We start from the raw sequence: 72,089 nt of genomic DNA on the forward strand, positions 1-72,089 counted from the left end.
ATTCAACTGCATTCCCTCTGAAAATAAGCTCTACTTTATTTCTTATAAAAAGAATCACCACACTGCACTTTCACCTTTTTATTCTCACTTTTAGAAATAATATTTATATACTCTATTTCTGATCTACATATTTAAATAAAACTGTTCAAAATACCACTGACTTTTAAACAAAGTTGTTGTTTTGATGGTATATACAATGGATGTATATAGAAAAACATCTTTTATGTTTTTATCACTTTTATTTCCATTTGTAATATTGTCAACATTTAAAGCCAGTTAATGGAACACCAATGAGAAAATCAAAAATATTTATACTAAGCCCTTTTAAGTATCTTAAAAATATAGTCATGCTCAGATAGACTTGAAAGCATCCCAGAATTAGCTTTGTCACTTAAAACTGCATTCTCTTTGAAAATGTATTATGGAAATAGACATAATACATTTTAGTGGAGTGTTTTATTCTTCATGGGTACTTCATTTTTCACTTACCCCAAAACTAATGTTCACATTAAGAATATCTATTAATACTAAATATTGCAAAATGAATGCATGAATGATTTGCAAATGAATATATTACATGGCCAAAGTTTACTTTGGCTCTCCATTCAAAAAAAGCAGTGTCGGTGGATATTAGGGCATATTGTTCAATTTATGCTTAATTTTTTCAGCAGTTTATAAGCATAGTAAAAAATTCAGACATAGCTGGAGAGCACACAATGAAATACATTCAGATTTTTAAAAACTATGTTCCAAAAACATACATATAAGCATGCCAGACCCTCACTCACATATTCACTAATCATGTAAACAAATAATTGTATTAAAATTAGAGTGTTAAATGAATGGGTGATAGCTTCATCTCCTTAACATAAAATAGGTCTTTATCAAGAAACATCCTGATAATTTTTCTTGGCAATGGAAACAATTTTAAATTTTTATCTCCAATATCACTCTGGAGATTTTCTAGAGAATTTGATGGTAATGCAAACATATGGGTTTCTTATAAATGATTGATATGCCAAAGTAGTTACAAGAATATAACGATTTAAGTGTAAATTTAACATCTTTTTAACAAAAGATACATCCTGGAAACTATTAACCAACAGGCTTTAAAATATAGTGAAACTGTCTCTGCTCCTGTCTTTAACAATTTAGAGAGCTCCCATAGTCACGTTCATTAAAGGTGCCTCTAACAGTAATACTTCACCTTTAACATGACTTTTGGGATTGCTATCATTTCCTAGAAAAGAAAACATCATAAGGATTTATAACAAAGTCAATAAAACTGACAGGGTCCAAACTTAGGAGATAGAAAAGGAAATGTACGGCAAATGCCTAAAACTGTTTCTAGGATATTTCTAGTCTGAAAAATGTTGATAGTTCATGTTTAAGGACCATACTTTCAATATGAACTATCACTCAATTTGCTAGGAAATAATTCTTTAACATGAAGCATTACTGTTTCTCAGTATTTTTTTTAAATATAAGGAATGAAACACTTTTGTAGAACATACAGAAAAAACAATTCTCCATTTAATCTCAGTGTTGGTAGAGCTAAATATTTCAGGGTTAACTTCTTCATGCTACATAAATGTGAAAGAGAATAAAATGGTTAAATGCAACATTCTTATTTTTTTAAACTTGTGTTTTAAAAAGGTGACTTCAGTGGTTTCCATCTTAGTTTGTAAATCACAAATAAATTATATAATCTTATTAACCCATGTCACCCCAATAAATATAATTTTTAAAAAATTAATAGAACATAATGAGTTCTATTTAATATTGTGTCAGGAAACAGACTTGATTAAAACACAGATCAAACTGGCCACTTAACAATGTAAAAATTTGTGTTTTCTTCTTTAATTAATAAAGAATTTAAAATTATTAATTTCTTTCTGGGAGTAAAAGATCTTGAAAATGAATCCCAGGAAATCATGGCTTTAGGATTTTAACTAGCTCTATTTCAAACAAGGCATATAAATAAGAAGCAAGAAAACAAATCCAATTAGCAATATTTCTAGGCAAAAATTACTGCATAAATATTAGGCATTAGATTAGGTTCCTATATATATCTGTATACGTGTATACACATATACATCTATATAGAGAGATATTATATTTAAATAAAATATGTATTAAAATTACTCCATCTTTAAAATATAAATCAAGAAATTTAGTTCAAAATCCAAATGTGATGTAAGTAAAATAAATAAAATTCAAGTAAAAATATATAATGACAGTTAATTGGCTGGATTATACAAGGAATCTCATAAATTTAAGTAAGTTAATATGAAAACTTGACTTTCCTATGAAAGCCTTAAAATGGTTACCATATTATTCACATTTTAGTCATTAGTTTCTCTGAATTTTAAATTTAAACTTCATGTTACTGAAGCACTGTAGATTGTATTGGATTTATTCAAACTTCTTATGATTTCTTCCTAGTAAGTAGAATTTATAAGTAAAGATAACCAACCCAATAAACCAGATTAAACAGGGCAAAAGCTGTTGGGAAAAATATTCGCGAGTAAGAATCAATTTTGGCGATGCGTATGTGGACCCTCCCTTCCCTCCATGACCCCGTTTTGCAGTCTTCAAAGCAACAGAAGAAGCTGGCACAATCTTTGCCCTCCAAACACTGATAACCGTAATCATCCTCTCCTTGTGGCAGAGAAATGCTGTTCATTGGAATCAGAGTAGATCCAGGATGGAGTCCAGGGGATATCTGAGTAAAATAGTAAATGAGAAAAACAAAACAGCATTAAAAATGAAAAAAATCAGTTTGTTGCCTCAAGGCAAGCTCTAAAAAAAATCAGTAAAAGTAATCTTGGTTTCCCAAAATCAAAATGGTATTCAAACCTAATGTGGTTTTTACTTTATAATTTACTGTGTAACATAACAATATTATCTTACATTTCAAAGACCATGCAGCAAAAAAGCCCTCAAAAAGGAAATATATGTTATACCTTTAGAAAGATGATCCATCAAAATATTAACCATGACTCTAATTCTAAAACAAAATGAAATATATATTTCTATGATATTTGTCATTAATATTTGTTATTATGTCATATTATGTAAGTTTTTCATTTTACTAATACAAGCAAAATAGCAAAGATGGTATTGGACAATGCAAACGAGCTTTGAGAAGATGTGAATGAAATAAAAAATGTTATCATGGGACTTGGATAAGATCAAGGCATCATATTTGGGAGAAAGATTGGGCGTGAGTTAAAATCTTAGGTTTCAGAACAACTAGAGTTCAAAATTTGTTTCATTCTACCAATGTAACTATCCTCAATGCTAAAGTTGCGTTCCTAATTTTTGTGATGGCTGTGAGGAGTACATTTCATAACTTATGTAAAATGATCAATGCTTCTTCTTACCCAGTAAAATAGCTGCTATTATTATCAGGATTGTTTGAGACACATATCATTTTAACTTTTTATGACAAAAGGTTCTGAATAATACTTAAATAATACGAATATATTTCTTAAATATGGGAAGGGGTGGGAGAAAGGTAAGGGTAAATGGAGCCACATGCATGTTGACAGAAGATAATTAGACTTTGAGTGGCAGGCACACAATGCAATATACAAATCATGAGTCATAGAAATCTGTACTTGAGACCAATATAATCGTATTAACTGGCATTACCTTAATAAATTTAATTATTTAATTGAGTGTGTGTGTGTGTGTGTGTATCCAGAAGGTATCCAGTCATATAATACAAAAAATAGAGACCTTTATGGAAGAAGATACAAGAAACTGTACACAGGACAATGACACCTCAGTCCCCTTCAAAGTAGGCACCTTGAGATCACACAGTTCTCCCAATTGCCATCAGCTGCCCTGTTGTGTTTCCCTGAATCTTATCGATGGTCTGAAATCTCTTCTTTTTCAAAGGTGATTTCAGTTGTGGGAAAAGCCAAAAGGGCTGCATGGGGGTTGAGTCACCTCGGTGACTTGATATTTTGCCAAAAAACTTCACGAGATGTGATGCATGAGTGGGTGTATTATCACGACAAAGCTGCCAATCACCAGTTGCCTTTATCTGTGGCCTTCTGAATCATCCAGTTTCCGAGAGGAATGTTCAATCTTAATGCAAAATTTGATGCAGTTTCATTGTTCTACTTGCTCAGACATTTTGAATGCAACACACAGTACACTTGCTCACTCAAAGGAATCTATCGCTCCCACTAACTAGTGCAGTGAAGTTGTCATTGTTCCAGCATTCACTTTCCAGTCCGCTTTCCTTGGCTGCCAGGTTACATTGATGTCTTGCAAAACATTCTCATTATAGTAACTGGCTGGACATTTTCTGGACAGACCTCCAGAAAAATGCATGTATGTATGCGCGTGTGTGTGTGTGTGTGTGTAAATTTAAGCAAGTCCAGGATACTATGGGGCATTAAAGCAATCACTTTGGAGTTAGGAAGGCTTGGGCAGAAATTCTAGCCCTGCCCAGTAGAGTCATATGACCTTGAACAGGCAATGTAACTGTTCTGCTGTTGTGCTACCTAAGTCATAACAACAATACATGGATCTATTTGGCAGTTAAATGAAACAACGTACATAAAGCGCCAAACAAAATTATTTGAAACATAGCAAGCACTCAGCTGCCAATAGCTAATATTTATTGTTGTTGTCATTGTTGTATCACAATTGGCTACATAAACTGTGTGTTAAAACAAGCAATAATAAAAGAACCACAAAAACCTGGACATCATCAAAAATGTTACCAGAAAAATAATTAATGAGTCATTGAATAAAATGGCCAGTAAAATATGAATGAAGATTGCAGCTTTATTAACTCTTACCCTTCAGTGCTTCTGCATATTTCAGAGGTTATCTTAAGATGTGACTACAGTGTATTATAATCATTGGTTGTATTATCTAAACAGCAAACACAATGCTGACTTTATAAAAATTGTTTTAATCTGATCTAAATTTTTCCTAATAAGGTTTATCATTTTTAAATCTTAAATTTAAAATAAATATATTACAAAGCCATGAGAATTAATTACGGTTGGAAAATTAAAAACAAAAAATTAGGACTTCTTAATATTTAGATTTACATTTAACTGTTTTATTTACAAAGAGGAACATAGAATACAAACCACTAAATGTTAAAAATTCCATATATGTAAAAAGAAGCAAATGATCACATTCTGTGATATTTAAAAAAGATAAAAGCATCACACAAGTCATGATATCCTTATTAGAAACAAAATGTGCATCCCAAAGATAAGGAGAAATGCCCTAAACCCAAATAAATTCATGACTCTACTCATTTAGATGTTTCATGAAAAGCAGAGGCAGTGAATTCTTAAATGTTAATGACAGATCTTTTCAGGTCAACACTTGGGGATACTTTACTGGAGTCTAAATTTTACTGGAGCACTAAAATTATGAACAAAATTGCGACAAATTGGTATTCATTTCCTTTTCATTTAATACTCCACTAACATAGTTCAAATGCTAATCAGGGTGAAAAGTGATTAGCATACAAGTTTGGCATTTGGCAATTTCAAGTTATGTGGTATAAAACACATTTCTTATATCACTCAGAACTGCCATAAGTGGAAATACAGTATGTTTGTCAGTAGATATCAAGTGTGTGTGAGTGAGGTGATTAAAAACTAAAGTGCACAAAAATGGAGAAAGACGGCAAGTGGGTTATTTTAAAAAATAGGCTCATCTCTACTGGTCAAAATCAGGTAGCGCTCCGAAAGCAGTGACAACTTACATGGACCACTTTCCAGTTTCCTGCTGCCCCCTCCCAAATCACCAAAAATTCAGAAATTGCACTTTAATGAATGATGAATGTGACAAAATATATATACTTAAATAAGTGCTGAGAAAAATAGTCATAGAGCTGACACAGTATAAATAAAAGAAAATATTTTGACTGACAAGATTGACCCACAAACCACCAAAAGATTAATTCAAATATATAAATATACCAAACCTTATCGGAAGTGCAACAATATTACCCACCTTGCAACTTTTCAAGTAAAGATCTTCTGCCCCCCCAAATAGTAAGCTTTGAAACAATAAATCAGTTTAAGTGATATACCAAAAATGGAATAGTTTTCTTTTTCTTCAAATGCTAATGTTTTGAGAGCATACTATTTTTGGGGACTTCAAAAAACTACTAAGAATGTAGCTGAACTTAACAATTTAAAAATTGATTGCATTCTCCTTATTACATATGCATATGTATCTGGTTTTATATTAAATTCTAAATTACAATTATTAATAATACAGTTAAATATACAAAGTATATTTTAAGTATTAAGACATACCAATATCCATTAAACATTATTAAGTAGTAAATAAAACATTTATGTACAAATTATATTTATATATGTATTTACAAAATATAATTGTTATCATTAATTATATGCTATTAAATACTAGTAAAATGAATAGAAAACATTATTAGGTCATGTTATCAATATTATGCTATACTGACTAATATTACTACTATTAAATTTCCCATTTAAAAAGTAGCACATGAAAATGCCAACCTCAGCATAGGTTTCCTCCCCTCCACTTTTGCAAAGTCTGTCAGAAATTAAAAAATTAGAAAATGCACATCAGTGTTAAAAACACATAAAAGTAAGTCTTGGTGATGATGAGCTGCTCATCAGCATGTCAGAATTTGAGATAAGTTTTTAAAAGACAAGGAAGAGATGGAAATAAGCCAATGCATAAAGGAGACCAGAGGAAGCCACGTTTCAGAAAAAGAGCCTCGGGAAATAGGAACAGGAGCACAGGAGTTGTTCTTTCCATCAAAGCTTCACACTCTAAGGTAGGAAGGAATGGAAATGGTAAACAGGAGGGGAAATATGACATTAGGTGTTTTAAATGTCCATCTCAAGAACAGCTGCATCTGTTTGAACTACTGCCCATCTACTGTACACGCAAAGAAGTATAGGTGCTGACACGTTGGTGTTTTGCTTCTCTACCATCTAAAAATGAGTGAATAAATAATCTCATGCCACCTCAGTAAGGATTAGGGCTCCTGAATTTGGAACTGGGTTGTCCTAGTAACACCCTCATCATTATGTAGGGTGTATACATGTATGTTTGGAAGCAGTCAGATGTCATGTTTCCTATACACATAAGTGAAAGTGAAACCTCATAGTTGCCAACTTAACAGTTGTATTCCAAACGTGCCAGATCTATTGGAGAGAAATTGCTAACAAACTTCCAGGTAAAACAATGACACACAAAAAATAATGAAGTACTAGAATTATTGATTCTAATAATTCAGGAAACTAAGAGAACAAACTTTCTAATTAGATTACTCAGAAATACTTAAAGAGATATTTTGGCACTTAAGTCAAAAAAGAGGGAAAACAAAGGGGAAAGAAGGAGAAAGGTTGTCAAGGAACATGTATAAAAGACCCATGGACAAAGCCAAAGAAAAGGATTGGGGGTTGGAGGAGCAAGGGAAAGTGGTGCTGGGAAAATGGAGACAACAGTACTTGAACAACAGTAATTTTTTTTAAGGGAGGGAATACAATTAGAAAATAAAAGTTTTTAAAAATTCAAGTTACTGTAATTTAAGAAATCTTGAGCTTTGTAAAATATAATCTTGAAGATGTTGACCACAATATGTACAAAAATAACATACCTCAATGAAAAATATAATAAAAAGAATACCTGGGATACACAGATAATTAACCTATGAAGTCTCAAATCTATCTAACAATAGCTTTAGAGGAGAAAATAGAAGTCAATTGCAATAAAGAATAAAAAAATTCTCAGATATAAAAAATAAGAATATTAAGCGACAAGGAAATGAATGAGGTCAATAAATTTTCACACCACTAAGAAACAAATGATAATGAAATTTTCAGAATAAAAGACTATGACAAAGATATAATAGTCATATTGGCATTAGAATTAGTAATAATAATAAAATTTTATTTAATTTTTAGAGAGAGGTGAAGGCAGGTAGGAAAGAGAGAGAAACATTGATTTATTGTTCTACTTATTTATGCATTTATTAGTTGATTTTTGTATGTGTACTGACCAGGAATCTAACCTGCAATCTTGGCATATCTTAAGGACACTCCAACCAACTGAGCTACTGGGCCAGGGCAGAATTAGTCATAGTAATGAATTAACAAGTAGAGATTTAAGTGTTATTTTAAAAATTTAAATAAACCTATATTAATTACTAAAGGTAAGATAAAATATTAAAGGAGAGAATAAGAAAGAGACATGAGAAATTTATAGTTTTCTATTCTTTATACAATTATAACTGCTTTGAAATATGGTACAGTAGGAATTAGAAATATAATGGAAATAACAATCAGAGGAAACTAAATTTAAAAATGGTTAAAATGTGGTTAATTATTAGGGTTGGGAACAGGGCTACATGGCAGAGAATTTTATTCTTAATTTTCACATTTTACATTTTTTAATTTGTTCATGGGTTTCAACCATGCACATGTATTACTAATAAAATTCGATTTTTTTTAAAGGAGACTTCACCCCTGATTAATCTGGTCCTTTTCTGCTGTAATAATCTATGGTGGTTTCAGTAAGAAGAGAAATATAAAGGAGTGTTATTTGGAAATCAAGATAGAAAAATAGCAATTGGTGGTGATATTCATAAGCCTGCAAAGCATTATATGACATTGTCAAAACTGATATTAAATGTTGCCTTATATGTTGGAAACATCCCACTTCCACTGACTCTTTACAATCATTTAAATAACTTGCAGTATTTCACACATCACCAATATGAAATGACCCTTCCTGTGAGCTTTGCCAAAATATCATTCAGGAAAGAAGGTCTATAATTTGTGAAACTATATACTTAAATAGCTTTTCATTATTTTAATACTCAGGATGAGAGGAGAATGTTTATTCATATAGGCATGCACTGATGAAAACTAAGGTTTGTTGTTTTTGTTTGTTTTTGCTGTGGGATAGGAATTGTGGGCAAAAACACACATAAAAGAAAACAACTGTCCCACACTTTCTCTCCACTCTAATAACCTAGGTCCAGCTCTCCAAAATATATTACACTTTGAGCGATTGCAGTCTCCAAATTTATCTACTTGCCTCTTTTGCCATTCAAGGTTTGTTCTATGCTACTTCTAATTATTTTTCAGAAACATAAACCCAAATATGCCATCTTATTTAAAAATATTCATGGCTTATCAGAGATGACAGGACAAAATTTAATTTTCTTATTATGGTCCTGGACACTTTCCACAACTTGGCATAAACTGCTTTTCTACCTTCAACCTACCTATTTTCTTTCCTAAGATTCCTATTTTCTAGACTAGCACTGATTAACATAACTGTCGGTGATAATAAAAATATTCTATATCTGCACCATCCAAAATGGTAGCCGCCACTCACTTGAAATGTGATAAACACTATTAAGCTATTGAATTTTAAATTTTGGTTAATTTTAATTAATTTAAACCAACCTAGCCTTATATGGCTAGTGCTACTCTATTGGACAATGCAATTGGGGCATATATATATATCAGTCTACTCTTTATTTTCATATGTGAGGCCCAACTTGTTTTGAATAGCTCCCTCTGTCTTAAATGCTCTTTCTAATTTGCTTTCCTGCAAACCACAACTTATTATGCAAAGAACTACTTCAACAATATCATACTTTCTTTGTAATCTTTTTTGTCACATTTCCATTGGAAGAATATTTACAGCTTTTTGAATGAATTATTAATTATTGAAATGGAAGGAAATCTCTGCACTCTACTGTGGCTATTCTCAGCACTACGCACGTGTTTAGTCAGTGCATCATTATGTTGGAGCATGAAATCAAGATGTTCCAAAATGAACATCTTCTTTAAAAGTATCATTTACTTTTATGAATCATATAAAATATTTTGCTTCTGAAAAAGTATTTGAAATTAGTCATCTAATTGCTAATTCCCTTGTAGTATCTGTGTTTACTTTGTATTTTACATTGGACTGTTATTTGTATTGCACTTTATTATCTTGCATTTACATGCCTCATGTATTTTGCTACAACTACATTTAAAGATCCTTAAAACGGAAAACATATTCTACTGTTTTTCTCTCCAAAGTGCTTTGTCCCTCATTGGTGAAATAAATCTCTATCATTTTACATTTTAATCAAATTGAGAAATTGCTAGTAGGTTCTATCCTTAAATGTATCAGGAGACTGTTGGGGAGATAACAGTTTCCTGAGATTTCTACTTATCTATAGACTGAATATTCGAGTTTCACATGAACTACTCTTCAGTTGATAATGACTAGCTTACTGCTATTGCATTTCTGTGACCTTTACTTGTTTCAAAAATGTTTTCAAGTACAAGTTCCAATATAGTTAACTTTTCATGGTTTTTTTGAAATAGGTATTGACCCAAACATACCCAAATTATATCCTTAATGAGTAGAAATAAAAACACAATAACATATATTGGATGGGAATATGGACCAAATCAAATGCCTTTGACATTCACAATAAAAATAAGGAAGAAATGAAAAAATATTGAAAGAAAAAAAGAAGAAAGGAAGGAAGGGAAAGAGGGAGGGAGGGAAGAAGAGAAGGAGAAAAGGCCTAGTATATCATGTGGATAGTAAAGTAGAAAGCATCTTAGTTGATTTATATTTTTCTAAGAGAGTTCATTGAGGCTAAACATTTACTGTGTTCAAATACCATCTTTTCCTAATTGACATAAATTGGTGTATTCTGGGATTCTCAGTTAAGTAGTCAATGGGACATCATCCAGGGGATTTTAGTTTTGTTTAATAAACAGATTGGCCTTTCAGTGACTTTAGTCAAGGTCTTTGGTCCTGGTCTGACTACTGTCATAGTAATTTAAAGGAAAAAAAGAAAAAAGATACTTCATTTTAAACTATTCAGAATTTTGAGCTTATTAAAAAAGTAGAGAGATGGACGGGAGGAAGGGAGAGAAAGCAGAAGGTGAGGAGAAAAAGAGACAGAGAGAGAGACAGAGAGACAGACAAGATTTCTCGGTATAAGTTGTGCATTTGATTTTCCTGGCTGAAACAGAAGAAAGCAGATTCCACAAAGCTCTTAAATAGGACATTTGAAAAAAATAGCAAATGTATTCTTTATAAAAGTGAACTCATGGATTTACCTGATTAGCAAGAATATATGCCTGAACCAAGCAAGAAGTCAGATTTGATTACTGATCCCAGTTTTTCAATCAAAGTGTCATTTATTATTGAAAGAAAAAATGAATTACATAACTGAACAGAAATAAAAAACTATAAAACTTTAATTTGGGGAATGGTTTTAAAGAAAATATTTTTGTGTCTTTGTCAATTATATCAAATTTAACTTTTGATATTTGAAATTTAGTGTTTCAAACTCTCATTTTATATTTATTCCTTATTTTTTCATCTTTAGTATTTTTTTTCCTGGGCTTATGCTAAATTTTAAATACTCAATATGTAGATTTTTTCTTGAATAACTATTCTAATATAGTGCCTAATGTATGTCCTTAATAAATATCTGGTAAATGAGTGATTAAATAAACATCATAATTTTAAAGTTTGCACTATAATTTTTAGCTTTTTGAGAAAATGTGACATACAGTGTGATTGAGAATGTGTGATCCTGAGTCAAAGTGATTAGCGGCAGCCCCTTATTGGCTTTTTATCCTTAGATGTTATAATAATAGGACCTACATTTCACATTATTAGAATGAAATTAGAGAACCCATGCAAGATTGTATACTCCCTGGCTTTCGTTCACAATTTCCATAAGTAAAATTTTCAAGGTAGTAACTGAATATAGTTGCAGATGAGTAAATGATGAAATGGAAAATCTGGAGATGTGCTGGCTTAGATTTTCCTTTAGATAAAGGAAAATAGTAGAAAACCTGCATTTTTTTATTACTTAAAATTTAGCAAATCAATATTAAAGTTAACACCATTGCCCTTTGATGGCGTATTCCTTCAGGGGTCATAATATGTCCTATGTATAAGTTAAAATAACATGAACTTGAGAGACTCACAGGCTAATTCTACAATGTTAAGTTCCCAAATGTGCACTGTCAGCTTTCTTGGGATATTGTAGGAATCTGAAAGCAAATTTATAAAGATTTGTTTTTTGAAGTATAACATGAAAAGCAAAATATAATGTATAAGTATAGCAAAATTTTTATTACAAAATTAATGAAAATGGGGGAGTGGAAAAGTATTGAACCCTAGAATTAATAAGTTTTGGAGACAATATCAAAAACTCTATGCCTCATTATATAAACTCTATAGTAAGCTCACAAGCTTGCCACCCTTGCATAGTTATTTTATATAGTTTTCATTTATTTGGGTATTTTGGAACAAATCCACTTGAAAACATTTTCTAGAGTCAGCATGAAATGCCTTTTTAAATTAATTGTGAGAAATAGATGTTTACCTTCTGAGTTCTCTGAGAAAAGGAAATATAAAAGAAATATTACAAACTTGAACTCTGGCACTAAAAGAGACCTGGGTTTGAGTCTTAGGTCCTTCACTTCCTAAGGCTGTCCTTGTGCAAATTATTGAACTTGTAGTCATATGAGAATAAACAATATTAAGCACGTAAAATGCTTACAGGAGGACTTGGTATTATCAATGTTAGATATTAATGTAAGGTTTTTGAATTACCATTATAACAATAAATTATAGTCAATAATCCAAGATTTGAATATCTTAGAATCAGTTCTAATGTATCAACTCTATGGGCTATAAGATTGTTACACTATTGGGAAGAGGGAATAAGAGAGTATAAATATACAGATACCTAAAATGAACTGTATAGCTATGACTTTCAAACACAGCTGAATACTAATATTAAGGAGGAATCTTTGTCTCTAAAAGGTAAATTTAACGTGGGGGCCACCAGTTGTTCAAATTCCAGTTCCTCACACAAACATAGAATCTCTTTAAAGAATGATCTTAAATATTTTTTAATTACTAGAATTCACCAGTTGGGGAAGAGTCACAGTATACAAAAGCAGTCTTTACATATGTGATTCAAGAGTCTTGTCTAAGGGGAAACATAAATACTCTTTCCTTGACGGGCAATATTAGGTACTCCAGTTTCATTTTCATTTTATTTATTTTTTGTCAGGGTACCTCAAGCACCCATGTTAGTGGAAGCAAGGATAACACAAGTATTCAAAACAGTACCTCTAACAGTAAATTGCTATGTATGAAACATAGATTTTTAACATACCGAAGCCTTGTTTCTTATCCTTTTGTCTCTAGCAGTCTTTACTTTTTTGTTGCTGGTAAAATAATGCAAGGTGCCATATTCCATCAAGGCTGCAAAAACGAAAATGAAACACACAGAAACAAAGAGATCCATCGCAGTCACATAGGAAACCTTCGGTAATGACTTCCTGGCTATTGTACTCAGGGTAGTCATCGTCAGAACTGTGGTAATACCTGGGGAGGGAGGGGCACAACGACAGAAGAGGAGAAATAATCAAACGGACCATTTTTATTCCTTCATCTGATTTGGCAATATTGTAAGCAGAAATAAACAATGGACACAAAAGGGTATGATTACTGTGATTTACAGAAAAAATACTGGTAACCATAGCTACATTATGCTCAATGTGTTCTTTGTGCCTGTGTGTTTTAATCATCTACATTCTGAGGACTGCAAGGAGCTGAATGCCTCTACCCACCCTTCCCTTCCTCTATAGTGATAGACTATCCAGTTTTTAGCAGACACGAGGCTTTGTGTAAACCTACTTTTGCTCCGCTGTGCACGCGCGTATTTATTTTACATATTTGCTATTAAAGGGGATACTTAGAATACTGACTTTAAATCTTTCTTCCTTTCTAATATTAGCATTATAAATCTACAGTTCCCCTTTAAGCAATGTTTTACCTGTATCTTGCAAAAATGTACATAATACATACCTATTAAAATTTAGTTTGGAATATTTTCTAATTTCTCTTTTGACCCAAAGGTTACCTAAAAGGTCATGTTTCAATTTCTAAATACATGAAGACATTATAATCTTTATTATTTTAGTAACTTTTAATTTACAAAATGTTCCCTGGGAAATTTTAGTCTTTTGACTTTTAGTGAGATATTAAGCAGATTCACTGATATTTTCTCCATGTCTTTCCATGATCAAACTCCTACAATAATCTCCTATGACATTTGGAATAAAACCCAAAATCCTTAAAAAGACCTACTAATACTTAAATAATCTAACTACTGCCTACCTCTTCAATCTCATTTTCTACCACTTGTCAACCAACTTTAGCCACAATTCTCTTCCTGCACTTCAAGCATGGCCTGATAAGGAAGACCCCACTTCAGAACTAGTTCTCTTGCCTGAGCAATCTTTCTACCAGATACCAGCGGGCTAGCTCCTACACTCCTGTGTGTCTGCTACATCTTCAGAGAGGTCTAGCCTGACTCCCTGAGATAAAATAGCAAACAGTATGTCTACCAACATCCCTGTGATTCTGTAGCCATTTCTTTTTTGCTTTCTCTTCATAATTTTTATGGCTGTCGGCATTTCATTCTGTGCTTTTTATATTTGTACACCACTTGTATTACATCATTAAAACATTGCCACGAACATGAAGATTTTATACTGGAGAGCATCATGCTAAGCGAAATAAGCCAGGGGGCGAAAGACAAATACCATATGATCTCACCTATAAGCGGAACCTAACCAACAATGCAAAGATGCAAGGAAAATATGACCAGCAACACTGAAAGGAAAAGAAATCAACAGAGACAAGAGGGAAGGGGCGGGCAGGGAAAAGGAAGGGAAGGGGAAAGTCAAGGAACATATAGCAAGGACTCATGGACAAAACCAAAGGGGAAGAGCTGAGGGAGGGAAGGTGGGAGGGGGCAAGGGAAAGAGGTGGGGGGAAGGCAGAGACAAATGTATTTAAAAAGTAAATAAATTAATTAAAAAAAAAAGTAAATAAATTAATTAAAAAAAATTAAAAAAAATAAATATATAAACATGGGAAAAAAATAAAAAAATAAAATAAAAAGGTACAGAATAGAAAAAAAAAGAATGGTTAAAAAAAAGATTTTATAAATATTGTTCACTGTTAATACTAAAGTACCTAGAACACTGTTTTGCTTATAAAAAACATTTGATAAAAGTTGATTAAAATGCAATGTTGAATAAATGAGCTCAGAGAATTTTATATATTTGAAGTACACATACATATACATGTATGTATACTTAAAAACTTTATATTCCAACTACATAGACCCAGAATTATGTGAGATATTCTTCAAGTAGGATCTATCACTTATCTTTACAGTTGATATCCTAATATAAAAAATATAAATTCGTGCAAAAAATAATTCGATAGTTGACTATTCTTTTTCATAACACTAAGGCATATGATTTTTGTCTTCATAAAAACTAATGGAAGAAATAGTTCATTCAAATTCTCTTAGGAAAAAATACCAGAATAACTAACAATACATACTATTCAAGTCATATTCAAAGTAACATATACATACTCTAACCATTTATTTATCTAAACACAAAAGTAATTTGAAATAATAATGATTGTTTAAATAGGAAACAAAATTCAGGTACGAGTGCATATTATTCACTACCTATGTCTACTCTTCTGTTTAGACTCCCAGAGGTGCTGCATTTCAAGTACAGAGTTAGGTGCCTCAGGTTTTATCTTGCCACTTTTATGTGATTTGCTTTTTAATTTTCAGTAATGTGATTCACTTCCTGCATTATTCTTGGGAATGAATCAATTGATCAGTGAGTTGTCTATGTATGTCAATACATGAATGTATAATTTTTTTTAAATGCATAGCAATTGGAAACATTTTTATTATATGACATTGATTATTGAAATAGATTACTAAAGAAAGAAAAAAGTCTATTTTATCAACTATGAATTACAAGTTACCTTTTAAATCAATGTAATTCTACAGGAAACTCAAAATATTCAGAGGCTAAGTACACATTTTACAGACTACAAGAGCTTAGAAGCTTCTTGTTCTTTTAGAACAGTTGACTATTCATTAGCACTATTGTATGAGCAAGGCACTTCAAAGCCTGCTAACGACACACCAGTCAATAAATGTTCCCAATTAGTGATTCAGCTAAAAAGGAAAATAAAACTTGATGAAAAGCGATAGAAAATGTTGAAAATCAGTGATTATATATGATTTTATGTGTTAATTTTTATTGTGTTTATGCTTTCCTTGACCTTTATTAGTGGAAAAAATAAAATGTTTTCTAAAATTTCAAGAAGCAATTCTTTTTGCTTCTTGTTTTTCATATATGTATTTCAACATCATATTGTAAGAGAGTATCTGTTAATTTTGTTTTAGTGTAGAGAAATATGTTAATATATTCAATTTTAAACTTCTATCACATTAAAAACTTTGTAAAAGTCCTGTGACACTGTAGTATAATATTATATGTCATACCCAGTGAGGTTCTTGCAGGCACTGCATCTTTATTGATCCAAAAAGACACCCAAGAAAGAACAACTGTCAGAATACATGGAATGTAGGTCTGAATAGTGAAATAGCCCATTCTTCTGCTCAGGTCAAAGAAAATTGTCATGATAACATAATCTCCTGAAAGAAAGAAAAAAGTTTATTTTGGCTCTAAAAATATTTAGAAATATAGATTCCAACCCATAGATTTAAGTACAAATGCTATATCACTATTTTTGTGTTTTCTTCTTACCAGAGATCGTGTGACAAATTTCAGTTGAGTTCCGCAACCCTACAAATGCGAACTGATATAATCTCCAATACTTAGGATCAGCCACTTCTACAGAAGGCTTTTTCCACTTATACTCAATTTCATTTTTAGGGTATCCATCTAGATAATAAATTATAATAAAATATATAGATTAGTAGGATCAAAATCCAGTACTGTTACAATACCAACATTATCCAAAGATAATTTTTTTAAATTATTCCTCATATTTGTATTATAGTATATGTCAAAAATAGAAAATACCACATAAAATTTCTGTGTACCTTTTAAAAATTAATCATATAATTAAGAATTAGAACCTTGCTAGCATCCTAGAAATCTCATGTGTGCTTTCCAATATAGTATTTCCTCTCCCAACTAGAGAAAACCACTAACGCGATTTTCTATAATTCTTTAATTCATTTTTTGTTATAGCTTTTTGATATGCATTTGTGAAAAACAGCTTAATTCAGTTTTTTTGAACTCGACTGATGCTCTACGGAATACATTATTTTATATTTTTCTTCTTTTAATATATTTATGCAATGCATTTTTGTACATTAACTTGTATTATGCAGCTTTTGCATAATGAATTGTATTATTACAATTAATTATATTTGTTTATTGTTTCCAGTAGTCTTCTTGGAGTCTTTAAGGTTTTCCATATATAGAATCATATCAGTTGCAAAGAGTGACCCATAATTCTTCATTACCAATTTGGATGCTTTTTATTGCTTTTTGTTTCCTGATTGCTCTGTCTAAAACTTCCAGAACTATGTTGAATAAGAATGAAAAGAGTGGATATCATTGTCTTGCTCCTGATTTTAAAGGAGAAGGTTTTAGTTTTTTCACCATTGGGTAAAATATTAGTTGATGATTTGTTATATATGGCCTTTTTTATGTTGAGGTAATTTTTTTCTATACCTATTTTATTGAATGCTTTAATAAAAATGAATGTTGTATATTTTCAAAAGTTTTATTTCTGCATCAGTTGATAAGATTATTTTCATCCTTTGTTTTGTTAATATAGTGTCTTATATTGATTGATATCCATCCTTGTGCCCCTGCAATGAACCCACTTGATGGTGATTAATTATTTTTTAATGTATTGTATTCAATTTGCTAGTGTTTTTGGGGGGAGGTTTGTATCTGTGTTCACTAGAGTTATTGAACTGTAGTTTTGGGGGGGATTGTGTTATCCTTGCCAGGTTTTGGTATCAGGGTAATATTTGCCTCATAAAATTTGTTAGGAAGTATTATTGCCTCTTAATTTTTTGGATGAGTTTGAGAAGGATAGGTATTAAAATCTTCTTTGAATGTTTGTTAAAATTCACTAATGAAGCCATCTGGTCCTGGACTTTTATTGTGTGGAAGGTTATTGATGGTTGTTTCAATTTCCTCATTGTTGTTCACTGTATTTAGATTTTCCTATTCTTCATGATTCACTCTATAAAGGTAATGTATTTTTAGAAATTTATCCACTTTTTCTAGGTTATTGAATTTAGTGGCAGATAGTCTTTCATATTATTCTAGAATGATCATTTGTATTATACCTGTGATGTCTGTTCCAACTTCTCTTTCATTTCTGATAGTGTTTATGTTGAGTTTTTAAATTCTTTAATAAGAATAGATAAGGGTTAATCTTTTCAAATAACTATTTTTTGTATTAAAATTTTGTAGTCTTTTTGTTCTCTATTTCATTCAATTCTGCTCCAATTTTTATTATTTTCTTTTTTCTGCTGACTTTGGGCTCCTCTTGATCTTCTTTTTCTACTTTTTAAAAAAGTAATGTTAGGTTGTTTACTTGAGATTTTTCCTGTATCTTGAGATAGGCCTGTAATGATATAAACATCTTTCTTATTACTGCTTTTGCTGCATCACATAAGTTTTGATACATAGTATTGTCATTTCTCATTTGTCTCTGTACACCTTTTTTATTAAATTTATTAGAATCAAATGAAAAAAATAAAATTATAAAATAGAAACAGACTCATAGATACAAAATGGACTGATAGCAGTCAGAAGGGGGAAGTTGTCTCTGTATATCTTTTGATCTCATCTTTTATTTTCTGACCCAGTCATTTTTTTTTATTAGTATGTTATTTAATCTGTAAATATTTTGGGGTTTCCTTACTTCCTTTTTGCAATTGACTTCTAATTTCAAAGCACTCTGGTCACAGATTAGGCTTAATATTATTTCAATCCTCTTAAATTTGTTGAGGCTAGTTATATGACCCAACAACATAGGGTCTAGCTTTGAGAATATTTGATGTACATATATAATTTGTTATTCTGGGATGAAAGGCTCTGTAAATATCAATTATGTCCATTTGTTCTAATGTGTAATTTGAGGCTGATATTTCTTTATTGATATTCTGTTTGGATGATCTATCCAGAGCAATAGAGTATTTAGGTCCCCAGCTACGATTGTGTTTTTGTCCATTCTCCCTTTGGTCCTGTTAGTTGTTGCTTTACATATTTTGGTGCTCCCTGCTTGGGTGCATATATATTGAATAGTGTTACATCTTCTTGATGTAGTGTCACCTTTACCATTATACAATATCTACCTTTGTCTCTTGTTACCTTTGTTATCTTGAAATTACTTTGCCAGATATAAGTACGACTATACTTGCTTTTATGTGAATGTTATTTGCTTGGAGAATCATTTTCCCCCTTTCTCTTTGAGTCTATCTTTGTCCTTATTGATTAGATGTATCTGAAGGCAGAATATGGTTAGCTTTTGTTTTTGATCCAATATATTATTCTGTGCATCTTTATTGGTGAATTCTATTTCATTTAAGGTGATTATTGATGGATAAAGATTTTCTATAACCATTGTAGCTTTTGTTTTCTGGTATCTCTGAGCCTCCATTGGTTCTTCTCATTTGTGTTTCTGTGTGTTGTTTTTGTTTGGTGGTATCCCACACTTTGTTTCATTTTTTAAGTTGCTTGTCTCAGTTTTAGGTTGGTTCCTTTTTTAGGTTGGTTTTGCTTTTAGCTTTATGAAAAAGAAATTTTCATGTATAAAGTGGTCATTTTTATTTTGAATGTACCTGATTTCCATCCTCCTTCAAAATTCAGAATTTTACCCCCTCCTTTTTTATGTTTAGTTAATGAAAGATATGAAAGGTTTAGTGCAATTCCCATCAAAATACCAATGACATTTTTAAAAATGGACAAAAAATCATCAGATTTGTACAAAACCATAAAAGATCGTAATTAGCAAAAAACAACACTGAGGAAAAAAAGAACAAAGCTGGAGATATCATACCAACTGACTTCAAATTGTACTACAGAGCAATGATAATCAAAACAGCATGGTATCAGCAGAAAAACAGATATGCAGACCAAAGGAACAGAATTGAGAGCCCAGGAATGAAATCATATGTATATGCACAAATAATTTTTTGATAAAAGAACCAAAAACAAGCAATGGGTAAATGAAAACCTCTTCAATAAATGGTGCTGGGAAAATTGGAAAGCACATGCAAAAGAATTAAACTAGGCTACAGTTTGTCCCATGTACAAAAATCAATTCAAAATGGATGAAAGACCTAAATATAAGACCTGAAACAATAAATTACATGAGAGAAAACATAGGTACTAAACTCATGGACCTTGGTCTTAGAGAACATTTTATGAATTTGACCCCAAAGGCAAGTGGAGTAAAGGTAAAAATAAATGAATGGTACTGTACCAAACTAAAACACTTCCACACAGCAAAAGAAATCTTAACAAAACAAAGAGGCAACCAATCAAACTGGAGATGGTATTTGCAACCAACAGCTCTTGCATGGGGTAAATATCCAAAATATATAAAGAACTCAAAGAACTCAACACCAAACAAACAAACAATCCAATTAAAAGTGTGCTGAGGACCTGAACAGACATTTTTCCCAAGAAGACATAAAAATGGCCAACATATATAAAAAAGATGCTCAATGTAACTAGCTACTAGGGAAATGCAAATCAACTACAATAAGAGACAGCAGGTTAGAATAGCTATTATCAACAGGACAAGTAATAACAAGAATTAAAGATGTTCTGGAGAAAAAGGAACCCTCATTCAATGCTGGTGGAATGTAAACTTGTACAACCACTATTGAAAATGGTATGGTCTTTCCTCAAAAATTTAAGAATACAGTTACGGTATGACACAGCAATATCTCTTCTGAGTATCTACCCTCAAATCTTGAAAACATTTACTTGTGAAGATATACCATATACAGCCTTATGTTCGTTACAGCGTGACTCACAATGGCTAAGACATAGAAACAACCAAAGTGCCCTTCGATATATGATTAGATAAGGAAGATATGGCACTCATATACTATAGAATACTATTCAGCCATAAGAAAAGATGAAAAACTGTCATTTGCAACAACATAGGTGGACCTTGAGAATATTTAGCTAAGCAAAATAAATCAATCAATAAAAGCTAAAACCATATGATTTCATTCATATACAGGACATAAAACTGAAAGTTATAGACACAGACAACAGTATGATGGTAATCAGAAAGAAGGAGGTGGGGTGTAGTAAAGGGTAAAGGGAGGCAAATGCATGGTGATGGAAGATGATCTGCCTTCTGGTGTTGGGCACACAATGCAATATAGAGGTCATGTGTCATAGAAATTGTCACTTGAAACCTATATAATTTTATTAACCAACGTCTCCGCAATAAATTTAATAAAAATAAAAATTTAAAAATAAAAATATAAATAAAAGCAAAGAAGAAAGAAAATTAATATCATATTTATAAGTCATCCATGCTGTAGCTATAGAAAATGTTTACATTGTAAAAATGTACTAAAATGTATTTATCTATTTTACTATTGTAGACACCTGTAATGATTTCTATTTTCTATTAATAACATTGTTGCCAATAGCATTATTGTACACACCTAACGAAACACAAATATAAAACATTTTCTCTGAGAAATACAAGGTCTACCCAGGCAGTATCCAGCCATGTAATATGAAAAATCAACACATTTATTGAAGAAGATACAAGATACAAGAAACATTGTTCATCGGACAATGACACCTCAGTCTCCGTCAAAGTAGGCACCTTGGGACCTCACACAGTTCTCCCAGCGGTGTCAGTCACATGTCTTTGTTAACTGCAGCCCGGACACATTCAATATTCTCAGGTGTTCTGCTTATTGCAGACCTTTCAGGACCTGGGTCACTTTCAACAAATTCTCGACCGCTTTTAAAGCGTTTGTGCCACATTTGCATTTATGCTGCACTCCTTGCATGGTTTCTAAAAGCCTTCTGAACCACCTGAATAGTTTCCAAGGAGGAATGTTCAAGTTCAATGCCAAATTTGATGTAGAATTTTTGCTCAACTAGCTCAGGCATTTTGAATATGATTGCCACACAATACATATGCTGACTCAATGGCGTGACCACCACCACTGATTAGTACAGTGAGGTTGTCATTGTTCACACATATATGTTCCAGTCCATTCATTCTCCTTAACTTTCAGGTTACATTGATGTCACACAAACTGTTCTCATTATGCTGACCATGGCTGGATTTTTTCTGGACAGACCTTATATACTTACATACAGACTAGCTGGGTCATGGGTTACTTGTAATTTCCACTTTATGAGACACTGCCAATCTTTTTTTCATAAAGAATATACTAATATAGTCTCTCACCAGCCAGAGTGTGAAAGTACATATGCATCCACATTCTCATGAATCAATTATCTTAAATTGATGTGGATTGTGTTCTTTTATTTAGTGGTTTATAGACTGTATTTTATTCCACATTTTCCTGGTCATAAATGAAACCTAGCAAGTTTTAAATATCTTTATTAGATTCTTGAGTTTCTTTGGAGAATTGCTTGTTCAATTTCTCATTGCTTTATTGAGGTTTCTTTTTGTCTAAATACTTTACATGTTCTGAATATTAGCCTTTTGTTGTTGTTATTGTTGAAAATGTCTTTGCCTATTTTTAGCTGTCTAGAATGCATTCTCCCACAAAGGATATGTTTTGTTTCTGCCACATTTCAGGAAAATTCACAACAGCATTTTTGGATCAATCAAGTGAAGGGAAAGTGGCTTGCAAATCCTTGTGAAGGTCAGCTTGTTATGAAATTCTCTCAAGGAGTTATTTCACCTTGGTATACTGATTGCAGAAGCAACTTTCCTTTTAGTCTTTAGTGGTTGTGTACAGGATGGTAGAGTCAGTGTCTTCATATTACACTGTGCCCAGCCATTTGTAACCAATATGTATGTAGAGATTATATTCTATTAGATCCCCAATGTACAAGGCTGTCAAAATCAAAGCTTAAATTGATCCTATTTAGCAAATGTCCTCAGGTCAAAATGGCTCTAAATTTTCTTACCACTCTGGCTTCAATTTCTTATGTGGATTTTCATGGCCAAAATTTTCTTTCTGGTAATTACTAGTACATTTTTTATAAGATTTTATTATAAACAGCTTTAAGTTGTTTTCATCCAAAGGACTGATCTACCATACCAGAGAAACAGTATTCATTATCAACTTTACAAATTTCTGAAACCAATTCACAATTTTGTACCACGATCCCCTCATCAGCCATGCAATGCAATAGCTGTTATCTTTCCACAGACCTGTTTAATAATGTTTTCTCTTTCCCTTTTTCATCTTCTCTCATTTGTACTTTAGAGCTCTATCTTGTTATCTTGTTATTCCATTTTATTATCATTATAGAGACAATATAGTATAGTTATAGTGCATAGAAGTATAGGCACAAATAAAAAGAGTGAGCTAGTTACTTAAATACTCTAAATCTCATGATAATTAATTTTTAAAATGGGAGCTGTAGTGAAATCTTCCAAATATATTTGTTGTGAAATATTAATGTAGAAAGCTTAATTTTCTATTGGATCTATTATAGAGTGCCTGAGGAAAAAACATGATTATGTTTACGTCAGTTATGCTCAGCTGCATTAGGGATAGAATATTAATTCCTAATAACAGAAATCAAAATATCACGAAAATAATTTAGACATAGTATATAGATTTGAACACAATAAATGCTGCAACTTGAAATATGCACATATGAACACAATATTCCTTGTGTTTTTATTGATCAAGTCTTTGCTGCTATTCAGCTATATTATTCTCTGAAAAGTTAATATTAGAAAATTAGAGCAGTGGGGTACAAGATTATGAGTTAAAAAGGATATTTTAATGAGACAGAAATTATTCAGAAAAGTCAAGAAAATCATTAACAAAATCAAGAACAGTTGTGTAAGGATTTCATAAGTGAAGAAGCACAATATAATACTTATAAATATGTATAATCTATTGTAAATATATTGTAGAATATAAGATATTAAAAATAAAAAGTTCAAAAGAAAAAATAAAATTAGACAATTTGTAGGTACAGGCAATAAGACTTTTAAAACTCATTTTACATGTTTTCAACACTTGCTTGATTATATATTATCTAGAAAAGTATTTTCATAAAAATATATGTGAGGATACATATGGTAGTAAATAAGAAATACAATTGATAACATTATAGAAAGATTCTAATTATTTTCTTGGAACAAAATATTAGTTTTTATATAGCAATTATTTAGCTCTAATCTCTAATCATCTCTCTATGTTTCACTCTTACTTTTTTTAAAACTTTTTACTGTTGACATTACTGCAGATGTCCCCATTTCCCCAACCCCTTTGCCCGCCTCCCCGCGGCCCCAGTTCCCATCACCACACCGTTGTCTGTCTATGGTTAATGCATACATATACATAAACTAATCCCTTCACCTTCCTACATCCAGTGCCCCCTTACGCCCCTCTAAGAGCTGTCACTCTGTTCCATTTGACCATGGCTCTCTTTCTATTTTGTTGATCAGTTTTTATTTTGGTCATTAGATTCCACAAATAAGTGAGATCAAATGGTATTTGTCATTCATTCTTTTGAAAAAGAAAAAACATTTTTCTACCTAGCTTTTCCAACTCCTTAAAGACTTTGCAAATATTTGTTATTCACGTAGTAAATATTCTTCTCCAAACCAATGTAATAAAGTTAAATCTTGCCAAAGGAAGATTAATAAAATTTGAGTTAACTTTTTATTTCTGGCAATGCAAGAACATTTTAACACAAACCTATCTTAAGTACTTCTTTATTTAATGAAAATATAAAAGGGCACTTGGTTAAAGCTAAAATTTGCAAAGAATAATATAATAAAATGCATACATTCCCTATTTATTATCATTTTAAATTTAAATATGAGACAAATGGCATGGTAATTATTTTACCTAGGGGAGCTGAACATAATCCACACTTCTGAAAATTGTATTTTTTTATTTTGTCTTATTTTGCACTTTGAAATAAACAGATTCTAAGCATAAAATTCTGTGACATTATCATGTTTTTTATCACTTACAGCTTGAAAATTCCAGTGGACAGGAATGTTCATCCATAGGGAAGTTATGAAGCTGAAGATAACATTCTGCATTAATTGTCAATCTAGATGGAAAAATAAATATTAAAATGAGAAATAATTTCAAGCATTTGAAAATGTTTTCTTTAATTTTCAAACATGATTTTGACTTATATTAGTGGACTTTGATATATTAGAAAATAATAATTCTAAAATCTCAAAGTCTTAAGTGGAAATATTGTAACATTCAAATATGAGTCAGACAATCCTAACATTTTCCTCCGTAGTCAACTAAACCTCCTCTATATACATTTAGTAGAACCTCTTCTTACAGGTGAAAATTTGTGCTTTAGGAGATCAACACATACATATGTGGGCTCCTGTGTGCTTGCACACACACACACAGCTAACAGAGTGTGAACTGTTAAGTATGGTAATTTTTATCCTAATTTATCATGATCACTTTTCCATTGCGGGTTATTCATAATAAGCAAGTATGTTCAAGGAAATAAATATATTTGAATATTACATATCAGGATTCATTCAATCCTTTCTTAAGGATATTTTACTGTATCACTGAAAATCACAGTGCTACTCTGGGAAGTGTTTCCAAAGTATTGCGCCATAGAGTTTAGTGTGTGAAATGAGCTTCGTATTTCTTACTTTGCAACTTCAAAAAGGGAAATTTATGAGTTTAATCATAAGGATCAGATATTAGTAAGGAAAAATAAGTTAGAACACTACACTTTTTACATAGTAATACCTTAAAGTATATAGAACTCGTCCATCATTCCAAATTCGAAGCAGACGATTAGGAGTTGTTATCCAATGAGCATCAGATTTTCTTGAGTTTCTGAAGAAAGTATCAGGTATCCAAATTTTTCCAACCATATTGCTGTTAAGCATAAGCACTTTCATGGTACTGTTGAATTTTAAACGACTGTCAAACCAGGTTTGGGCAAAAATTATATCAATTGTGTATTCCTAGAGGATTAAAAAATGTAATGACATATAATAGTAAAGTCACTCTTTTAGACACTTGAATTTTCTATTAAAATAATCCCATAAATTGATAGCACTTAAACTCAGTTTTTGGAAGTAAAAACATAGGCCATAATCTAAAACGTTTTAGAAATTATTCTATAAGTCATGTAAAAATAATCCAAGATTTTTAATAATTACTGCTGCTTAGTGTGATTTTATATTTTTTTGGAAATTTTATTCAAGATTTTATAATATGTAGAATGTAGTCATTAAGTTCAAAAGCATATTACCTTAATGTTAACAGCTATATTAATTTTTGATATTCATATGGTGCTTCAATCACCAAGAAAAAAATTACCAAGTAAATAATTAAAATGTAAATATTGATCAAGTTTCCTATTATGATTATTTAGATTACTGTTTTCAAATGTTTTAAACCAAACACATATACACACTCCCTATTCTTGGGCAGCTTCACAATAGTTATCGTTTATGCCTATCCCAAATTCCTGCTTCTCAGGCCAGCCTCTTCAACTAACACAAATGATTAACCATTCAGAGTCTAACAGTGTAACCTGTGTTAGTGACATGCTTTCTGGTTTTAGTAGTAAATGCAAATAGAAAGAAAGCTCACACTTCTTTCTAATGAATATATCATTAGTAGATACGGTAGATCTCAGGAATAGTAGTTAATCAACATAAAATGCCAGAATTTAATTCTACTTTGGTATGTAATAAAACAGCAGAAACTGCTTAAATAAACGAAGAGGCATACATATGTGCCAGGATTATAGCTACGCAAAGATCCAGTATTGACTAGTAGAGGGAACCTCATGCTATTGGTAAGCATACTTAGCTGCAATATTCCAAACCAATGGGGCATTAAAAGTGGTGCTTGAGAATTAACTTGTCTGGGAGTGGGATTTAGCAAACACCTGTGAACCTTATCAGTTAATAAGAACTGACAAGATCTTCATTAAAACACCTGTTTATAAAAGAGCTAATCACTGTTGAAAGAGTTATGACTTCTAAAGGGTCAAACTTTCCAAAGCAAAAAGTCTTGGGAAAATGTGAAATTTTTTCTACTCAAAATTATTCTCTGAAACTAGGATCAAAAAGAGAAAGACATTTTGATAATCTGTCCAACCCAAATCCTTAATGGAAGTTAATGATTCAAAGCTCTTTTAAATTGCTAACCCTTAATAAGTGTCTCACTGAGATAAGAAGGTCATGAAGTTTGTTCTATTTTATATGTAATTGAAAAATCAAATTTTGTTTACTCACTTGAATTAGTGTAATTTCCAGAAAGTGATCAAACTGTATTCTTGTACTTCATGTTCCTATGTAGAGGTTATAACAATGTGCATAATAAATAAGCAAGAGAAACATAAAAAAAAAAACTTCCATTTACCCAGACCATGTGCAATAGCTTCTAGGATAAAGATTTGGAGGTAAGGAATACTACATTTTACATTTGATATCCAATATATATTATAAAACTTCCTTTGTCTCCTTGAAAGTTAGCTGAGAAAACATCATTAGTAATTAAAGATGAAGTGAGTGAGGTTGATGTCTAACTCTATTAAATAAACCATAATAATGAGAGTTTATGTAGTGTAGTCTTCCTATTACACTGCTAGCTTTCCAATTATGCAGTCTGTCTTACACTTAACAATTTAATTCAATATTACTGTCTCTCAAGTAATAGAAGAAATTTCACATAAAATGCCTAAAAAATTATTGTAGGGGCATAATTTCATCATGAAATTTGGTTGATAATGATCTTGTCTTTTCACCTGGACATTAATCTCTCCCTGAACTCTCTATTCACACGGCCAGATATTACAGTGGGCCAAAAAATGGTTGGCAGCAAATCAAATCTAAGAGCTACAGACATGTTGAGAAAAGGTACAACTGTAGTTTGTAGTTTGAAGAACCAAGGAAGAGTTGATGTTTCAGTAGAGTCAGAGACAGTCTGGAGAAAAAAATCCCTTTTTCCTCAAAAGATTCAGTTTTTCCTTTTAAAGCTTTTATCTGATTGGATGATGTCCAGCTACCTTATAAAAAATAATCTGATTTACCCCAAATCTACTGACTTAAATGTTAATCATATCTAGAAAATGCCTTTACAGCAACATCTAGATTAGTGTTTAACAATATTAGGGTACCATAGCCTAGTCAAGTTGACATATAAGATAAACCATTGCAGAGCTATAACAGTAAGAATGCACATTCATAGATTCAGAAAGACTTAACAAAACCCATGCATGTGTTTCCTTGCTAGAAAAGTTAAAATGAATACTTGCTGTAGGAAGTAACATATACACCCAGTTCATGCTCCCTGTATAAGTAGAACATTTTTTCATTTTGTTCTATTCTTACTCTGTCTCTGAGTGAAATTTATTCCACATTTCTTAACTGAGTAAATGGAATATATTGTAAATCATTTATCAGTAAATTCTTGTCTTTTTTTTCCATTCTCAGAACTCAAAACTTGACCTGAACAAACTCTCCCAAAGTCTAAAATGAGGGTGGATTCAATTAGGTACAGTTGGGTCAGTTGGATATAAGGCCAATTTTGAGGATGGAGGAGGGACACAAAGTTCAGTTGTTAATTCTTTCCTACCTTCACCATTCCATTGAATTTCACCTAGTGAAGATAACCAGTACCACCTAATTGCTGACACTAGTGGGCTCAATTTAATTCATTTTTCACTGGATTCTCATGTACATTAAGAACTAAATATTAGTTCCTCCTTCTTCATGCTATTTAATCATCTTATATAATATCATCTTCTCCTGGTTCTTCCCTTACTCCTCTTGCTTTTCTGAGTATGTCCATTTTCTGCACCTCTCTTTTCTCCATGTGTATTCATTATGCTCTCATTTTAACATCAGGTCCTTAGATCTGCGTTCTTCTTCATCTCCATTTCCTCATGGATCATTTCATATATTGTTGAGATTTTTAAATATATAAATGGTTTAATCTTTATTTTATTTTTTCATTACCATTCAGTCCCCTTATACACCACCCATCCAGCTATCATCGCACTGTTGTCCATGTCCATGAGTCCTTTATCTTTTTGCTTAGTCTCTCCACCCCTTAACCACCCCCCACCCATCTGTCATTCTGCTCTCCAACTATGAGTCTGTCCCCATTTTCCTTGTTTGTTCAATTTATTCATTAGATTCCACATGAATGAAATTGTATGGTATTTGTCTTTCTCTGACTGGCTATTTCACTTAGCATAACTTTCTCCTGTTGCTTGCCCTTCTTCTGTTCCTCGTTTACGTCTCTATCCAGTCATAACTTCTTTCTTGACCAGAGGCTTAAACTCTAAATTATTGTTGGACAGCTCTTCTTGAATGTGCCATTAGCCTTTGGGGCACACGGCTGTTTTTCCCATTTCAATTAATAACTCTACCATCTTCAAAGTCTTCTCATTTTTATACCTTGGTCTTAGCCTATGCACAACCAAAGAACCTTTAAATTCTGCAAAATTCATTCATCTAATATTTCTTAAATGTACTATTGTCTTCTCCAGCTCAATTGCTATTGCACTAGGGAAATCCTTTAAGATCTATTGTTCAGACTGATTCAACAACTTCTTCACTGATCCCCCTCATGCTGGCTTGGCTGCTTATATCCCTCTTCTATACTCTTTGAAAAATGTTATGTTAATGATATAAGTCTGCTTATGACATGCTCCTGATGAAAAACTTCCACTTATTTCTCTTATTCAAGGGAATATAATTCATATAATGTGTAATCTTCTTATTATGGCTTACATAATAAGGCTCTTAAACATTATCTAAGCCTTAATTCTTTACCTTGCGTTTATGTCCCAGTGTTATCAAATTGCAGTTTTATTTTTCCATGACTCTTTCCTTTTTTAGTAAGTTCTTTTCCTTCTCTGACTGGCTACTTTCCCTTCAGTCCTTCTTGTTACCTTCTTCAGGATTTCTTTAGGGATCCATCTTGATGGATTGTATGGTAAGACTATTTCCTAGCATAGTTCCTACCAAATATAGCACATTGGAGCAAATGGCTACACGTTCTTAGGTATGGGAATATTTTAGTTCCAGTTCCTAACACCTGACAGGTAATAACTGGACATTTTGCCCTCACGTCATTCAGAATTAGGTATCAGAAATTACTTACATATTTATTCCATTATTGAGGTACATACTCAAAACTGATGCCAGAGTTTTGTTCTTTAGTGTTGATTACTCACCATATTTATGGGATCAACCGGTCCAATGCTGTTTACATAAACATCTGTTTCAATTACTGTGGGCCTTACTGTAAAATGTAAAATAAATAATGGTCAAAGATATGACCAGAAGTTACATTCAACAGAACTTAAGTTACCAAATAATCTAAATAAGTAATAATATTTACTGTTCAAATAATAAAAAGTCCTTATTAAGAAATGAAGAAACAAACTGTCGTAAAACATAAACACTTCTTTAGTTTACAAATTGATTATGCAACTAAAAATCACACTTTTGACTGGAAACATCTCATTGCATAACCTACAGAATGTTTTAAAAGAACCTAAATCATTCATGAAAATAATTTAATTAAATAAAAATTGCCAGATAATTCGCTCTGCAATAGTCATAAGATTTTAAAATTTGAGTCGATTTGAGTAGAGCTTATTATTTTTACTTACCTGTTTCTCCCTTGTTAACAACATTCCTGTAGTTCAGTTGGCTCCAATGTAAGGTGGATTTTTACTAATTCTCACAGAGTGTAAGTTATGGGCATCACTATGAACTTTATGTTTTGTACATACCACTAGTGTCTCCCAGTAAGTCTTTAAAAGGTATATCTATTATTTTTATACTCTATAAAAATGTGCAGCACAAGTCAGCATTTTAAATGTTTATCAAATGATATGATTAACAAATATCCACAATCTTTGATTGTGATTTAGGCTTTCAAAGTTTGCCAGGTATTTATAGTTCTTATAATGAGATTTGCCATAATAATTATAATGATAATTTATACTCATAAGATTTTTTGTTTGTATGAAAAACATGTTTACATAGTTTATTTTATTCCTCTTCTCCACCAAATAAGATGTAAGTGGTTTATTCATTGATTAAGCAAATACTTGTTGAGAATGTATGTAAGCGGTTCACAGAGTAGATGAGGAATCATTCCAAGAAAAAATCTATTATATATACCACAGAGATGTTTTATAAGGAGATGATGTAAATGAAGTAAAGCAGGAAAAAAACAACTTACAGGGTAAAAGCTTCTAAAGTAGCATGTTTTCTGTAATATTTACTTAGCTCTCCTTTTTAAACTTCATCTAATTTCCCTTCCTGGCTTAACATTTATCACTCTTACAATGCCGACGCTCTGTTCCACTTGGCAGGACATGCCTCCTCTTCTAATACCTCGCTGAGCCTGCCTGCCTGAGTCTCTGTGCAGCCAGAAGTCTCCCTGTCTTAGGACCTTCCACTCTGGCAGGGCTCCCAGGCTAGCAAGCTTCAGTGGAAAATTTGAAACATTTTGAAAAACAGTGCCTATATAATCTTGTAATAATATTTAATCTTACCCTTTGCAATTTAAAAAAAGCTACACTTAAAAATATATACATAACATTTAAATAATTTGTTTTCTTTCAAGCAAAGAATTTATTACATGGTACACATATTTCTTAGCTAGAAAAATAAATAAGGCTTCCTAGAAATAGTTTTAGTACAAAGAGATCAGTTTTTAGACTTATACATAATAATGTAATTTGATTTTTCTAGCCCACAATTAGATTTCTTAAATAAAAGTGGGTCATGTGATTTATAGAAGGTTTTGTAAATTAACTTAAGCTGATAACTTCTGCATTGCTTTAACCGCTTGCCATTTATTTTGACTAACTATGAATTGTAGCCAATAAATATAATATAATTAAGATATTATAGCTCGATTGTCAGAATGGTTTTTAGGAAAGCTCATTTATAACTGGGCAGTATATTATTACCACTTATATACCATTAAGTGCAACATACCAGTCATACTTAATTAGATGTTTTCAGTTCGTTTAATAAGTCAACAAGCACTGACTATCTGTTATTTCATGATACTGAGGACAGAACACTTTTATGCCAAGAAGTTAATGATTCCTGAGGATGTTTTTATATGTAGGACATACTTTTGACAGTTATGGTGTAGAAAGCTTTAGATAAAAGTGATTTGTCCTGGGTTTCCTATATTGACATTTAGGATATGAGCCACCCAGAGGTACTTCAGGATCAACTTCAATTATCTAGGATGGGACAAATGAGGAATCACATCAATCAGTCCAATGTAGAATATTGCTATTCATAAAAATATATTAAAATAATTATATATACACATTTGTAAACTATAAATATTTTTCAATAAACATGGTTTTATTTTATTTTTTAAATGTCAATTAGTGTTATTATCATTATTTCCTAACACACATGCAAAGGTCTGGGAATTAATACATTGAGGAAAATATTTTATGTTACTATTGTTTCTCCTATGGTACCCGTACAATGGGGTACTGAATGCACATGAAAACAGTGGAAATCCCAGAAAACACAATTTTAAGTGACAGCATCCCCTTGGCAAATAGTAACTTACAGACTCTCACTGCATTTTTAATATTTTTGTATTTTCTCCATGACCATTTAGTCCCCTTACACGCCTCCCCCCACGATCACCACACGGTCGTCCATGTCCATGAGTCCTTTCTCCATTTTGCTCAGTCCCTCCACCCCCTGACCTCCCCCCGCCAGGCCTTAGCTATCATCCTGCTCTCCATCTACGAGCAAACTACAAGTACTGTTAAAGTCATTTTGGATCCCATTTTAAATTTTGGGTTGCTTGTATTTCATCAGATTCTTTAAACTCCAGCTCCAAACCACAAGGCAAAATAAATCTGAGAGTGAACTAAAATGCTTCAGATTCATTTTGAAGCTACAGCTAGTTTAAAAATTAACAGGAAAACAGGAGAAAACTGTAATTGTTACTTAACAATGACTCATTACCTTTTATTGATTCATAGCATGAACAATCCTTGGTGAAATCACTTAAAATACAGGTTTCTTGGCAAAGTACTCTTTCTTAGCACTATGGCTTTCTTAGTCCAAATTATGTTCAATTGCAGGATTTTAGTAATATTTAAAAAGAAAACGACATTTTAATTCAGGGAATTGTTACTCCAGGCTCATTAGGTGATTTTTCGAATGTGAGCACAGACTATATTTAATTCATCAACACACACAGAAATCAATGATCTCTTTGTGACAGTATGACAATGATTAAAAAAACAGCGCACTACCTCGGCAAATAATATTTTTAATAGATGGAAGTCAGATAGAAGTGACAGTGGATTGTTTTTGCAAGGACTTTTATTGTGCTGTGAATCTAAGTGCATTAAGTATCTCCCAAAGATATAAGTAGATAAATTCCCAGTGGGAGTGAATATATAGAAAGAATAGACATTTCTTCCAGGTAACCTGAAGAAAATGCACAGAGTAAGAAGAGGATGAAAAAATTAGAAAGAAGAACACAGTGAGATTAATAAAGTTTTCTTATTTAGTTTCCAAATAGCTAAGGCAAAAATGAAGAGGCGAGCACCCTAGCGATGGGCAATCCATTATTTAAAAGAATATAAACAAAAATTAACTTTTAAAATATTTTCTCCAGAATTGTTTTTAACCATGCTTTCTTGAATGACCTATTCCAATGACTCAAAGATATCTGTAGCAAAATATATAGACTTGTGGTCACTTTTGAATATTAAAATTATTTCGGCTCAATTAAAAACTCTAATCTTAGAGAAAATGTTTAACAGCCTTTTCTTATTGTCCCAGAAGAAACATAAAAAGGAAAATTAATAGCCCCACTGATCCAGATATTGCAGTTATAATATGTAGACTTTGAGAGAACATGACTAATGTGTTCTTATTGTAAAATATAGATTGTAAAGGATCTCAACCCAATGATGTCATAGGTGTGTCCGTATACTCATTTCCAGGTCTTACTAAAAAAAGAAATGTCAACTAACACTATTCACCATCTCCCTTGCCAAGTTATGTATGAACAAACAGACACTTGGAAACATGGATGAAGAGGTACATATAAATAAATAGGTGCAAACCTCAGGCTAGCAGTTGAGAGACTTTAAATGGTTATGCCCTAGGAGAAAGGAAAGTTTTACAAAAAAAAAAATAATAATAATAGTAAACCAGTATAGGCCAAATGAAGATGATTTTCCTTTATTAAACCTGACTACCAGATGAACATTAAATCATTTCTGGTGAAGTAAACCATCTAAATCATTATTTTTAATATATCTTAATGGGATTCAATTAAAAAAATTAGCACATATTAAATGAAACATAGGCAAATCAACTTAAACCAAGACATAAAGTTAAAATGATTTTAAAAGTCACACAAAGATCTTATGATTCTCAGACAAAGACTAAAACAACTATGGTTAATATATATATATAAGAAGATAGATAAAAAGATGGTAAATGATAAAATATTTGAATTCAATTTAAATAACGTGCAAATATGACGAGAGAATTATTAAACTAGAAAAAAGGTCAATAATAAAGAACAGATTGAAACAAAAAGAAATAATTAAAATTAAATGAAAGTGTATGATACATACTAGCACTGACATACTGACAGGGAAAATGTCAATTGTATCTGCAATTGAAGTCACAGAAAAATTAACATAGAAAAAAATGACTGAATAAATACTGGCCAAGCATATTCAAATGCAATTAAAAATTCTGATATATAGATTTAAGAAAACTTGTGAACACCCCCAAAAAGAAACAAAAAATCTTGAGATATTGTATAAAATCACAGAAAACTAAAGACAAAGAAAATGTAAAAACAGACATAAAAGGTATTTTACTTTCACAATAGCACTATAATTTGTGAATAGTGAATTTTGAACATAAATTATAGAAAGCAGAGGAAAATCAAATGATGCTTATAACTTTTGGAAAGAAAATAACAGCTATCCTGAGTTTCTATAAACATTAAAAATATTCAAAAATGAATGCAATTTAGAAGCACTTGCATGTAAAAACTGAAATAATTTGTTGCTATGCAACCTGCACCAAAAGAAATAATATAAGAAATATGTGTCTAAATTTTAAAAAAAAGCAGAATTAAAGGAAAGAATATCAGATGAGGTGATTTCTTGGTAAGAGCTAATTGTTTTAAACACTTTAAAATAATAATAATATTGTCTTTTGGCATTTCAAAATATGGAATGAAAATACATAATGTAATAGCAAAAAATAAGACTAGAGTTTATGTAGTATGTGTCATATGATGGCCTTGAACTGTGATAAAGTTACTGGCATGCGATTAAACCTAATCAAGTAAAAATGCATACTTTAACCACTAAACGTAATAGTTATATAGTTAGTGAGATAATACAAAGTTAAAACTATAACTATTTTACAAATCCAAAAGAAGAAAAGAATAAAAATATAAAATGTATATAGAACAGATAACACAAGTTAGAAAAACAGAGAACAAATGTAAAACGAGTAGATTTAAAATCATATATATAATAATTATCTTAAGTATATTTGAAGCAATCACTTCACTTAAAAGAAAAATATTGTAGATAATAATAAGGGGGAAAATACAAAGCTGCCATCCAACAGAAAGTTTATAAAAATCCTAAACCTGTGCATACCTAAAACAGTTTCAATATGTACAAAGCGAAAACTGACTGGACTTTTAAAAAATAGATAAATCAGTGGTTGCAGTTAAATATTTTTAATACACCTCTTTCAGTAGATATATAGATTTTTCTGAGCAATAAGAATTGAACAATAAAAATAGTTTTAAAAGAGAATAAGAAACAAGTGTATTCTCTGAGCAAAATGGATTTAAGCTAGGTATCAACAACAAAAATATATCTAGAACAAAGCCTAACCCTTTTAAATTAAGCATTATTCATTTATCTAGTTCATGTGTCCATGATATTATAAAGAAAAAATTATGAAATGCTAAAGCAATGCTTAGAGGCCATTTATTTTATTCATCTCTCAGTATTTCCTCAAGAAATCTATAGAAGGACAAAAAGGGAAAAACAGAAGCACACAAAAACTATAGCCTTAGCATAATTTGAATACAAAGAGTGACCCAATTTCAAAATGACTAAAAACAAATAAACAGCAAATCCTAGCAATAAATTTCTCAGGATCTTCCTCATCTCTGTCCTGCAAGACTTTGTGTTGAGAAAAGCTGACTAAGGCAAATGATTAAAGTTAATTACCTGAGGTAGATCTAAAAGGAAAAAGACAATGAATGTGCTATAAGTTTGAAAACATTCTGAAATGTCACCTGCAATCCACAAGGCATACATGATGGGAAAGAACAGTCTTTAACATAAGCAGTTTGGGGCAAAGAAAAACATGAGAGAGAGAGAGAAAAAGAGAGAGAGGAAATGGGCTTTAGAAATTGAGTGGTAAAGGAGTAAAAAAAAAAAAAGGCAATTTTATGCTTCTGCAAGAAATGGGAATCAGTAAGAACCAATAAATAAAAAACAAATTCTTTTTTGCTCAGCACAACACATATGCAAACCACCCACAACAACAAATTTATTTAAATTATCTGAGCTTTGCTTTAATGACATATGGAGATAGCAATAAAGTAGGAATCTTGCAAAATACCTATAAACCACAAAAGAAATAGGAAAAAAGAAAGGGAGAAATCTATACAAAGATGTTGGAGAAATAAGAAATCAAGATACAATACAAATCAACTGTGGAAAATCATCTCAGAAAAAAAAATGAAGCATAAAACACAACTGTAAGACAATACTCAAAAAAGGGTGTTTAAATGTATTCAAACAACCATTTGGGAATAAGAAAAATGCTCGAGTCAGAAACTTAAAAACTGATTTAAAAAATGACCTTACCAAAGATACACATGAAAAAAAAAAGAATAAATGAATGAAGTTAGGAAAGAAATTGGAAAAAAGACAATTACAAGACAACCAAGAATAAATACCCTAAAAATGAATAATGAGCAGGGGGGAAATCAGGAGAATATAAAAGAGATAAAGAGAGAATTCACAGAGCAAATTTGGCAAGTAGAAGGCAGGCAAATTATGTTTAGACTTCCTATCATTGGAACCCATGGGAAAAAAAGCAAAACAATGGAAGAGAAACAATATCCAACACTATAATGCAAATCAATAAATAAGTATAAAAATGAATCTTTCCAGGATGAAAGAAAACTTGAAGTTTTATTTTAAAAACACATATTAGTTACCTGGAAGAAAAGTTTCCCAAAATAAACAACTCTAAACCATATCCTAGTAACCAGCATTCAATTAAAACATGAAGAAAATTCCAAAGGACTTCAGCGGGGGCAGAAAAAGAGACGAAATAAATTACAAGGGCAAAAGAATTGGACTGGTGTCAAACTTCTCACAAATGACACAAAAAGTGAGTCAACTTTGAAATAGCCTAATAAGAAAACAGTGAAAGAAGCCAGAACCAAGGATTTTACATCCAGCCAATCTGTCCTTCAAGCAGCAAGTCAATTGCAAAATGCTCTCAGCAGATGAAAACATTTTGAAAAACCTACCAGTGTGCAATGATTAGGAAAACTTAAGAAAGAAAGACTAATGGTAAGCATTTTAACATATACCGAGGGCATATTAGATACTAAAATAAACACAGAGATAAGGTTATGAAACTAATTTACAAATGTTATTTGTTCTTGCAAAGCAGAAAATGCACTAACTGAAAATAATCTAGTAAAAGAGAGGGAAAAAAGCTCACTGTTAGTATGAACAGTAACCGTGAGTTAAAAACTAACAACTGATAATCAAAAGAGGGAAGTTTTTTTAAAAAGTCAGGTTATTAAGAAAGTTAAAAATATAAAAAAAACATAAAAACAACAAAAAATACAAAGGTAAAATAGTCAAAAACATAAAACCTCTAAAATACTAAAATAAAAATATTATAAATTAGTGTTCAAGGAACCCACATTTCATATAGAAACATAGCAATTATAATTAAAATATTCTGATAGAATTGAGAACAAACACTATTACCAGTCATTTCAGTAAAGAAAATAGAGCTCACTTATATATTGAAATAAAAAAGTTCATTTTGGCTCGCAAACCAGGACCTAATATGTTACATACAAGAAACAGCTAAAATAAAGTAATTCATGAAGGCAAAAATTAATGAGAAGTACAAAAAGTATCAGACAAATGGAAACAAGAAAGTGTGGGTAACTATCCTGATATCAGGTAAAGTATAATGTAAGTCAAAAAAGTTTTAATTGTGACGAATAAGATCTTTTTTTAAATGCTAATGACACAAGTCCTTATGAAGATATAATTTAAAATAGTTATCAAGTAAATAACGATGCAGCTATCTTTATGAGGCAAAATCTACAGAAGACAAGAAACATAGTCACATGCCAAAAATTAAAAATTAAAAAAATCATTAAATTCCACGCTCAAAAACTTAGAAAATAACAAAAAATTAAAACATAATAAAATATAAGGAATGTTAAAAAAAGTAGAAATTTTGAGATAGTTAACAGGAAAACTAATATTTGAAAATCGTAAGTTTTGAGGGGAATTAACAACATGGGAAAACAATTGTTTTTAATTTTCTTGATCAAAATGGGGTAATAAAACAATATATAAAATAGGAAAAACAAAAGGGAAATAAACGTTGAAAAAATGTTTTTTTCTTTGAAAATCCTAAGAGTCTACTTTGAAGACTTCTTTGCAAATAAATTTTAAAAGCTTGATTAAAAGGTTTTATTTTCCTAGAGAAATACAGATTACCAAAATTGCCCTGTTAGAATATAAAACATTAACAAACCAGTCTCAGTAAGAAAACAAAGTGATTATTCCCAAAAAAGATAAGACCTTAGTCTTATGTTTTTACAATGGAATTCTACAGAATCTCCAAAAGCCAGGTATTGTTAATGCCCAATAACTTGCTGGACTTTTGAGAATAAAGTAAAACTCTCTTCCATGAAACAAACATAAATATTATACCTAAAAATGATGATGACATTACTCAAAAATAAAATGGAAGATTAATATTACTCATGAATATTCATGATGAATACTGAATAATGTTAGCAAAAAGAATCCAGCACTTTATTACATACATAATATATGATGACCAAGAGGGCTTATTCAGGTATGCAAATTGTTTTAGTTCATATTATGCACTATATTAATAGTACTAAAGAGGAAAAAGCTCATAATTATTTTTAGAAATGCTGAAAAGGACTTAACAAACTTCAATACCATTTCCTGATTTAAAAATAAAGTGAAGAAAACCAAGGGATCATTTCTTAATGTGAATATCCATATGAAGAAACACTAGTCATTTCTAAGATCTAGAACAGCCAAAGTTACCCACCATTACCACTATTATTCACTATTATTATTAGTGAATGCTATTATATGAGGAATATCAATGAAGTGCACATGAACTGGCAAAGAAAAAATAAAATTATTTCTTTGCATAAGACATAATATTCAATGCTTAAATTAACAATAAAAAAAATCAGTAAAGTAGCAGAAAGATAATGACCATTTATATATCCATAACACTGATATACAAAAACAATAAACAGAGGACATTATGGTTGAAAACACCATTTACAGAAAGAAAAAATAAATGGTAGAATTCAATTTAAGAAATATGAAAAAGCAATATAAGTAAATCTTTAATATATTCCTGAAAGGTAGAAAATAAACATGAAGAATTAGAAAGTCAGCCCATGTTCCTATATTAGATGACTAAATGTAATAAAGACGTTTTTCTCTTAAAGTTAATTTATAAATTTAACACAATTACCAATAAAAATAACAATTTTTTTAAATTTATTGGAGCTAAACTTGTTGATAAGTTTAAAAAATAAAGCTCATATATTTTTTTGAAATACAAGAATAGCCAGAAAGACTGAAAAGGTAAAAAAATGAAAATATGAGAAGGGCCTGGCTTTATAAGACATTATCACCATGTTTTAGTTTCAATACACTGTGCTATCTCTATTTATATAGTGTAGTGGTAAATAAATAGAAGAACAGATGAGAGAATGAAACAGAAAAGGAAGATATAACAAAATTACATATGAAATTGTAATATATAATAAAGTTGGTATCTCAAATAATACAGGCAAAGATTGATTTTTTCTTCTTTTAATAAATTATGCTGAGTCAACCAAAAAGCCATTTGGAAAGATAAAAATTAGAATTATGCTGCAAACCATACAATAAACTCCAGATGGATCAGAGAATTAAATATTAAAAAAGCAATAACAAGTATTAAAAGTAAACATGGATTGATTCCATTCTAAAACAGTAACACTTGGACCAAACTGTATTGAAAATAAATAATGTAACCATAGCGAAGTAAACAGAAATGAAGTTACAACCTAAATAATTTTGAGGATCAATACTTTGATTGCATACTGAAAAAGCTAAAATAAAGACTAATTGTACATAAGTATTTTATTCTAGTTAATTTGTTATCATAGACATTTAAAAATTATAAAACTATGTATTTATTGTAATTGAACAAGAAAGATATTCCATAGATAAATGAGAGTCAAGTATCTTCTTTTTAGTTTCTTTTTTTTAAATTGTTTTTCAATTACAGTTGTTCCCATTTTTTCCCTCATTACTCTCCCCTGCCCTAACCACCCCCACCTCCCACATTCAATTCCCCCGTGTTGTCTTTGCCCATAGGTCCTTTATACATATATGCTCTTCAACTTGACCCTTCAGGCATCTTATTGTTGCAAAAAGGAGTTAAAAATGAAAAAGCTAGACTGAACCCTGTGGTGTTTAGATTGGAATCAGAGATCCTAGTATAAATTCATAGTTTATAATACATGTATTAAGGGATAGGTATAGAAATATAAATGTCTGTGAATGTGTGTGTACAATGTATTGAGATTGTACTTCTGCCCCTTGAGATTGGCAAGAAGTGGCACCCTATATGAATGAATATACCTCGTGCCCAGATCACAGTTTCTAAATAGCTTTCTACAAAAAAGGAAACAGTCCTCTTTGGAGAAATGGTTAATTCCATTGCTTTATTACAATGAGTGTGAAATGCTTTATGTGCTAGAAAGAATGGATATGCTAAGAATATGATGGGAACATGTGAAAGGAAGCAGAGTATCCATTTTAATTTCTATATATTGCTCATAAAAATTAGAAAATAATTTTAAATGTATTTATATTTGAATCAAAACTCTAAATATGTAAAATTAAATCTAGTAAAATATACATTATTTAACGCTCCCTCAAAGGAAACATTAATAAAAATATATATACTTTGAACAACAGATGATGTTCATGAATTTGGTATGAGAAGAATTCAATAAGGTACCAATTCCAATTTCCCTAAAACTGGCCAAAGATTTAATGCAATCTCAATAAAATCTTGCCAATTTATATTTTTGTTTGTTTTAAAGATTCACAGGGAAGACTTAGAAGATCATTATGTTATAAAATGTACACATAAATGCAAAAGACCAAAGATAACAATCTTTACAAAGAAGACCAAAGTAGGATTACTTACACTAAATATACTATCAAGGCTTATAATTCTACATTAATTAAATCTGTATATTTTTATGCAAAATTAGAATGCCTATTTTTCAAATATTTACTCCTGAAATATCTCTCAGCTTCTCAAAGTTTCATCAAAACTTTGCTGTTGTACCCTTCATTGTAGCAGTTGTAAAATAATTACATCAGAAATGTTTATATTTCTTTATTTGTTCATTGGACTGTGAAACCCTCAAACTAGTGCCATCCCAGTTAATAATTGTTTAGCCCAGCAGTTTGACATAACACCAGCTACTAAAGGAATGTGTGACCTATAATTAAAATAACATCAGTAAATATAGTCTTCATAGTCCCCCACATCTCAGAATGATAACTAAAACTTACCTCCTATATCTGGGCGAAGTTTGTTGTCATAACCTTGAAGCAATGAATTGAGGATTTGTGTTACATCTCCTTCATGAATCTTTGGTGCCAAAACCCAAGTTTTGTTGACTGTTAAATCCTCATCATCTTCATCATCTGCTTTATCAACACTACATAATTCCAAAAATAAAACAGGATGATACAAATTTCAACCAAATTGTGTATTTCAAAAACATAGTTTAAGATTATTATAATTTTGTTAGGGAATAGTTAGAGGTGGGAAGAGCATTTAAAATATTTTCTTTTTTTAAATACAATTTTTTATTGTTCAAGTACAGTTGTCTCCATTTTCCCACCACCACTTTCCCCTATGCCACCCATAATATTTTATATTCAGTAAGACTAGTGACTTCATTATACTAACTGTCATACTAATAATAGCACTCAAAACTAATATGTTACAAAAATATAACACATAATATTAAAAATAATAAAATAAATATTGGCCACCCCCACAACTGTTATGAAAAGGATAGAGATTATGCCCTGAAAGTGTGAAGGGTGGCCCTAGATTTGTTCAGTGCACAATCTGGACAACCATATATGGTCACTCTAAACCACCACACCCAAAAATTAAAATTAAAATATAAATAAGTACAGGAAGAGTGTAGTAATTAGTATGCTAAAATGTATAAAAATGCACATAAACCTAAGAAGGTTAAAGGAAAGATGAGTGAAAAGAGTTAAAGTAAAAGGAAATAAGTATTGAACACATCTAGGCCTTTCTCCTTTTAAGTCAAAAGAACCCAGACATCTTATCCCAAAAACATCACGAAAGATTGTCTTAAAATCAAATCAAGGCTGTGTGACTCACCCTCCACATATATTTGGGGGTAGAGTTGAAGTAAAAGGAAATAAGTATTCAACTATTGAACACCTCTATCGCTTTCTTCTTTTACATCAGAAGAGTTCAGGCATCTTATTCTAAAAACATCACCAAAGATTGTCTTATCATGAAACTAAGGCTGTGTGACTCACCTTCTACATACACTTGAGGGTGTGATTCTCAACTTTAGGACTAGAATAGAATTTAAGGATCAAATAGCCCACTGTCTTTATAATGCAAAGGAGAAAACTGAAGACAGTAAGGAACTAACCAAACACAACCTTACTTATTAGCAAAACTGGTAATCAAGCTCTAACTAGCCAGTTAACACTTCCTGCTACACCTATGTGTTTAACAAATGTAAAAAAATTCAGCTTACTTCTGAATTGTGATGGAAAATGCAGTAATATAGATATTCATCTGCAATTCATCAAAAGTATCAGGGTACTCTCAATTAAGAACTATCAACTTTATACCATGCAGGAGATAGCTGACATACTCAAAATATAAAGTTATTGGTGAAAATGAAAAATGTGTCTTGTACTTCAGGAAAAAACCACATGGACTTTGTGGCCAACCCAATATTTACATATACAGTCTTTTAAAAATTGGCTTCTCTCCAGTAGTGAATATATAAGTTTATGTTATCTTTAGTTAATCTTCCTACACTATCCACTCAAGATCTATTTTCTTTGGACCTAAACATCTTAGCTAATACAGCCTCCACCCCTTTGAACATTCAACATATAGCATTGCATAAAGTTAAGTTATATAACAATGAATTAATATATGTATATACTGAAAAAAATGATTACCCAAATAAGTTTAGTTAGCGTCCACCCTCTTTATCTTTAATGAGTATAAATCAACATTTTAAATTAAAACTTAACCTGTATAGTATTTGCTACCTCATTTCATCTCCATAATAAGTCTGATAGTTATTATCAGCAGATAATGGGCTGCATTATTATTCTCAGTGTTGCTCCTCTCCTTCCTGTCAGAAAATTACTTTTTATTGTACTCAATTCTAACTTAGACATGTGACTTGAAACCCTCCTTCCTGAGATAGGATTATACATACCCATCCCATTGAACTCTGTGTGGCCCTGTGATTTGCTTTGACTTATAGAAAATATAGAGTATGTGTCACAACCAAGCTGAAGTTTTAATGTCAGTGCATGGTTCACCATATATCTCTCATTCTTCTGTCAGAAGAGTAGCCATACTCAGACAGAGGCTACTCCATCATGTCACTTCCAGAGTGAATGTAACGTGGACAGACACATGGTTGACCCATGATGGACATGTAGACTGAGCAAGAAATAACCAATGTTGTAAGCCACTGAGATGTAAGGTTATTTTATTACCATAGTATACAACTTTTATTTCTATGTAAAATACTAGGGTACATTTAGTAAACAGAATTTTAATGAAGAGCTCATTTATATTCATTGCTCTGCCATATTTAACTTCAAAAAGTACATACTACCAGTACAGTTGAATAATTTCTTTTTACATAGTTGTATTTTTTTTACAGTAGCAACATCCTCGTATTCCAAAAACAACATGCTCATAGTGATTTATTTTCCCCTCTCCTAGGTAGCTCAAAGGTAATATGAAAATTGACCTCAATAATATTTCAAAGCTAACTTTCTTCATTTTTGGCAATAACAGAAAAAAATGTATTAAGGTTAATTTTTCCATATCTTCCTTCCAAGCTTTTAATACTATCTTCAAACTACTCATTATTACCTTGAATATCATATTGGTATCATTTTGGTTATTAAAAATTACTTCTCATAATTTAAAAAATAGTTCAGATAACATTTCACATCATAATGTCTTTCATAGGCTGAAAGATTTTTGTAACATTTACTTATGTTCAGCGAGTGAGTGAGTGTTCATTTGGGGAAAACAATTATGATTTTCAGTAATACTCTGACAAATTCGAGACTCATGGTTAAGGACTCCTTTTAAGTAATTTGAATACACATAATTTTATCATTAGTGTTAATATATTAGGCCCTTCAATATGTACATTTACTGTTTATTTTAAAGATTGATGTATTATTGTTATTCCCTACTATTGAATGTCTATAATGTACCAGTAAGTGCCTGCCATATTTCAGGAACTTTGGGCTAAATTCCTCCCACGTTACAACATTTAATCCAGAGTAATTCCTTGAAGGAAATATTAAAATTCATATTTTACAGATAAAAAATAAGTTTACAGAACTCCCAGGACATACACTATTCAATAATACAGCCAGGATTTAAGACGATATTGATTTAGTTCAAACACTTGTTTCTCTCCTTTGAATTTTCCACATCGGATTTTATCTTTTTTAAATCATTTTTAAAAATTTTTTTATTGTTAAAATATATTTGTCTCCATTTCCCCACCACCACTTTCCCCTGCCTCACCCACCCCACCTCCCACCCTCAGTCCTTCCCCACTTTGGTTTTGTCCGTGGGTCCTTTATACAAGTTCCTTGATTTGACCTTTGGCTCTTCTTTCCCTGTGACCTCCCACCCTTCGCCCCTCTCCCTACTGTCAGTTTCTTTTTTCTTTCAATGTTGCTGGTTCTATTTTCCTTGCTTGTTTTTTTTGTTAGTTTCTATTTATAGATGAGATCATATGATATTTGTCTTTCACTCCCTGGCTTATTTCGCTTACCATAATGCTCTCCAGTTCCATCCATGCTGTCACGAAAGGAAGTAGCTCTTTCTTTCTTTCTGCTGCATAGTATTCCATTGTGTAAATGTACCACAGTTTTTTGATCCACTCATTGACTAATGGGCATTTAGGTTGCTTCCAGCACTTGGCTATTGTAAATTGTGCTGCTATGAACATTGGGGTGCATGGGTTCTTTTGAATTGGTGTTTCAAGATTCTTAGGGTATAATCCCAGCAGTGGAATTGCAGGGTCAAAAGGCAGCTCCATTTTTAGCTTTTTGAGGAAACTCCAAACTGTTCTCCACAGTGGCTGCACCAGTCTGCATTTCTACCAGCAATGTATTACGGTTCCCTTTTCTCCACATCCTAGCCAGCACTTGTTGTTTGTTGATTTGTTTATGATGACCATTCTGACTGGTGTAAAGTGGTATCTCACTGTCGTTTTAATTTGCATTTCTCTGATGGCTAGTGATGCTGAGCATCTTTTTGTATGTCTCTTGGTCCTGTGTATGTGCTCCTTGGAGAAGTGTCTGTTCAGGTCCTTTGACCATTTTTTAATTGGGTTGTTTGTCTTCCTGCAGTGGAGTCATGTGAGTTCTTTATGTATTTCGGAGATTGAACCCTTGTCCGAAGTATCATTGGCACTTAGGAGTATATTTTCCCACATGGTTGGTTCCCTTTTCATTTTGCTGATGTTTTCTTTCGCCATGCAGGAGATTCTTATTTTGATGAAGCCCCATTTGTTTATTCTTTATGTCCTTTGCTCTAGGTGACATATTGGTGAAAATATTGCTGAGTGGAATATCTGAGAGATTCCTGCCTATGTTCTCCTATAGGACTTTTATCGTGTTGCAACTTATATTTAAGTCTTCTATCCATCTTGAGTTTATTCGTGTGTATGGTGTAAGTTGGTGGTCAAATTTAATTTTTTATATGTAGCTGTCCAGATCTCCTAACACCATTTGTTGAAGAGGTCATTTTTACTCCATTTTATGCTTTTGCCCACTTTGTCAAATATTAATTGACCATAGAGACATGGGTTTATTTCTTGGCTCTCTATTCTGTCTCATTGATCTATGTGTTTGTTCTTATGCCAGTACCAGACTGTTTTCATTACAGTGGCCTTGTAATATAGCTTGATGTCAAGTATTGTGATCCCTCTTATTCTGTTATTCTTTCTCAAAATTGCTGCAGCTATTCAGGGTCGTTTATGGTTCCATATAAATTTTTTAAATATTTGTTCTATATGAAATATAGAACATATTTGGTATTTTAATAGGGATTGTGTTGAATCTATAAATTGCTTTGGGTAGTATGAACATTTTGATGATGTTAATTCTACCAATCTATGAGAACAGTATATCCTTTCATTTATTTGTGTCTACCTTAATTTTTTTCTTCAGTGTTGTGTAGTTTTCTGAGTAAATGTCTTTTACTGCCTTGGTTAAGTTTATACCTAGGTACTTTGTTTTTCTTGTTGCTATAGCAAATGGGATTTTTTTCCCTTATTTCTGATCCTGATACTTCATTGTTGGTGTACAAAAATGCCTTCGATTTCTGAATATTGACTTTGCTCCCACTATTTTGCGAAATTCACTTAGTAGGTCAAGTAGTTTTTTGATGGAGTCTGTAAGGTTTTCTGTGTACATTATCATGTCATCTACAAACAATGACAGTTTTAATTCCTCCTTTCCAATTTGCATACTTTTTATTTATTTTTATTGTCTTATTGCTGTGGCACAGACTTCCAATACTATGGAAATGATGAAAGCAGACAGCCCTGTTTTGTTCCCAATCTTAGTGGGAAACATTTAAGTTTATGCCTGTTGAGTATGATATTGGCTGTAGGTTTTTCATATATGGTCTTTATTATGTTGAGGTGTGGCTCCTTTACTCTCACTTTGCTGAGTGTTTTTATCATAAATGGATGCTGTATGTTATCAAATGCTTTTTCCTCATCTATTGATATGATCATGTGATTTTTGTCTTTCCTTTTGCTTCTGTGATGTATTATATATATTGATTTGCAAATATTGAGCCATCCTTGCATCCCTGAGATGAATCCCACTTGATCATGGTGATGATTTTTTAATGTATGGCTGGATGCGGTTTGCCAATATTTTGTTGAGGATTTTAGCATCTATGTTCATTTTATCTTTATTAAACAAATCAGGGTGGTTGGATTTGGAGTTTTCTAATTCATAAAAATGGGCAACCATGATGGTAAGTAATTTGAAGCGCATTGGGATTGTGTGTGGGTATAAGGCTTCATCTCTGCCTTTGAATTCTGCGTTGTTAAAATAATAATCTCAAAGAATAACATACACTGTCCCTCTGATGAGAAAAAACTGTCTAATGTGTGTATTCAATATTCAATCCAATGCTTTAATTCATTTATAGAGAAAGTATTATGTACTACAAATTTGCTAGGTGCTGAAAAGCAGAAATAGATAAAATTATATTATCTTATTTTCTAATAAAGAAAAAACTAATCAAATGATACAGAAAACTGTTAACTTGCCAAGATGCTTATCACAGTATTATTTATGGTAGTCAAATTTTAAAGTTACAATAAGAGTTTCTTTAAGTAAATTATGATATATCCATATGATGTGATATGTGCATGCATTCAGTTGAGTATGAAGTGCCAAAAGTAAAATTATTTTCATAATTTAATATTATATGAAAAATAATATATAACTAATTTTATTAAAACATGTTTAAAATGATTAAAGGTTTAATGGGAAAGCAGCATAATGAATACACTGAGTATGCTACCATAGTGGAGATATACAAAATTTATTTTTCTGTGTATTAATAGTATGCTATAATCTTTCTGTATCATTTTGTAATATAAATCCATAAAAACAAGTTAACTTGACATTAATGCCTATCTTTTCCTTTACACCAGGAGACAGTGCTCTGAAATAAATTTCTAATCATGAAAATAAATAAATAAAGCCTTTCATAGAGAGAAGCAGAGCTTTATAATCTGCCAAGAAATCAATAGCGGCAGCCCCGAAAGTTAGCAACTGAATTCTCCTGCCTCGGGACAGAGCTGATTGTCAGCCCAGCCGCCAGTTCCCTGGAGGAGTGCTGTGCTTGCACCAGAACCACTGCAAGTCAATCAAGTAAGGCGAACTATTTTTTTATACATAAAGTAAACATTCATCGAGCTTTACATAAGATGGCCTGGTTTACACCTGTTTTCCTCAAATAAATATTAATGGCATCGTCTTTCACTGGCAAACTGACTTATTTTGGATGATAAACAATATAGTTACCCTGAATACCGTTCGTATGAAGGTGGTTCTAAATGTCCTGGTTTTGACAGCTGAGGAAGGCTCCTCCATTAATCGTTAAGAGATAGTAGATGAAACTCCAAAGCCAGTTCTCATCAGTAACCTGTTATTCATGATGAGTTAAATTGTGTTTATTTATAAATATCAGCTTCTATAATCATAGTAGACAAGTGACAAGTTAGGAAAGAAACATACCTGTCATAATGTTTCTCAGTAGAATACACCCTAATGTCAAAGCCCATAAACACTAGCCTTTAAAGGCTAGATATAAGAACTACTGTGATTTTAGATCGGGAAGTCAGAGATAATAAAAGTAAAATATGAAATTTAAGGAAAAAAATGTGTTATCTTCGTTCTGCTTTTATATTATAGTTGCTAAATTCCTTTGTACAAAAACTTCTTTCTAGCGTTGTAACTCTGAATCTTTTTATTACTCATAACGCTTGATGGGGAAGTAAAATAAGTGGAAAAAGTGACACATAACAGAACTATCAATTTCAACTTTTACAGTTTTAGATAAGTAAAATAATAGTCCACTCAGGTTGGTGATTAACTTACTGACACTAGGGAATACAGAACCCATCGTTTAACACACACAGAGAGGAATGCCTTGCAATTTAGGAGGGAAAAGACAGCCAAGCCAAGAAAAGTATGAACCTGTTCTCTACTATGTGTTTCCAACCTGTTCAGTGCATAACTGTTCCAGGAAGTTGATCACATTGAATCTTAACTGACTACTTCATTAATTTATGGCCTCTTTAAGCACCCTGAAGCCACTCAATGTTATATCACTGGCACCTAGTCTAGAGCCTGACAAATAGCAGGTATCCAATAAAAAAATAAGCACTGAATAAATGAATACATGGAAATAATATTAAAGTTAATCTTGCTGTTTACAGTTAAAATAACAGTGAATAAAAAAACAACTAAAAACTATTGTTATTAACTTTAGTAAGCACCCCTTAGTGAGAAAATTAAATTATTATAGCTTACCCAATATAGAATTAGTTTTTAAAACACAGTAGCATCAGTAAGCTATAGAGTGATGAAAGATGGTGAAGGGTTTAGCCAAAATCATTTATGTACAACACATGGAGATGGACAATAATATGGGGATTGGCTTTGGGAGAGGAGAGGGAGGGGTTGGGTAGAGGTGAGGAAAGGAAGAAAAACCAGGAACAACTGTAACAGCATAAAAAATAAAAATAAAATTGAAAGAAAAATACTATATGATCTCACCTATAAGAGGAACCTAATGAACAAAACACACAAATATGCAAAATAAAACCAGAGGCAAGGAAACAAGGAATAGACTGTCAGGAGGCGGAAAGAAGAGGTAAATGGGGTTAAAGGAGGAAAGGTGGGGAAGGGTCTAGTTAAAGAACAAGCATACATGACCCATGGACATGGACAAAAGGATGGGGAATGACTGTGGGATGGGGTGAGCGGGGCAGGGAAGAGCAAGGGGGCAAAATTGGGACAACTATGAAAGAACAACAGTAAAAAGAATTGTTATTAAGGTTATGGCAGAAACAAATACACATTTATAAGCCACCTGCACAGGACAACAAATTCATTTGTAGAACACATGTCTGAGTAATACAAATGTAATCCTCTAAAAGAGCTACTTTGTACAGGTCTAAATGGCTATTTTGTAGAACAGGTAATTCTTAAGACATTCTATTCCATGTGTTGGAAAAGTATTCTGATAATTATAAACATCTAGGATGACTGAAAAGCGAATGATGTCCTTGTATGTAAGCAACTGACAAACTGTGCAGCCATAAGTAATGGTTCTAGAAATGTGCCCAAATAGTTAAGTCTTTGGCCACAGCCCTTGATTCTGGAAGACTTGAAGCTATTTGGAGAACCAAATCACACCCTGATCACATTAATATTTAAATATTTATATTAAGCCCATGTTAAAGAGAAAACCACAGGCTCAAAATGATATCATTGTGCTAAAGCCCATTTTATCAAACCTACATATAATCCCTGGACTAGTGCTACTTCAACTTTTCCCTGAAACATAACCGTAATTAACCAGTCTGGATTTTCTGGTCAACACCAAAAGGTAATCTGTCAAGTGAGCCCTTATGACACTCCCCACCCCAGAAAGTAAAGGAAATACTCAAGATAAAAACTCTTGTGTTCCTTCTCTACTCCCCCCTGACAAAAAAAAACACATACTGGTCTCAAAATAATACTCTCTTTTCTAGTGTTAATAGTTCCCCAACCCCACCCCTCTTTCTATAAAAATCTTTCATTTTGTACAACCCTTCAGAGTAACTTTCTAGTTATTAGACGGGATGTTACCCGATAGATAAGTTGATTAATAGAGCCAATTAGACCTTCAAAATTACTCCATTGATTTTTTTTAACGCCCATTATATTCCAATCATAAACTTTCTGATTTGCTCGTCCAGCTACAGGTTGGAAAACATAGTCCATGTTAACTTTACTTCTACATATCTACCGCTTTGCACAGTCTCCACTACTGTGTTACTCAGATATATGTTACTTAATATGTTTGTCTAAAAATAAGAAGAAATGTTAAATCTTTAAATATGTTATATCTTGGAGGAAAGGATTCCTAAAGTTCAGAAGTTTATCATTAAATTGAACTCTTTAGCCTTTAATAGTACGTTACTATCTTAATGTCATATGTTAGATGACCAGAGTAAAAAATCTTCTAGAATATATAGGTATATTATTTTCAAAAGGCCACCAAATTTTGAGACCATGCCTTTGGCCACATAACGGCAGTGGTGTCTCTTTCTCTCTCTATTCTTCCCTAACCTTGACCTAAACTTACCCCATGAAAGCTAAGAAGATTCACACTTTTCCCAGAGTTGCCTCCTTGTTATCCCCACTATAGCTCATCTAGAATTCTAGGTAGAAATTATGGTATTTTATTGTCTTTGCTTGTTTATATTAATAAACATAAATTCTAGAATTTATGTTCACTGGGAGCAGGGACCCTGCTCTCTTTGTCCTGTGTATCTGGCAGAAATGCTATCACATATATGTTTTATAGACATTGCATAAACACTATCAGCGCAAGGATTACATCTTGTTTACCACTATTTCTCCAGGTCTCAGAACTCTACTTAATACATAGTAGACAAAAATGAATGCTGATGTTCAATAAATGTTTACTGAATGAGATAACAGCTATATTTCCTGAAACGCGGGGCTTCAGTTGGATAAACTATTTGAATACTGATAGAATTAGCTTCTGAGGTATTTAAAAGAAAAATACCATGTATTGTCATTTGCTTCCCACAGAGTACAAGAACTCTAACAAGCTTCTGCTTGAATAAGCCTAGTGATAAGGCATCCTTCATTTTGTTACAGAGTGTTTGTATTAAAAATCCCTTCACATAGTTTCCACTAATTGGTTCTGGTTTGTCTCTTCCACATAGACATAATAAATTCAACTATGATTTATATAGCACGTTTAGAAATAAATAGCCACCTGATTCTTCAACAAAACATACGTAAATTCTAAAATTCTTGCTTTTAACACTTTATCTTATGGTGATTTTTATAGATCAAGCATTCCAGTTTGTTAGTTTTTACCAAAATAATTAGTCTAGTACTGTACCTAATATTTCAGATTATGTGAAAGGTACACAACAGATTTCTACACTTACTGTGCTTCTTTCAATTGCGCTATCCACCCCTGCCTTTCCCGTCTTCCTCTCCTCCCTTCCTTTTTGTTCCTTCATCCATACTCATGTTATTCGGTTTACTTATACAGCATTTGTAATCTGAGAGGTGTGGTGCTTTAGGGTACACACTCCGGGCCTAGAACATGTGGATTTGAGTGTTGGATTCAGCACTTATCAGCAAGACGATCTTTAGCGAATTCCTAAAAATCACTGTGCCCCAGTTTTCCCAGCTGTAAAATGGGTAGACTAAGAGTATTTGGACTTCATTCTCCCTTTATCTCTGATTGGCAGCTTTGCTAGGTATAACCCTCCAAGCTGAACACTTGACTTTAGAATTTTGGAGACATTTCGCCCATAGTCCTCTGGTAGCGCTGTGAGAAATCTCACAGCTTTCTTCTACTCTTTCCTTGATTGTGATCTACTCCATCAGCTCCCCTGTCCTTAAATATTTAGATTCTTTTGTTTATCTTTGGAGTTCTAAAGGTATATGTCCTTATTCTGACTACAAGACGTTTTCTTTTGATTAATAGTATAAGTTTAGGTCTTTGCAGTAAGGTTAGCTCCATATATGTATAGTACTCATGTCTGGGCAAACCTAGCATGTTGAAAGCATTCAACAAATAATTGTTGTAAAGGAAGAATCTATCTCAAATTCAAAAGATATTAATACTCAAGAATCAAATGACTTCACTTCATTGCACTTAACACCACTGTAAAGATGATAAATAATATTAGAATCAATGTAATTCCAGGGTATCTGTTATTATGTCTTTTTAGTTAAAAATTTGTGTTATATTTTTTCCACAAATATATTTTATCTTGATCTTAAAATAATCTGAAAAGGTAAATGTTATTTTGTCCTTCACAAATGAGGATGCTCTGCCTCAAAAGTTTGCCTGAAATCAACCTGGTGGGAAATGGTAGAGTTGAAACAAGAATTTACGTCTGATGTTAAAGTCTCGAATTCTCTTGTGGTGCCATTCATATACGTCAATTATTCTCCTCAGGTCTGTATATTCAATTTGTGTTTACTTGTCTCCATTACCCCACTGCAGTGATTTACCATATTTTCATAATATTGAGTCATTTGCTCAGTTTTCCCCCCTGTTATGTCTCCTCTCCTTTGGAACTTCACCTTCACAGTTATTTTCTTAAACACATTTCAACCACCTTAATATAAATATACAATATTAAATTAGCCTATTTTAGTTTTAATGAAATGTCAAACATTTTATTTCATTGCTTAGTCAAAAGTGTGTACCTAAAGTAAATTATAAAATAAAATGTTAATAAAGGTATACGTAAAAGATTGTACACACAAGGGATTTATGGATTACAGCATTTGAATTTTACTTTCAAAATCATTTTTTCTCAGTTTTTTGAATATTTAATTATCATAAAACATCACACCTAGCTATTTTGCCCTCAAGTTTGCATGGTGATCATTAGTATATGCTAGAAAATTAAGCAAAAGTCCAGATGACTAAAACAAAAATCATTCATTCACAACTCCCTCAACAAAATATATTGCTGAAATTACTTGAAATTATATATTTTATAAAGCAAGCATGTTTGGATATTTCTATTTGGGCAACTGAATGCTAAATTGTATATTACTGATTCATGAAATTGTTTTAAAAAATCAAAACAAATGATTTTTCTTGATCTCTTTCAAAATATATCTTCTTAGTCAAAACATAAATTACTTTTTAGAACAGCTAAAATATGAAAACATTTTTAAATTCTTTTTAAAAAGTGATGAAAATCAGATTTTCCCCCAAAATTACAAATTAAGTCCAATTAAGCTTAAGAGATTTTAAGTAATTTGTCAAGATGCCATAGAGCCTCATGGAGAATGAAACACAGAAACCATGACTATAGCTTTAGTTACAACAATGAGATAGGTTTTCATAGTTCGGCAATATAAAAATCAATATACTGTCTCTCCTTTGTGCTCTTGATGGAAACTAATGAGGAAATAAGCTCTCTGCTGAGATATAAGAAATTAGAGTTTCCAATTTGGTAATCTCAAAATAGATGACTTTGATGATTTATTTTAGAAACAAGCATAAAACAACAAAATTCTTATAAACAGAACCATCTATGGTTAGTTTTGAAAAGATTCCTTAAAAGAAGAAAAAAGAGAGAAAGAAATATATATGTAAATGGTTTATATGTTTACATCAGTTATCTCCACTAAATATTTAAAAAATGAAAAGTTCACTACACTGTAACTACTTTAAAAAAGTGAAGATATAAATTCTCATAATTGAGGATCTAAGAGTTCATTATAATGGCAACATATAGCTTTATTTTTTTAAGTCTTTATCTACTGTCTAGAATAATCCAGATTATCTATAGTACTATGATAAAATGAACTGCATGTCTCTTCTGTCTCACTTCTTCATACATATGGTACAGAATGTACATGGAATTTCCAATTAGAACTTCCCTCTTGAAAACTACTACGAAAATCCACTAAAACAACTATTGAGTTATTTGATGTTTCAGTTCAAATCTTGGACATATTGCATGTGAAAAGTTGAAGCAATCATTGATGACCTACTAATGCCCTTACTTTCTTTGATGAAGAAACTCTTCAGAGGTTAGGACTCTTGACATATAAAATCATGGCTCCAGACTGCCAGAACCCGTCTCTATCCACTGCAACACACAACTTTTTAAATTCTGAACAGCCTGAAGAGCTTTCTGGAGCCAGTTATGACAATCATAATGTAAGTATTGTCAAAAACAAAAGATACTGTTTAAAACAAAACAACTCTCTATGTCCTTTAGTGAGCAGCTTGTCTATTAGCTTGCAAGGGAAACTTGCACTTACAATGGTAAAAGAGAATACAGTTTATTATTTCAGAAAACCACTGTGTAAATCTGTTTTTATTTATGAGAACACTAATTCATTTCTAATATTATGAAGATGCATGAGAACACGGATACATATTTTTTCAAAATATCTTCTATAATTTTTTCCATGATATATTCAAAGAAATAAGCCATTGTGACACAACCTATATATAAGAAATTAATCAAGTAGTATGCTTGTACCCTGAACATTTAAGTTTCTAAAGAAAAATGGTAAATAAACTAAAACTGTAATACTTAAAAAAAGCATTACATGTCAAACATTTTCTGTCATGTCTAATATTACCTAGCACACTTTATTCTATATTTTCAGAAAGAATATATAATTGTTTTATCTGCTGGTATTGACAAAAATATTCACTCTTGATATATACTACAATGAATCACAATAATTCATTTTAGCAGTGATGCAAGTAGTTATAAAGGTATGTTTCCATCTGCATAGCAATTGAATTTTACTCTTGAATTTTAAGCAGAATCACATCATACAATAACATAACTTTAAATATATACTTGTATAAAACGTATAACACAGTTATACATATGAATAATATGTCCAAGGCCTTTATAGTGTCTATGTCTTAATCAATATATTTTAACTTTGTTCATCAACTACTCCTATAGCCAGATGCAATACCTGAGCAATTTACATTTTTCAACATGATGTAAAAGTTTTATTGAAAGGTACTACAACTCAAGCATGCCAAGTCTTCTCCTACAAAATTGGAGGCTTCAGGCTGGTAATCTCTCTATCTGTCTCTGTCTCTCTCTGTCTCTGTCTCTCTGTCTCTGTCTCTCTCTCTCACACACACACACAAACACACACACACAGGACAACATTTATATTACCATAAAATTTTTATTGTAGACAGCTAATTAAAATGAAAATAATTGAAATTTGGCTCAATAAAATACACATAGCTATTTCTAACATAAATATAACACATGATCCTGATAGACTGTAGCCATATTTACAATTTTCCTTGATGTGAAACTTTTTTGTTCTAGAATAGCAAAAAAGAAGGGGGAGGGGGAAGGAAAACATTAGTATGTAGAAAACACCATGCATACCGTGCTATGAAACTTTAAAATAACTTTTTCTTTAAAATGAAGAATCATCAGAAAGTTCATCAATGGCATTCATTCACTAAATTTAGTGGCAAAATCGTTTCTACTCTCCTCCCAGTAACTGAGTCTTGACTAGTTTTGACTGTGCTTCAAGTCAAAGACAACTGGACTAACCTCTATGCTTCACACATAGGTTCATTTCATTCTATCTGAAAATGGGCAGAATTAATCAGGAAAGAAAATGATTATAAAATATCACACATGCACCGGGGAAATGCAAATTACTTAACTTAGAATGAATTTTGAAAGAAAAAGAAATGAAGGGGAAGGGGGTCAATACCAAAGAATAGTTTCAAGTCCTTGCATGCACTCACCAGTTTCCGAGATGCAGGGTTAGTAACAGGAACATCAGCCTCACCCCTCTACTTTGACTCCACAGAAGAAAAGGGGAGAAGAGACAAGCTTTCCGAGGACCCATGGGGATCGCTTTCTCCGCTCAGTTCTCCACGCCAGGACTCGTTCTCCCACCTCCGCCGCAGCCGCAGCCGGGTGTGTGAGTACCAGGGAGTGTGGGAAGATGGTACACCTCCCAACCAGGTAGGATGCGACTCCCAGCGGAATTGAGAGGGGAGCCAATCAGACCGAGAAGATGCTGGCATAAATTATCGGGAAAAAACATATGGGCCAATCAACGGCCCCCAGGGGCGGGCCTCCCCCTACTAGAAATCGAGCCCAGTAGGGAAAAGGGCTCCGTCTTTCTAAAAGAAAAACAAACGTCTTCTCCCTCCCAGCCTCTGGGAAACGTTTGCGTGGCCTTGACAGATTCCCTCCCTAGGGAAAGAGGTCTCCTCCTCCCTTCCTTCGCTCCTGCCTGGCAGTATTTTGGGGCCGCTGCCTCCTTCCTCTCCCGCGTGTGGATTCTGAATTCGCTTTCAGAGACTCGTGGGAAGATTGCAGTCCCTACTTAGTTTTCCCCAGGCTCGCGAAGGTTCGGTTAATTTTTGTTAATTGTCATTCGTTTTGAGTGTGAGGCGGTGTCTCATTTCTCTTTGCAGCTCCGGAAGCTGGCACAACGCCGGGAAAAATGAATCTAAGGAGAGAGATGGTGACTATGTAACCGAATGAATGAATTGGGCGTGCTCGGTGCATTCTTAGTAATCGCGTTTCCGAACTCTCTTTCCCGGTCCTTAAGAGCGAGATGATTTGCAGTCTCCTCTCTCCGGGGACCAGAAGATGATACTAAAGAATATTGCCAGGCAAGAACCATCTCATTTTACAAAACAATAAAAACCCGATTTTTAAAATGTCCTATGAGCCATAGGAGTTGTAGACCTAGCACACGGGTAATTCCCGTTCTCTCCTCCCTCCGCAGTTGCAAGTGCATTTGTTGAGCTCCAATGTTTGGTACCTAACTTCAGAGGCCCTGCTTTGAGTTTGCAGCAGAGCTCAACAGTTGCCATGGCAACCAGAAAGCCTCTGGCAGCTTGAACAACTGTGCAGGCAAGGCAGCGATGGTGGTGGAAACAGGCTAGCTCTGCCGAGCCATCTTCTGCCGTTCTGCCGTCCTAAATCCCTGCTTCCCCCCGATGGCGCCTAGGGTTGGGGTCTTTGGGGCTCTCATTAATCACCCGCAACCACGTGTAGCGGGCCAGATTCAAAGGTGAACTGCAATTTACCACATAGTTAACACAGCATTTGTCTCCCTGCAAACTGTTCATGGCAGAAGTAATAGTGTTTGTGCAAGAAGGTAAGGTAACTGTTGCTATCCTACCTTCTGAAATCACAGCGACTGGATGGTGGTAACAAGGTTACAGATATTTTCTTGCCCAGAATAACAGATGGTGCAATGTTGGGCTTTTCTTTCCTCTCTGATTGATTCTCCATATTTTTAGTCTCCTCTGAAAATAGGTATTGACCTCCTTGTTATTCTTCTATTAAACGTTAATTGGGGAGCATTATTTTCTTCCACAAAGCACTTAGTCGAGGTAGCTAATACCAAATAATTTATGTAACAATAAGGTCCATTATAATTGATTTTGAGGTGAATAAATTTAGTTAAAAGTTTATATCAATATAAATCTGGACAGTTTCTTTTCTAATTTTTTCTGCTTCAATTAAGAATGTGCTTTGGATAACTGTTTCTTTAGCTGGACACAGTAATTCACTGATCTGATTAGTCTGTGAACTAGGAATTAATTCACTAGAAGTAGGAAGTGAATAATAAATACTTAGTTACTCTTTGCATTGTGGTAAAGTTAGGTAAGATTTGTTCATATAGTATTGGAAATATGATGCTGCATAGTGTTACACAATAGTAGTTGGTGGTTTTCTCCCATCAAAAGTATTAAGATTTTACCTTTATTGTTTTCATATGTAACTGAAAGATACTGAGAACAGTTAAGGGAAATTAATGGAAAGGAAAGGTGAAAGATATACCCCCTTGGGTAGTTACACGTTGCTTGTTCATTCTCATAATCAGCTATTTTGAATCTTTTCATCTCATGACACAGATAAACCAATTACTAAAATTGGGTGGCAAAACAAAAGATGCATTATATTTCTGCCTTTATCTGACAAAAAAAAAATAAGTATGTTTTTATTCATTTGCACCAGATGGCTATTGTGTTGGCTCTTGTCATTTTTTTATTTTGACAATCTAGGAGAAAATAAATCAGTGCCCCTGACTAAATAGTCAAGTATTGCATGTTTTAAAAATTCTTATGGCACATCAGTTCAAAATTGCTGTTGTAAATGATTAAAAAAAACTGGAGTAATTTTCAAACTTGAAAATGTCCTGCATTTTTGAAAATCTAGTTTTATTGCCAATTTTGTGAACTATTTTCAAATTTATTTCATTCCTTTCTTTCAAGCACTTTTCTGACTATTTTTATGTCTCTTTCCTCAATATTTCTTTTCCTTTTTATAATATATGTCTTCTGGGAAACTGATTTTATTCTGCCATCATAGTTCATTATATTTCCTTGTAAACTGCGTAGAAGGGACCTGAGCCCTCAGGATCCTGAAGGAGGACTGATGATTTTATGTATCATCCATGTCTTGACTGGGATAGCCTATCTCATTTGAGTTAATAAACCAGCTGTGTGTGGCGGATGGGGCGGAGAAGGATGACCTATGAGTTCTGGAAAAAAGCCAAGGAGGTAGTCTGTACACATCAAACAAACGATAGTGTCTCACAGAGAAACACTCATAGGAAAAGAAACTGGTGCCTAACACTGTGCAGTTCTACAAGGCCCAAAGTTGCTTATAAGGAAGGGACTGGAGGAAGTTGTCTCTCACTGTGGCAGTGGATCCCAACTACAGGCAATTGGACAACATTTATCAACGTCAAAAGATATTTTCAGTTGTCACACTTTGCGAGGTGGGTTGATATACTGGCATCTAGGGCATAAAGTCCAGAGTTGCTGCTGTATATTCTAAAATGCAAAAGATAGCTGTCCTACAAGAAAGAATTATAGGGTTCAAACTGTCAATAGTACCAAGGTTGGGAAGCCTTGCAGTGGGACGGGCAGCCAGATTCGATTGTAGCTAAGGATTTCCTTCTATTGACATTGAAGTCACCATTACCCTCCTCCGTCCTTTGACAGGCTGAGCCATAACCATTATCCACCAATTTTCTATCTAGCTGTAATGATTATCAACTCATGGTGTACAGCAATATTCCTTTTATTTTCTTTTCAAAATTTGTCCAGGTATCACCTTAGAGCAAAATGCTGGGGATGCCTATTACAAATGCAAAATCGTGGACTTCTCTCCAGATCTAACAAATTAGAATTTTTAGGAAGAACCTCTGGAGATTGTCATGCCTCAGAAAGTTTGAGAACTATTGTCTTTCACTCATCTCGTACAATGACCAGTGAGACAGTGACCTGAGTGTGAATGTGCTGCCCTGGCCCTAATGAAGTTGGGTTTTGACATGATTCATCGGTCCCTTGATAATTTATTCATTAAAAATGTTAACTAAGAAACTATGGTGTCAGAAAATATGCATGATGTCAGAAATATAATAACAAAAAGATTTACCATTTTGTGCCTCCGTGTCTTCCTGTGTAAATTCTACTTCAGTTTCTAGAGTTGTTTTAAGAATTAACCAGATTGATACAGGGCAATCACTTAAAACAGCACATGTGTAATAGAAATTGCTCAAAAAATGTTAGTCGCCATTGTTATTAACTCATTGAGAGTAGATTTCAAGTCTAATTTATTCACTCTAACCCTTAGTACTGTACCTGGAGCAGAATAGTAAGTTCTAGAATGCACAGCCTCATAGGACGATGGAGGGGATTAGGGGACTCTGGTGTTACCATCCGCTGCCAACAGTATCCTGATCATGTTGACCCCAGAGCAAGAAGACATTTGAGTTGTGTTCTAGTTTTCCCTGTGCACTTTTCTTCTTAAGGCCACAAACTCTGTACTTCAGTCAAAACAACAGCTGCAGGTTCCTAAACGTATCGCTCAACACCATGCTTTATCATCTTGTCACTCTGCTCCCCAGCTTAGGAGGCCCTTACCTCTTCTTCATCCACTTAGACTGTCTTCTTTGTTCTTGATTAAGTTTAGGGGTAACTTTATTTTTTCCCCCAAAAAACCTTTATTGACTGCTTACTGCATGCTAGCTAGTTGTGGTATAGGTCTGTCTTATCGAAAGAGTTTATTGCATTTTCAGATTTGTGTTTTTAAATTTTATATACTAAAGATTTATAATGCTTATTACACTTGATATATATACATACACATGCATATTTGTGTATATATACAGATATAAAATATAATTATAGTATATATTATGTATTTAGTATTGGGTTTTTATATGTATATTTAATATTATGTGTATATTTGACAAATATCTTTCTCTTCCTAGAACACAAAACCATGAGGATAGGGGTATCAATTGTGTTTGGCACCCCTGTTGACCAAAGCAGTTTCTAGCAAGTAATGGTCATTCCATGAATATCTGTAGAATAAATAAGTATTCATTGTATAAGTGAATAAATAAACACATGAATGGACTTAAGTGTTTTATATATTCCTGTAGCCATTAAGGGATCTCTTTCAACAGTATAGGTATCAAGTGCCTATCTCCAAATAGACAAAATCCGGATCTTGTTGATTGACTTATTCCTTCCCACCAGACCATGAAAATTAATTACTTGTCCTATTTACAGGTTGCCATGATCAAACTTAACACACATAGCCACCTTAGTTTATGCAATCAAATATTATTTAATGTAAACAGAAGAAAGGGCTAGCACAAAAAGATTTCAAGTCTAAAGAGTCACCCTCTTTCTTTTTCATCAGTTCAGTCTTATTCATCTTGTACTCGGCCTCTAGAGTGTAGCCAAGAGAGGGGGTCCAGAAGCCGATCCTTGGTAGCAGATTGCAATGCATCTCCAGCTTCTAACCCAGAGTCTATTCTTTTTGCTTGGTTTTTGTTTGTTTGTGTATTATGATTTATGAATTTGAACTTTTGCTACTTGTTATCTCCTCTTTCTTCTATCTCCTGTATTTTCCCTTCTACCTGATTTTCCCACCAACATGTAAATGCACTCATGTACACATTAAAATATACATATATACCATATTAACTTTGTTACCCATTCTGTCTTCCATGCCTATCACTCACTCTTATTAATAGATTAATAGCCATCCCTTCCTACTTGTCCACCACCCAATCACTGATCAAACTTTGTGGTCTAACCTGTGCTCCCATGACACCTATGCTTCCATGTTGCCAAGTTCAGTAGAAATTTCTTATACTCACCATACATGATCCTTCATCCACATTTAATCCAGTTGACCATCCCTTATTTCTCAAAACCTCCCTAGAGGTTATGATACCTTGCTTTCCTGGCTTTTCCCTTGCATCTTTGGAAAACTGTTTTTAGGCTTCTTTTTAAGCTTGTTCTACCTGATTCCAACATTTTGGGGTTCCTCAAATATCAGTTCTACTTCTTTTCTTTTTATCTCTCACTTTCACATTGTAAAACTTCATCTATTTCCCAAGCTATAAATACTATTTTAAGAACTGGAGAGCTTTATGCTAAGTGAAATAAACCAGGGGATGAAAGACAAATACCATATGACCTCACCTATAAGTGGAACCTAACCAACAAAACAAACAAGCAAGGAAAATATAACCAGTAACATTGAAAGAAAAAAGAAACCAACAGAATCAAAAGGGAAGGAGAGGAACACAGGGAAAGGGAAGGGAAGGGTCAAGTCAAGGAACATGTGTAAAGGACCCAGGGACAAAGCCAAAGTGGAAAAGGTCTGAGGGCGGGAGGTGGGGGAAGGAGGCAGGAGAAAGTGGTGGCAGGAAGTTGGAGACAAATGTGTTTGAACAATACAAAAATTAAAATAATAAACCCTGAAATGTAGTCCCTGAAATAATAATGCAAGCTCAGGAATTTCTCTTGGTCTTCAGACAAATATATCTAACTAATACAGCCAGCTAGTCAGACCAGAAATCTCAGAATTTTCCTAAATAAATATGTTATCTAATCTATCATGAACCCCGTTCAGTTCTTATCTCCAGTTTATCCAGTGTACATAGATTGCAATGACCATGGACTCATAAATAGGATAGCCTGCGTTCAACGTCAGGATGCTTAACTAATAACTGTGTAAGGAAAAGAAACTTACTTTGCAATGTCTTAATTCCTATATGGTAACTGAGAATTAAATTAGTCAATTCATATAAAGCTCTTAGTACAGTCCTCACACTGTAGGTTAATTAGTTACTACTACTAAATAATACTATTGTTATTACCATTATCCAACTCTTTATCTCTACTGCCAGCTAATCAAAAGAACCATCATTTCTTACTTGGATTCCTATAATAGCTTCCAATTCCATTGTTGCCTACCTCTAATTTAATCTTAATATAAATATCACAATGGGCTTTTTTAAAAGTAGAAATCTGATTATGTTCTTCTCCAGTCATTCCATAATTTTCTATTTATTTAGGACAAAAATGTAACATTATAACGGCCTTTGAGAGGCCCCGGCTTCTAGCCCCTCTCCCTCCCTCAACCCTCCCCCAACTTTTAGCTCTTTTCTTTCCCGAGATGTATTTCAACCAGAATAACCTTTGTCCAGTTTTTTCATTGCCATGATTCATTGATAAGTGTTTTGCAGATGATTTTTCTGTACTTGGATCACTCCATCTCACCTTTAACCTTTGATTTAGCTACTTCCTTGTCCCGTTTTGGTCTCAGACTCACCAGCACATCTTCAAAGAAGCTCCAATTCCTCTGATCTAATCAAGTGCTTAATTGTGCCATTTAATAGCACTCAGTATTTTTCCTTTCTGACAAATGCTATATTTTATAATTCACTCATTTGCTTATGAAGAAATAGTCACTGACCACTGGGGTTTCAGGTATTCTTCTATATACTAAAGATAGACCATAATTAAAAAGAAAAATAAACTTGCATTCTATTGACCTTTCTACAATATAAATTATTATATATATTATCCTTCTTGAACGCACTTTTTAAAAAAAAATTCTATACTGTGAGTCCTTAAAAATAAGAGATTTTATCTTTTTTCTTTTTCTATACTGTACCCAAAGTCTGGTATACTGTTGTATCATAATCATTTGTTGAGTGAATAAATGAATAAAGGAATGAGCTAAAATGTTTTTACATTTCTCTATAACTTTGAGCATTAACCTTCATTTATGTAAGCTTACATTTATTATCTATAAAAGTATGAGATATTAATATGAAAGTTGCTGAGTTGAAATATTGTTAGATAATATAAAAACGCTTAGCACATAATAGCCTTCAATAGTTGGCAAGAATTTGAAATTAGGTGGGTAAATGCTTGTAAGCTTATGAATCATGTAATTAAGTTATATTTGAAAAAGGAAAGAATGTAGAGTCAGGCAACATACATTTAAATACTTTCTACAATAATTATTTTTGTGTTCTTGGCAAACCACAATGCCTCTCTCAACCTCAGACTTCCAAATTACAAAATGGATATGACAATTATTTCTACCGAAATGGGTAGGAATAGTAAATGAAATTGACTTAGTATAACTCTTTTTAAACTATTAAATGATGTGGAAATATTAATTATTGATTTAATGCTATTACTTTTTGATGATCAAAATGACAATAATTAAAAGGACATGGCAAAGAAATGCAAAATATCAAGAGCTAACAATTATATAGTACTCAGTTTTCTAAACTTCGAGTACATTGATTTAGAGAATTTATTAAAAACCAACAACAACCCTGTGAGAAAGTTACTATTATAATCCTTTACTTTACAGATGAGGAAACTAAAGAACAAAAATTTCGTACCATTCCTGGGTCACACAACATGTAAGTGGCAGAGCTGAGGTTTCAGTCAAAGAAATCAGGTTTCAGAGCCCATGTTATGAATTGCTATATGTTGTTTCTTTGGAAGACAGATGAGTCATAATTTCTGCTTTAAAGGAAATTGTTCATATTTCTGCCAAAGACAACTTTCCCCTCTCAGTTTAACCAACACTGTTATTTTAGTGACTACATACCAGAACATTATGGTCCTGAAGACCTTTCATATTTTATTTTAAAGGGCCATCTCATAAAAATGTCAAAGGTGGGAAAGAATTTTTGAAGAATGACCCTTAAGCAGCCATGTTTCAAAGGAATATAGTCCTGTTTAGGATATGAGACATTTACAGGAAAGAGGTCCAGCACTTGAAGATTTATCAAAGCCTGACATTTCATAAAAACACTAAAGGTCTTGATGAAGCTTTATGATATCAATTACTCATTTGCCTCATATATAGCCTAATATATTTTATTTTAAAATGTCTTGCTAGCAGGAGTGTTATTGAAATAGTAGCTCCCCTGGGGCATGTTTGAATGGCTCCTATCCAGGACCTAACCCTCTACTCATCTAGTTTATAGCCTGCAACGTGTCTATTTATGCGGGTTTGACTAACAGCTAAAGGATAATATAGTTTCCTGTGGTCATTAAAGTCCAAAGAGAGAGACCGACAGACAGACAGACAGACAGACAGACAGACTCCCTCCTTCTACTTGCATTTTTCCATCCTAATTTGTCTCACTGTAGATCTTGGTCCAACAAATAATGTGACAACTATATGTAAATACTGGGAAACCATTTATAATCCTCGGGTGGTCTCTTACCCCCATGAGGAGGTACCATGTGCACACAGAGTTGTTTTTAATGACAGACTTCTGCAGATTTTTTTTATTGGAATGAATTCTAAGTATGTTGGATCAGAGTATAAGGATTATAATACTTCATTATCAAAATGTGTTGAAATGAGTACATTTACTAATCAAAGATTCTAGATTTTGTATGTACAATCAAAGAGCTAAGGATGTTTGCTTTCATTGTTGATTAAACTTTACCTATGGTAATAAATAATAAAGTTAAAACATCTGTGATACTCAAAAGTAGGTGTCCAAAGTTTTAAGAAGAAATGGAATTCCAGCATGGATTTGTCCTATTCACCGACTCCAACCTATGCCTCTAAATGAATCTACGTTCACTCTCATGACCTTAATGTACTCATCGGGGAGGCCCCAGCAGCCTTGAAGAGCTCCAGGGTGGCTGTAACCTGCAAGCCTGGACAACTGTGGGAGACGCTGCCACCAAAATGGACTCCCCAGATGCAAGGAGGATAGGAGAGTCCAAGGATTCCGCATATTCCGTGGGCATGCGACATCCCAGGATGGCAGAGGCCAAGTGGCAGCACTGAATCGCCAGAGTTAAGGTAGGCATAGTCACAGAAACTGACAGCAGAGGTAATACTTCTTTTTAATGTTACCTTAGTTGCAATATTGAAGGAGTAAGTTAAACAAGAAAGTTAGTTCAGTGTTTAGGAGTCTTTCTCAAGGGTGGTTTATTTGAATTCCATATTTCACTCTTCAGCTGACTTGTTAAAAAAAATTAGTCACCTAATTAAATTATTGCCATACTCATGAATTACTGAGTTTGCAGTTATATAATAAATATTTTCTGTTAAAAAAATCTTTGTAATATTAATGAAAAATGATTTTTAAGTTGCAGTAACAGATTCATTATTATTTTAAAATTGTATAGGTTGTGTTTTACTTCATAATTCCTTTGTAATCTTGGCGTCTATGTGACCATAAATATTTAGTTTCCCTCTAAAAACATGCAAGATCTATCCAGAAAGTATCCAACCATGCACTATGAAAAGTAGAGATATTTATTGAAGAAGATACAAGATACAAGAAACATTGTACATAGGACAATAACGCCTCAATCCCCTTCAAAGTAGGCACCTTGGGACCTCCCACAGTTCTCCCAGTCTCTATCAGCTGCCTCATCTTATTTTCTTGAATCTCATTAAAGGTCTGAACTCTCTTGCTTTTCAAAGGTGATTTTACTTTTGGGAAAAGCGAGAACTTGCAGGGCTCCAAATCTGGGCTGTAAGGGGGCTGAGTGACATGGATGATTTGATGTTTCAACAAAATCTCAGCACGGGACATAATACATGAGTAGGTACAGTCATGATTAAGCTGCCTATCACCAGTGACCCATACCTGTGGCCTTCTGAGCCATCCAAATAGTTCCTGTGGAGGAAAGTTTAATCTTAATGCACAGAATCATTGCTCTACTTGCTTATCATTTTGAATGTGATGGTCACACAGTAGACATGCTCACTCAACAACATCAACGCCCCCCACTGACCAGTACAGTGAAGTCGTCATTGTTCACACATGTGAATTCTAGTCCAGTCTCTTTGGATGGCAGGTTACCTTGATGTCTTACAAACTGTCCTCGATATATTAACAGCTGGATTTTTTCCAGACTAGCCTTGTTATTTAAGTTTTATGGAAAGAGAATTTTAACATTCTTCTGAAGTTATTCGCTCTCAAGGAAATGGAATAAAATATCTGTTGTATGTTTCAAATAATACAATGTAAAACTAAAGTAGTTTTTATATTTTACAATGAATTAAAAACTCTTCAGAAACACCAATTCAAAAGAATCCATATACCCCTACATTCACAGCAGCATTATTTACTATAGCCAAGTCCTGGAAACAGCCTAAGTGCCCATTAGTAAACGAGTGGATCAAACAACTGTGGTACATTTGCACAATGGAATACTACACAGCAGAAAGAAAGAAGGCACTCCTACCCTTGGTGACAGCATGGAAAGTATTATGCTGAGTGAAATAAGCCAGGCAGCAAAAGAAAAATACTACATGATCTTACCTGTAAGTGGAACCTAATGAACAATACAAACAAATGAGCAAAGTAGAACCAGAGACATGGAAATAAAAAACAAACTAACAGTGACCAGAGGGGAGAAGGGAGAGTGATAACAAGGGAAAGAAGGGAAAGGGTCTCATAAAAGAACATGTATAAAGGACTCATGGTAATAGATAACAGGTTTGGGACTGACTGAAGGAGCAGGGTGGGGCAGGAGGTGCAGTAGAGAGCAATGGGGGGAAAACTGGGACAACTGAAACTGAACAACACAAATCAATAAATACAAACTCTCATTTTGACTAAGTTTTATTATTTGTTTTGTGTTTCTGTGTTCATCGAGAGAATGTTTATGTAGAAGATAAAGCCAAACTCATTTTTGCTTTGATGAAGGCTATTTATATAGTAAGCAGAAGGCAGCAATTCAATTAATACCCTAAGATTCTTGAGTGCTTAACTTGTACGAGATACTGTTCTAATATTTTTAAAGATGTTAAATAAAAAAGAATTTAAGCACAGACTCTATCCTAGGCCCTGTGGGACCGACTCCCTGAACCTCTGCCACAATCAGGAAATTGAAGGATCAGAAAGTCACCACTCTAATCACTATCTCGGCGAGCACATTGGCCTGCAGTTGTAACCAGGAATTAGAAATTTCTCTCCAGAATGTTGGATTCAGACCCATGTCACTGATCCTTCAGCAGCCAAAAACACAAACAAACAAAAAAATCAGTCCTTTGAACACTTCTCACCCTGTTGAGCTCATTTCCAAATGGAAATCTAATACTAATTTATCTGGTTGGCAGAGCTGAAATCAAATCCAAGGTTTTAGCTCCTAGGAAATCTGGGAAAAATTGGTTTGGCACATTAAAGGATGTTGAAATAAGGTTTCAAGTGGGCTAATCTATTCTATTAAAAACTCCAAATATGGTTTTTGTGTGCAAAGATTGCATTATTTTACAAGTTAAGATTAGTAATTTAAAAAATTGGATGAAGGCAGAAGATTGAGAAAACCTATATATCTACCCTTTGCCTATATTGTGAATTGGCACAGATGTTATTTTTGCTAAAGAAAGATATATCATAACCTTAGAAGACAAAAGTGCATGTAAATAAGCCAGGTATTTTGAAAAAAATACTTTGAGAGCATAGATAATTATTTTTAATGAAACAATTATTTCATCATTTACTTTAACTCATATTCACAAGCTGGTAAAATATAGAAATTTTAATATAAAAAAATTTAAAAGCTTTAAAGGAAAAGAAAATAACTTTAAAAGAATAATAGAATTCACATCAAATTTATTTTTTCAACCAACATATTAGAAATAGCATAATGTGTTTAAATTTCTGAATTAATACTTTCAACTGAGAATTGTATTCCCAGTAATACTTTAAATTTGGAAGATACACTGTTATTTTCAGTGAAAAATTATTCTCCAGATATTCTTAGTTTATCAGTTTGTTATTTGGGAAGTTTTGAGAAAATTACACAAGAATGTAAGGCAGAATCTTTATACAATGTAATTTAAATAAACAGAATACAATAAGCATTAGCTACAAAATAAAATGGTTAAAGCAATATTTGAAATCTAAATTATTTCTTATGCATAGTGAAAGACATTAAGCTATGAATCAGTCTCTATTTTAAAATTATTGATGATTATAACATAAAATGTAGAACTAGTTAAAGCAATAATATATTACAATAATATGGTTAATTGTAGGAGTGAAAATATGGTTCAATTTAATTATCCTTACTGAACAAAGGAGGAAAATCCCATTGTAATCTTGATAGATACTGAAAAGAAAGCATTCAAGAAAGACTACAAAGAAGTATTGCAGTAACAAATTTAACTTTAAAAATAAGTTACTAAAATATCTATCAGAAATCTATCAAAAATTGCAAATGTAATGGTGAAATGTTAAATATTTTTTTCTTTTTATATTTTCCTGTCTTATTGTTGTCCCGTTACAGCTGTCCCGCCCTTCCCCACCCCTGCTCGCCCCCACCCCCAACAGTCAGTCTCCCCCCACCATTGTCTGTGTCCACGGCTCCTTCATTCATGTGCCTTGACTCTTCTTTTTCCAGTTATCCCCCTTCCAGACCCCTCTAGTCACTGTCACTTTGTTCTTTATTTCCATATCTCTGGTTCTCTTTTGCTCATTTGTTTGTTTTCTTCATTAAGTTCCACTTCATAGGCAAGAGCGCGTGGTGTTTGTCTTTCACCATCTGGCTTATTTCAGTTATCATAATACTTCTCAGTTCCATCTGTGCTGTCGCAAAGGGTAGGAGCTCCTTCTTTATTTCTGCTGCGTAGTATTCCATTGTGTAAATGGACCACAATGTTTTGATCCACACATTTACTGATGGGCACTTAAGCTGTTTCCAGCCCTGGCGCACTGTAAATTGTGCTGCTATGAACATTGGGGTGTAGCAGTTCTTTTGAACTGGTGTTTCAGGATTCTTAGGGTACAATCCCAGCAGTGGAATCACTGGGTCAAAAGCAGTTCTATCTTTAGCTTTTTTGAGGAAATTCCATACTGTTTTCTTTTTTTTTAACTTCTTTACAGAAATTCTTTTTGAATTTCTGTGTTAAATAGCTTTTTAAAAAATTATTGTTCAAGTACAGTTGTCAACATTTTCTCCCCACTACTTTCCTCTGCCCCATCCATCCCCACCTCCCACCTTCCATCCTTCCCCCATTGGCTTTGTCCATGGGGCCTTTAACATGTTCCTTGATGACCCTTCCATTCCTTTTCCCCAGTTATTCTTCTTCTTCCTCCCCTCTAGTTACTGACAGTTTATTTTTTATTTCAATGTTGCTGGCTATATTTTGCTTGTTTGTTTGTTTTGTTTATTAGTTTCCACGTATAGGTGAGATCATAGAGTATTTGTCTTTCACCGCTTGGCTTATTTCACTTAGCATAATGCTCTCCAGTTCCATCCAAACTGTTGCAAAGGGTGGTAGCTCTTTCTTTCTGCTGCGTAGTGTTCCGTTGTGTAAATGTACCATAGTTTTTGATCTATTCATTTACCGATGGGCACGTAGGTTGCTCCCAGCACTTGGCTATTGTAACCTGTGCTGCTATGAACATTGGGGTGCACAGGTTCTTCTGAATTAGTGTTTTGGTATTCTTAAGGCATAATCCCAGCAGTGGAATTGCTGGGTCAAAACGCAGTTCCATTTTTAGCTTTTTGAGGAAATTCCAAACTGTTTTCCACAGTGTCTGCACCAGTCTGCATTCCCACCAACAGTGTAGTAGGGTTCCCTTTTTTCGACAACCTCGCCAGCATTTGTTGTCTGTTGATTTATTTGTGTCAAAGACTGGACAAGAATGATGTTATTGTTCAAAAAAAATGCTAGACATATTTGTATTAGCTGTTTAAAGAACAGTTTAAAATTCATAGCAAAATTATAGGAAACCTGAAAGTATTTTCATAAGAAACACACATCTATTAAAAAGGAGGAATTATAACCATCACTGAATGCATCATATTAGCTAATGTGTAAACTCTTTGAAAGCAAGGACTATTTTGTCTTCATAGGCTTGAAATTGCATCGCATATAATAGGTACTTAATAGGTAGCTGACTTCTCAAAAGAAACCTTACAGGCAAGAAGGGGCTGGAAAGAAGTATTCAGTTTTCATAAAAGACAAGGACCTACATCCAAGATTACTCTATCCAGCAAAGCTATCATTTAGAATGGAAGGGCAGACAAAGTGCTCCCTAGATAAGGTTAAGTTAAAGGAATTCATCATCACCAATCCTTTATTATGTGAAATGTTGAAAGGCTTATTTAAGGAAAAAAATCAAAACTATGAACAGTAAAATGACAACAAAGTCACAACTATCAATAACTGAAACTAAAAAACAAGAACAAACTAAGAAAACACTTCGAACAGGAGCAGAGTCACAGAAATGGAGATCACATGCAGGGTTATCAGTGGTGAGGGGAATCGGAGAGAATGGGGGAAAAGGTACAAGGAATAAGAAGCATAATTGGTGGATACAAAATAGACAGGGGGAGGTTAAGGATATTATAGCAAATGGAGAAGCCAAAGCACATATATGTACAACCCATGGACATGAACTAAAGAGGCGGAATGCTAAGGGAAGGAGGGTACAGTGTGGAGGGGGATAAAGGGAAGAAAAAAAATGGGACAACTATAATAGTATAATCAATAAAATATACTTTAAAAAATAACCACATAACAATGATATATGGTGATAGCTTTCTTATTTAACCCAGATAAATTTAATTTTATAAAGCAACAAACTTATGGAAAATCTAGGAATAAAACTTATAAAGCTGTAGGTAGGGTCCATATA

General features: G+C 32.8%; 1 protein-coding gene across 2 annotated transcripts; it reads right to left on the reverse strand.

The window, feature by feature from the left end:
* Nucleotides 1-2,250: 2,250 nt before the first annotated feature.
* GABRG1 (gamma-aminobutyric acid type A receptor subunit gamma1) lies at nt 2,251-57,074 on the reverse strand. 2 transcript variants are annotated; one of them, XM_054582132.1, is made up of 9 exons: nt 56,899-57,074; nt 42,060-42,208; nt 30,321-30,388; nt 25,865-26,085; nt 25,105-25,187; nt 16,695-16,832; nt 16,430-16,582; nt 13,214-13,302; nt 2,251-2,725 (listed from the first exon to the last, which is right to left on the reverse strand). In XM_054582132.1, exons 1-9 carry the CDS (start codon nt 57,000-57,002, stop codon nt 2,456-2,458), a joined length of 1,275 nt encoding a protein of 424 aa, XP_054438107.1. In that variant the 5' UTR covers nt 57,003-57,074; the 3' UTR covers nt 2,251-2,455. The 2 variants fall into 2 exon arrangements, with proteins under 2 accessions (XP_054438107.1, XP_054438106.1); XM_054582131.1 differs by having other exon boundaries at nt 13,214-13,425.
* Between the last annotated feature and the right edge of the window lie 15,015 nt (nt 57,075-72,089).

This window comes from Pteronotus mesoamericanus, unplaced genomic scaffold, assembly GCF_021234165.1.
Source record: "Pteronotus mesoamericanus isolate MK-2021 breed Mesoamerican mustached bat unplaced genomic scaffold, CSHL_Meso_final contig_68, whole genome shotgun sequence".
Classification (NCBI taxonomy): domain Eukaryota; kingdom Metazoa; phylum Chordata; class Mammalia; order Chiroptera; family Mormoopidae; genus Pteronotus; species Pteronotus mesoamericanus.

Bases quoted from the DNA above. Each gene is read 5' to 3' on its own strand.
- GABRG1 (XM_054582131.1), bottom strand. From the start codon at position 57,002: ATGGGTCCTCGGAAAGCTTGTCTCTTCTCCCCTTTTCTTCTGTGGAGT. The intron at 42,209-56,898 runs GTGAGTGCATGC...GGAATTATGTAG, and splicing joins ACCCTGCATCTCGGAAACTG to TGTTGATAAAGCAGATGATG. The intron at 2,726-13,213 runs GTATGTTAAAAA...TATTTTACTCAG, and splicing joins GGATAAGAAACAAGGCTTCG to ATATCCCCTGGACTCCATCC.